The following is a 72,089-nucleotide window of genomic DNA, read 5'->3' on the forward strand; positions in this document are numbered from 1 at the left end:
GGATAAGGGAGCTATCTGCTAAACAGAACCCTAATTTGGTATCTTTAAATAGGGACATATAAGGACACATAAGGACACCAATTTAGAGAATTATCAACTAAACAGCTAAAAGATCAATTTTTTTTTTAATTTTTTTTATTCAGTTGTTTACTAGATAACGCCCTTATTTGTAATCCTTATGTGGGATTGCAATATTTAAGGACACCAAATAAGGGAGCTATGTACCAAACACATACACATTTATATACACACACAATAACACAATAGGTGTATGTCTGTGTGTGTATATCTGTGATTGTGTGTGTGTGTGTGTATGTATATATATACACGTGTGTATGTATGTGATGTTTGCGTGTGTATGTCTAATTATGTGTGTTTGTAATTGTATGTGTGTGGGTCTGTGATTGTGTATGTCTGTGTTTATGTGTGTGGTTGTGTGTGTATCTCTGTAGTTAAGTGTGTGTGTGTATATATATATATGTGTGTGGATATATATACACACACACTTAACTACAGAGATACTCACACAACCACACACATAAACACATACATACACAATCACAGACCCCCACGCATACAATTACAAACACACATAATTAGATATACACACGCAAACATCACATACATGCTCACATTTAATAATTAAGAGGTCCACCCAGCCTCCCTACCTTGCTCTGGGAGGGCTAGAGTGGATCCTCAGTCCCTGGTAGTCAGTGGTTGCTGCTGGGATCTCTGTGCTCTTCATGCACACGTCCCTTGCACATCCTGTAATATGATGCCGATGCTTGGATGATGTTATGTGCCGACTCACTACAGGGCGAAGACAGTCAGATACAGTCAGATGTACACAGTTATACACATATACTGTCAAATACAGCCACATGCACACCGTACCAAACACATAGTCACTTGCACACTGTCAAACGCACAGCTGCAGGCAGACAGTAACACACACAGTTACAGACTGACAGTCACACACACACAGCTACAGGCAGACAGTCACACACACACACAGTCACACACACACACACAATTACAGGCATACTGAAACATAGTTACAGGCAGCATACAGCCACACACACTCAGTGACATGCAGACAGTCCCAGGTAGACAATCACAGGCAGACATTCATACATACAGGCACAGGCAGACAGTCACACACACAGTCACCAAAAGTCAGTCTCACGCACAGTCACAGGAAGACAGTCGCACTCAGTCCCAGGTAAACTGTCACAGGCAGACATTCACACACACAGGCACAGGCAGACAGTCACAGACGCAGTCACAGGTAGACAGCCACAGGCAGACATTCACACACACAGTCACAGATAGCCACAGGCAGACATTCACACGCAGTCACAGATAGTCACAGGCAGACATTCACACACAGTCACAGATAGTCACAGGCAGACATTCACACACAGTCACAGATAGTCACAGGCAGACATTCACACACAGTCACAGATAGTCACAGGCAGACATTCACACACACACAGAGTCAAAGGGCAGACAGTCACAGACACAGTCACAGGCAGACATTCAGACACACACACAGTCACAGACAGTCAAAGGCAGGGATTCACACACACAGTTACAGACAGTCAAAGGAAGGGATTCACACACACAGTCACAGACAGTCACAAGCAGTTTCACACACACAAACACACACTCTCTCTCATACTTACTGGTGGATGAGTCGAGTCAGTGAGTCCCTGGTGTGTTGAAGTTGGGGGAGCAGGAACTCCTTCCTGCTTCCCCTCAGTGTGTTGCAGTGAAAGGCAGCAAATGGAGGCTGGCTGTAGCTCCGCCCCCGCATCCGTTTTGGGTCCGCCTCCACGGCCTTGTTGGCTCCGCCCCCAATTCTCCGTGCAGTACTTCAGTACTGCTGAATTCCCAGCCCCTGCGTGAGTGAGCTGTGTGGCTCCCGGTGCCCTGTGTAGCCACACAGCTCACAGAGTCACAAGCCATGCAAGCCCTGGAGGCACCCCCCTACCTGGTGGCACCCCCCTAACTGGTGGCGCCCGGGGCGGACCGCCCCCTCACCCCCCCCCCCCTTAGAACGCCACTGCATCTATGAATCTATGGAGGTTAGCCATTCTGTGGGATATATTTGAGAAATCATAGTCTGAAGATGCTCAAACTTGAAAGTTCTTACTTTAATAACGAGTTCACCTTTTTCAGATCCAAATTCATTCTCCATTTCTCTGATGGCTTTGGAAAGAAAGAAGAAAAACAGAAGAGCAAATTCCTTGGAATCTTTCTTTGGAAGGAAAATAAGAAATCACTTCCTGTCAAAGGAGCTTTTCTAGGCATTCTTGTAATTCTTTCTTTTATTGAGAGGTTAATGCATCGTACAAACTGAGGAAGGTATACTGTGAAACATGCATCTTGTCAATAATAAGAACCTAGCCATTACACATACAATAACACATGAAATATGAAAAACAGGATATGCCAACAAAAGTGTTAAACATAAGTTGTATTGCAAGAAAGTTTGCCTCTTGTAGAGAGTTGGAAGGCAAAAGACATTCGTTTTCTCGTATCGTTTCCATGTAAATTAACCCCTCTTTGGGAATTTTAGTACATGACTAGATGTAGGTAGGTCAGCTTACCCATATAATAATAAAGTATAAAATACCACAGTTGATCGAAACAGTTGATCCTTTTTATTAAGGTCTTTGCTGGAGATGCCATGCTGCTCCAGGTACTTTACTATACTTATGGCAGAACTGTATTCAAATAAAACTGTTTTGGAAAACTATTTATGCCATTATTTGAAATTCTCTGATGAATCATCTTCCCTCTTTTAACCCAGCTGCTTTCCTGCTTCATTATATGACAACTTCCATTTCCAGGTACAAGAGGCTCCTAACCATCTTCATTCTCAAAGTTGCAAGACAGTATACTGCTCCACATCTCCGCCTCTGGTATGAAAAGATGGAGGAGTTGAGACTGCTGGAGGAACTAATCTTTACAGAACAAGACACAATTTAAGTGTATAAAGAGATTTAGGCCCAATGGCTGACCACCACCTTTGCAAGTATCTTCCAAAAGGTCCCTCCCTTTAGTTTTTGTTTAGTCCTATTCTCGGTGCAACCACTGCCTTACGGTTTAGGCATGATATTATGTTAGAGTATGTTAGATACCTCGCTTTTTAGTGGTTTCATCTTTGAAGCTCAAAACTATGCAATGTGATGGCCTCTAGGGATGTGCATGGGCAAAAAAATTTGGTTTGGTTCAGTTCGGCACTTCCGAAATTCAAGACTTCGGCAACTCGGAACTTCAGCAATTCATGACTTTGACAATTCCCTTAACCCTACCCCTAACCCTAACCCTACCCCTAACCCTACCCCTAACCCTACCCCCACCCCTACCTCAAAACCCTAACCCTACCACTAACCCTACCCCCACCCCTAAATTTACCTCTACCCCTAACACTACCCCTAAACCTACCCCATAACCCTAAATCTACCCCATAACCATACCCCTAACCCTACCCCATAACCATACCACTACCTCTAAGCCTACCCCTAACACTAACCCTAATAGGGTAGGGGTAGGATTAGGGGTAGGGTAAGGATTAGAGGAAGGTTGAGGTAAGTGTTAGGGTTAGGGTTAGTGGTAGGGTTAAGGGTAGGGTTATAGGAAGGTTGGGGTAAGGGTTAGCGTTAGGGGTAGGGTTAGATTCCAATCATCATTCCTTTAATTTTACCTCCCTCTCCTGTTTGCCACTTTTCAGAAATCCGAATCACTTTGGCACTTTGGTTCGGTACTTTTGAAATTCGTGACTTCGGCATTTTGGGACTTCGGCAATTCGGAGGCATCCGAATGTCCGAATTGCCGAAATTCTGCCAAATTTAAATTCGGACCGAAACAAATTGCACATGTCTAATGGCCTCCTAGTTTTTACTCACATCACATGTGATTACACTGCACGTACAACGTTTCCTGAGAACTATGGTATCTGTGGCTTTGCTATACCCTTCACTGAAGGTTTACACTTATGACTCGAATCTTGTAAAACTGCAGGTTCATTTTGTTTAGAATTACTTATTTGATAGATCTATGAACAACTTACAGTGTCTCACAAAAGTGAGTACACCCCTCACATTTTTCTAAAAAAAAATTGTCTTTTCATGTGACAACACTGAAGAAATGACACTCTGCTACAATGTAAAGTACTAAGTGTACAGCCTGTATAGCAGTGTAAATTAGGTGTCCCCTCAAAATAACTCAACACACAGCCATTAATACAAATACAAATAAATAAGTCCTGTGCTTAGTCCCATTACTCCTGGGTGGCAGCAATGACTACAGTACACATCAGCCCCAAAACATACAGTAAAAACCAAGAAAAACTTACCTGCGCTCTCTCCTAAATCCCTACAGCCATTAATTTCTAAACAGTTGGCAACAAAAGTGAGTATACCCCTGAGTGGAAATGTCCAAATTGGGCCCAAAGAGTCAATATTTTGTGTGCCTACCATTATTTTCCAGCACTGCCCTAACCCTCGTGGGCACGGAGTTCACCAGAGCTTCACTGGTTGCCAATGGATTCCTTATTATTAAACTTTTACAGTACAGTTTCCTGATTTGCTTCACATCTGGCACTTGTTTGCGGATCGCTGCCTCTTAAAACACTGTGCCAGGCATTTACCATAATTTGTATTAGTTCTTATTTTGTTGTCAGAGTACAAATTTCAACATGAGCTATGTCACCTGTGGCACAGTGCAAGGTTGAACATCTATTCTGGCAGCAGAAATTCCACTGACAAGATTCACGGTGAGTAACTTGCAGGTGCAGGCAGTTTTTTGTACTCTTTTGAAATGTTTGTACAGTTTTGCACGCTCCTGACTTGCTGAATTGATTTGGGTCTTCTTTCCTGTTGAGTGCAATCCTCTCCACTGTGCTTCTCCAGCCCCACACCATGTGATCCATGATAATTACTACGTGCTTACATTTTCACAGGTTGTGGTTTCTCCATCTTTCAGTTATGCTTGTTCATTTTACGACTTTTGTCGTTTTGATCCTCTTGAAAAATTAGGTCAAATGTATATTTGTTTAAATAAAGTAAACACATGCATTTGTTTTTAATATACAAGTTATAGATAAACCTCTCATCAGATGTATCATGGTAAAGCCATGAAGTTTGAAGTTTGCTCAAGCAGGCTGATAAACTAGACTACATAGCAGGATTAAATATTTTTTTCTGGATAGAATTAGGTTTTCAATCATAGGATGAAGCTATATTATTATATTTATGTAATTCAAATTTGCCAGAACCACCTCTTTTGACATTCAATAATAATGATATGAAACCATGATCTTGTGAATACTTAAAATCAATAAGATACACAGGTAGATTTGACAAAAAGAATAACGAGAAGAGGTTCTTCCCATGCATAATCTTGTAGCTGAAAGAAAATATATTATAAGGTCAATAGGCATTTATTGACCAAGAATAGTCTTCAGAAAATAAATAAGATTCCCTATAATCCCTTTAGAATACTAGATTGCTAGAAAAAATGGAACAACATATCAGTGGTAGAGTAAAACTATTATAAATAAATGTCTACATCCAGAGGCTAATTTGAGAAATTCTTCTCTACAATTCAGAAATACCAGATAAGCACTTTCATTTAGCAAACAAATCTTTATAGGTTCAGAATGCTTGGTTGTATAGGGAGAGGTATTAGCAGTAGAAAGAGGGAAGTGCTCATGCCATTGTACAGAACACTGGTGAGACCTCACTTGGAGTATTGTACGCAGTACTGTAGACCGTATCTTCAGAAGGATATTGATACCTTAGAGAGAGTTCAGAGAAGAGCTACTAAACTGGTTCATGGATTGCAGAATAAAACTTACCAGGAAAGGTTAAAGGATCTTAACATGTATAGCTTGGAGGAAAGACAAGACAGGGGAGATATGATAGAAACATTTAAATACATAAAGGGAATCAACACAGTAAAGGAGGAGACTATATTTAAAAGAAGAAAAACTACCACAACAAGAGGACATAGTCTTAAATTAGAGGGACAAAGGTTTAAAAATAATACCAGGAAGTATTACTTTACTGAGAGGGTAGTGGATGCATGGAATAGCCTTCCAGCTGAAGAGGTAGAGGTTAACACAGTAAAGGAGTTTAAGCATAAGGCTATCCAAACTATAAGATAAGGCCAGAGACTAATGAAAGTATTTAGAAAATTGGGCAGACTAGATGGGCCGAATGGTTCTTATCTGCCGTCACATTCTATGTTTCTATAACTCATAAAAAAACAAAACAAAAAAAAAACACTGTTGTTATTTTTTACACTATTATACAATTCAGCTCAATATTTCCACTGTGTCCCTACTTGACCTAATAGTTAAGCCAATGGAGGTTGGATCAATGCAAATAATCTCTATGATAAATAGCAATGCATTCCTCCTGGTAAAACAATTCATAAAGAAATATATCTTGCTGCATATTAATTTAATATATTTTTAAACTCTAGTTTCCCTAGTATAATTTAATAAATAAAGATATGCTTAATACAAGCATTACAAGACTGACTAAACCCTTTCAGGATTATATAATGCAAATAATTTGTAGTTGATATTGTCCATTTGTTATTAGATTTGGACAGGTTAACATTTAGAAAAAGTAGCATTCATTGGTCTTTAAGAAAAACTCAAGTGATGCAATATTTTGACTACACTGATGTGAATTTTCTCAATTTCTTTCTAACTCAATTTTTCCCATCATTTTTCAATTTTTTAATTTTAACAAAGTGTGTATAATTAAGAATACTGCTTAAGATGTATGATACTAAAAATATTTAATGAATGTATTTAATTTCTATTAAAATACAGTTTCCAGCTTTAGTTGGAAATATATTTAATGTATAATCCATTCTCATTGCTTTGTAATATACTATTATACTTTGCTTTCATTGTTGAAATTAAACATTGCAAATTCATATATGTTCATATTGATTTTAATACTCACTTCGTACACATTCAAATTGTATTGTATTTTCTGCAACATGAGCTTACATGTATATAAACGAGTTATTCATAAATTGCGTAGACACATAAGCTCATTTGCAAACAAAGAAGCTTGTCAGTCTTGCAATTTATAAAATGCCTACAAATCTAACAATCACTTGTTGTCAGATTAAATAAATCACAGTGTATTAAATCCTGTCTGTCTGGGAAATGTAATGTTTACTTGCTAAACTCAGAGAATACAAGCAGAATTACTTATAGAAAATATTTCAGTTAAAAAGAAAGGTTCTGATCACTAAACAGAGGAATGTGGTAAGGTGAAAAATAAATCCAAATTTTAGACAAAATAGCTGACTTGGAAAAATTCTCCAAATCGTGTATCCTTGCCTATATTTGAAATTTAGTTGTCAGTTCAGTTTATAGAGAATACATAATTTAATACAAAAAAACAGGTCCTGCTTTTAAACTCTCACTACTCTTGAGCGGCAGCAATGACCACAATACAGATCAGCCCCAATACATACAGTAAAAACCAAGGAGAAAAAATAGTTACCTGCACTCTACCCAAATCCCTATGCATATTTAAACAAATGGAGGTTATTTAGTTGCTCCAATGGCCAGTAGAGGGATGCCCACCTGCCTCGTCAAGGCAAACCTCTTAGGTGAGTCCTACACTAACTATTCACCTTGCTTCTTTGAGCTTTTGGCAAAAATATCTCTAATGAAACAAAGAGTGGTATTTTTATAAACCCCTACATGCTTATCAACCCTTAAAGGATCACTATAGTGCCAGGAAAACACACTGTCATGGCCCCCCTCCCTTTATCCAGTCACGGGCTCCCTCGGCGCTGGTGACCTTTCCTCCCCCTCTGACGCTGGCTCCCGAGTGGAGCTGAATACGCATGCGCGTCCAGAGCCGCGCGCTTATTAAAAACACCCATAGGAAAGCATTATTCAATGCTTTCCTATGGACGTCAGCATCTTCTCACTGTGATTTTCACAGTGAGAATCGCGGAAGCGGCCTCTAGTGGCTGTCAGTGAGACAGCCACTAGAGGCTGGATTAACCCTGCAGTGTAAAGTGAAACTGCTATGTTTTCAGATGTTTTCAGATGTTTTCAGTTTGGTTTGTTTTAGAGGTTTGTAGAGAAAGTATATAGTGATTGTGACAAGAGCAATCTCGCCACATTGCATTGGAGAAGCCTGGTTGCCCGCCTGCTGCCTTTGGACTATGGACCAGACTTTAAAAGACTTTATTTTCCCTGCAGAAAGGCTTATTCGTGCCCGCGGTGTTCAGTGCTTACACCATGGATCTAAAAACGGACACTTATTTGCACGAACACCGCTGAGCCGTCCGCCGCCTGGTTCTTATTCGTACAGATCTAACGAATACATGGTCATCCGGTACTTTTGTTATGTGAATGTGTTAACCCAGATAGATATGCCATGGAGCCTATTCGTGTAATTAAAGACTTTGGCTCCATGGCAATTGAACTGTGTGAATAGGATCTGAGCGCTATTCTGTACTTTTTTTTTTTTTATTCTTTATTTTTGCAGTGCATGTATAATTGACAAAAACAGTTGTCTGCATCAAATATCGGTATCATACAATATTTTGTAACTACGGTTCTTGTGGTTTTAGGTAGTTTGTCCGCACCATTTTATGTGTGGTGTTATCCAAGAGTAGTCTATCAAGGTCAGTCGGGGTGTAGCTTACTTGAGTTGTATAGTCGTACGGGTGAGTAGTGATCCGAGGGACCTGGCTTGTAGTGCTGGTATGCGGGCTGTAAAGTTGCAGGATATATGGGGTAGTTCCGCACAGTAATGCACGTGTAGGGTCTGTCAGGCGTTCATAGTAAGATAGGGGTGCTCTGTCATGAGTGTGCGTCTGGCTTCTCGTATCTATTCTTCGGTATTGTGGCGTTGTGTCTCATGGCCCCTTTCCCTGCTGAGTGATGTGCCCCTTACCTTGAGGGTGTCGGGGGGGGAGGGGGGGAGCGCACAAAACTATTCGGTAGTTTTGTGCACTCAGATCCCAGCTATCTGGGGATGTGTAACATGTCTGTGTTTTATGTATATAATATGATTTTGTGTATTTTAAAGTGTTTTTATGTTTTTGTGCTCACCATGTGCATAATGGCGATTTGCCTTTGGCCTGGGAAATAATTGAATTACTTCTCAATTATCTCCAGGGCAGAGGAGAGGAAGCCCGGATGCATTGTGGGAAAGTATTGTGACTGTATGTCCTAAATTGATACCTGTCTGTCTTTTGTTACAGTCTCCCATTTGGTCCCCTAGGGGAGTGTCCACCAAGTGGGAGACCAGCATAAATACTGGGCGGGTAGCCCATAATAAACCAGACCACTGCTTGACCCTCAACACGGAGCCTTGTCTCGTCTTTGGGGGGATTCACTGTATGCTGATAGATACTGATTGCCAGGAGTGTAAGCCGCTTGGGAGCTTTTCCTGTTCGTCTGATAGCAGCTATTCGTGAGGTTCCGGTTTGGGAGTTTGGAGTGCTACCTTATTCCCTTGTATGCAGTTCGGGAGTTTGGTGCATTCACTTGTATTCAATTCGGGAGTATGGTGTTTTACTGAAGCTGCCTTTATATCTGAAAGGGGAATATCACCTAAACGGATTTTAACCCCTTGTCTGCTGAAACGGTCCGTTACAAGGGATTTTACTGTTTCTGTGGGAATGAATAACATTGTGAAAAAAGGTCCATGTGGGAGTATACCTTGCTGGAGGACCTGAATAAAAGGCTGAGCTGGGGCCACCATTAAACAGACCGTTTTTACCCCTTCATGAAGTCTGGGCTCATGTTGGGGGGATTGGGAGCTATAATTCACAGGTATAAAACATAATTTAATATGAATAATATATTAAAGAATGGTAGGAAATAAGATTTATTTTTTTATTTCTGCATGACATTTTAACTGTGAATCTCATGCTACGGTTTGCTTTTACTGCAATAAAACACATATATATATTCAGCGATGTCTCACGTGTATAACAGTACCCCCTATGTACAGATTTTATGGTGTTTTGGGAAGTTACAGAGTCAAATATAGCATGTTAAATTTTTCACACTGAAATTCGCAAGATTGGTTATGTTGTCTTTGTGACCGTATGGTAGCCCAGGAATGAAAATTATGGCATGACATTTGTAATAGTAGACAAACCAAGGTATTGCAAATGGGGTATGTACGGTCTTTTTTAGTAGCCACTTGGTCACAAACACTAGCCAAAGTTATTGTTAATATTTGATTGTGTGTGAAAAATGCAAAAAACTAATCTGAATGCCAATTTTGGCCTGTGTTTGTGACTAAGTGGCTACTAAGAAAGACTGGACATGCCCCTTTTCAAATACCTTGGGTTGTCTACTATTGCAAATGGTATGCCATCATGGGGGTAATTATCATTCCTGGGCTACCATACGGTCTCAAAGGCAAAGTAACCAATCTGGCTAATTTCAATGTGAAAAAACTGAAACGCAAGCCTTATATTTGACTCAGTAACTTTTGAAAACACCATTGTAGCAAACTCACCCCTTTAAGGGAGTTTGCCATGAGCTTTTGGAGGGGCCTGCTTGCCTGCCTCCTGCCCTGTGACTACGGCCCCTGTGATGTATTGCCCTTTAAGAACATATTTGGGCATAATAGATTTTTATTGTGCGGCTGCTGGCCCTTTAAGCACAGTGAATGGACTTTTATTGGACTGTGTATGCCCCTTTAAGAACCATCTGGAGACATATTGTGACTTTTGGGAACAATGCCCCTTTAAGACTTTGTCCCCAGACTGTTAAAATCCTTTGTTCATTGCTATTTTCCACTTGGTTCAGTAAATGGGGCTTACTGAACCAGGTACAACACAGGCGGACCACCCAGAAGTGGAAGTGTGCCATCAATTTACCTCCCAGGCTGGGAGCCTGCTGTAGGTAAATTGCCGAACGCTGGGGGGGCCGCCGTTCATGCAAACGAACATGTGGCGGCGGCCATCTTTGTTCATTCAATGCGGTCAACGGTGTGTGTAGCCAAATCCATGGAACTGAAATTGGCTATACAGTTCCGCGAACACCGCTGAGCATTACCTTCTCCCAGAATGATTTTGCAGCAGCAGAGACTAAGTCCCATTCGGTGATGGGGCTTAGTCATTTTTTCAGTGTGAAATTGACTGACCGCACAGCCCAAATCTTTGGAATTGTTTTGGGCAGGAAAATGTGCTTGCGGTCGGTCATAAAGGGACCTCCAGCTAACTTTTAAACCCCTGGATGTAATTGGCTGAATTTTGACTATGTTTATAATTAAAGTGTGCTGAATAATAATATGTTGTTTTTTTGAATATTGAATGAATAGTTTTAAAGTTATAGTACATGTGTAAAAACTTTATTTCTCTGCCAGTGATAATTACATTGACCCAGTGTGTAAGGTAATTAAATCACAGGCAGAGGGGAGGATTTTGTCTGTAATTGCTGGGAGTGTCTGAGTGTATTGTACGTATTGATTGGTTGTTTTACAAAACCCTGTGGGCAGTACTATGTGTGCAAAATGTGCATAAAAGCAGTGTCTCATTAAAAGCTTCAGCTCTTCTTCACCCTCAATTTGAGTCCTGTCTCTTATTGGCGGAATCTGCTACAAGGGATTGCTATGCTCTGCATATTACGGCTGGAGTGCTGGAAGCCCTCAGGAAACGCTAGGAGCATCCTCCAACGAAGGTACCCAGTCAGGGTGCCCGTCGATCAGTTACAACCATAAAACCTGTACATGAGGGGTGCTGTTATACTCAGGAGACTTCGCTGAACACAAAAATTTGTGTTTCAAAAGAGTAAAACGTATCACAACAATTATCTCGTCTGGGTAAGTGCCATTTGTGTGTAGAAAAATGTCACTTTCACTGACGATATTATCGTTGTAATACATTTTACTGTTTTGAAACACTAATATTTGTGTTCAGCGAAGTAAAACAGTACCCCCCCATGTACAGGTTTTATGGTTTCATAGAAAGTTACAGGGTTAAATACAGTGCTAGCAAATTAAATTCCCTGGACTTTCGGCCTGGGTTGTCAGGCAGGCCCTGCAAATTGTAATTAATAAAATGACCTAATTATGTAAAAATATTACATAAATATATACATAGAATTATTATATATATATATATATATACACGTGTTTGTGTAAATATATAATCCGACCTCCGACACTCACTATCATTAAAAAATATAACTTGTAATACCTGGGTGCTTCCAGCGCCAAACATAAAGCAAATAGTGAACGGAGCACTCATTAGGAAATTTTCAATTGTGTATTTAATAAGTAATCAAGATTACTTAAATACACAATTGAAAATTTCCTAATGAGTGCTCTGTTCACTATTTGCTTTATGTGTGTATATATATATATATATATATATTTTTTTTTTTTTTTTTTTTTAATTATTTTTATTTATATATAGATATATATATAGTGATATTTTTCGTTCAAGTGTGTGTGTATGTATATATATATATATATATATATATATATATATATATATAAATATATATACATACACACACTCTTTAATATTTTTATATATATATATATATATATATATATATATATATATATATATATAAATATATATAAAAATATTAAAGAAAAGAGGAGTCAGAAGTTGTAATCCAATATTTTTTTAATTAGAAAAGCAAGTGGGAGAAGCAACAAAGCAGAGGCAGCCCAGGTTGTTAGGAGCAGTCCTGGGAGGATATAGTGCAGAGGAGAATGAACCAATGTATATTCATGGGAAGGATAGGGAAAACCAGGAGGAAATTGAGAATGTAACAACCTATAATGAACAGCGTCAGTTGTGTTCACATTGTGGATGATAATGAGAAATAACATGCATTACATAGTTACATAGTTACATAGTTACATAGTTACATAGTTACATAGCTGAAAAGAGACTTGCGTCCATCAAGTTCAGCCTTTCTCACATATGCTTTTGCTGTTGATCCAAAAGAAGGCAAAAAACCCAGTCTGAAGCGCTTCCAATTTTGCAACAAATTAGGGAAAAATTTCTTCTTGACCCCAAAATAGCAGTCAGATGTCTCCTTGGATCAAGCAGCTATTAGCCCACTAATTAGAAATTGTATCCCTGTATGTTATGTTTTTGCAAGTATTTATCCAATTGCAATTTAAACATCTGTATAGACTCTGACAAAACCACCTCTTCCGGCAATGAATTCCATATCCTTATTGCTCTTACTGTAAAAAAACCTTTTCTTTGCCTTAGATGAAATCTCCTTTCTTCAAGGCTAAATGTGTGACCTCGTGTCCTATGTATAGCCCTGTTTTGGAATAGATTTCCAGATAATGGTTTGTACTGGCCCCGAATATATTTGTATAATGTTATCATATCCCCTCTAAGGCGCCGTTTTTCCAAACTGAAGAGATTTACATTTTTTAACCTTTCTTCATAACTAAAATGCTCCATTCCTTTTATCAATTTTGTAGCTCGTCTCTGCACTTTTTCTAGTGCCATGATATCCTTCTTTAGAACAGGTGCCCAAAATTGCACAGCATATTCAAGGTGTGGTCTTACCAGCGATTTTTAAAGAGGCAAAATTATATTTTCATCTCGAGAATTTATGCCCCTATTTATACATGACAAAACCTTACTGGCCTTAGCAACGGCAGATTGACATTGCATATTGCTACCTAATTTGTTGTCTATAACAATTCCCAAATCCTTCTTGTGTGTGGTTATCCCTAGTTCACTACCATTTAGGATGTAAATTGCTTGTGCATTGTTAACCCCGAAGTGCATAACTTTGCATTTTTCTACGTTAAATTTCATCTGCCATTTTAGTGCCCAGTCCCCCAATCTATCCAAATCCCTCTGCAGCAAGGCAATATCCTGCTCACATTTTATTACTTTACAAAGTTTTGTGTCATCTGCAAACACTGATACATGGCTTTCAATGCCCATTTCAAGATCATTTATAAATATGTTAAATAGAAGCGGTCCCAAAACAGAACCCTGAGGGACACCACTTACTACTTTTGTCCAGCTTGAAAATTTACCATTTATGACAACTCGCTGTACTCTATCCTTAAGCCAATGTTCTACCCAAGAACAAGAATATTCATCTAGACCAATTTTTTTTAGTTTGAAGACTAACCTATTGTGAGGAACCTTATCAAATGCCTTGGCAAAATCCAAGTAGATCACATCCACTGAAAAACCCTGATCTATATTTCTACTTACTTCTTCGTAGAATGCAATTTGGTTAGTTTGACATGACCTATGTTTCATAAAACCATGCTGATTATTGCTAATAACACAGTTCTTCCCAATTAATTCCTGAATATTATCCCTTAATAGCCATTCAAATAATTTCCCAGTCACAGAAGTTAAGCTCACAGGTCTATAATTTCCAGGCAAGGATTTTGAACCCTTTTTAAATATAGGAACAACATCTGCCTTCCTCCAATCCTCCGGCACAAAACCTGAAACAAAATAATCTTGAAAAATTAAATACAGAGGTTCACTTATTTCCCCACTTAGCTTCTTAAGTACTCGTGGGTGGATACCGTCAGGCCCGGAGATTTATTTACATTAATTTTCTTTAATAGCTTTAGCACCTTGTCTCGAGTTATCCAATCACAAGTTATCTGCAAGTTTGTTGCAGCAATCATATGCATATCTCTTGCCATAGGATCATTCTTCCCACACATATCTATTCATCATCATCATCCCTTCTGGGAAGACCCTGCGCACGTCGTTCACAAACTAGGCTATCTACATCAGCAATGGTTATGCCCAAATTATGGGCAGCTTGCGCGCGCATTAAAATGCACTCTTCCTCCCTCATTTCCATAAAGCGCTGCATATTTTGCTGCAAGGAAACCATTGTTGATATAAATTGCCTAACGCCCTCATTCAAAACGTTAGACATGGAGCGTACCTCGGTTATTACATTCTGCAATAGTTCTCAATGATTCTCCCTATCCTGCTGTATGGACGTCTCCAGTTCAGCTTGACAAGCCTGGATCGTCGCATACAGCACAGCCAACGGTGGAGGAAGTTGTGGCGACTGTTCTTCGGCCACTGATGTCACTGAATCAGGATCCACTGCTGTTAGGGTAATGGTACCCTCCTCTTTCAGGGGGAGAGTACCATCAGAACCTATAGGGGAGAACAGAGAAAGAAAATTGTTAGCATGTGTCATATGTTGCAATGCTTACTATCATCTGTACAACAATATTATTTAAACTTGGAAATAAGATATATGCAGTCATGCTATTAATTTATTATTATGTCTAAGTATAGTTATGCATCTTTGTCCCCCCTAGCCCTTTCTCTGTCTCTTTGTGACCTCTCAACGCATGTCTTTGGGCCCACCTCCCTTTCCTTCTAATCTCCCTACATGTATCGTGACCGAGCGTCCCCAGGAAGAGAATCTCCTGTTTCTTCTGCATGACAGGAAGCTGATTGTTGCACTCAGCTTCCTGTCAGGGCAAGTAGATGGTAGATAAGATCACACGTGGTCCACTCAGCCACAGTACATAAAGTGAACAGAAGGAGAGGAGCGATGTGAGCTCCCCCCCACCCCGCTTGTCACCCAGACATTGAGCCCCCTGGCCAGTGCGTGCTAGGCAGACGCTTAGTTTGCTTAGCGGTCGACCCGGCACTGCCTGCTATATAAACTAGTATGGCTGCAAAGAAAATGTGTACAGTTAAAGCATTTTTTACTTACGCTCAGCAGTGGATCCCTGTTCCTGGACACCAGTGGCCGGCTGTTGGAGGGAAACCACACTCATACGTGGTGAAGAAACGTCGACAAGTTGCGGATGGTCTGAAATACATGTATGTGATAAATTAACTTCATATACAGTAAAATCACATACGTGTGTGTGTGTGTGTGTGTGTGTTTAAATGCGCACGCACACACACACACACACACTTAACATTTATCTAACAATGCTATGCAAGTACTTACGAGAGGAAAGTGAAGCCAGGCGCATTTCCAGGGAGACAGGAGGTGAACCTGCTGCCCTGCTCTCCATGCAGACAGCATCTCCTGCAGTTCCTGGTGCCTCTTCTGGGGATTGAGGGGCTTGCACTGATGGCATAGAAAACACACATTGGAAGGTTAACACAAGAAAACTGATATGTACATTTCGACTAACAAATATGAATTTAAAGGACCAATATAGGCACCCATACCACTTCAGCTCAATGAAGTGGTCTGGGTGCCACGTCCCTCTAGTTTAAAGCCTGCAGCTGAAAATATAGCAGTTCTAGAGAAACTGCTGTTTCACTGAGGGTTAATCCAGCCTCTAGTGGCTGTCTCACTGACAGTCACTAGAGGCGCTTCCGTGATTCTCACTGTGAAAATCACAGTGAGAAGATGCTGGACGTCAATAGGAAAGCATTGAGTAATACTTTCCTATGGGTGGTTTGAATGCGCGCACGGCTCTTGCTGTGCATTCGGAGCTGACGTCGGCAGAGGGAGGAGTGTTCCCCAGCACCGAGGGAGCCCGGCGCTGGAGAAAGGTAAGTGGCTGAAGGGGTTGGAGAAAGGTAAGTGGCTGAAGTGGGAAGGGGGCCATGAGGGTTGGGGGGGGGGACCTAATTACCCTATAGTGCCAGGAAAACGAGTTTGTTTTCCTGGCACTATAGTGGTCCTTTAACAACGAACCTTCAGATGTTTCAGCACCAGATGTCCCCTCAATCCCAAGGAGGTTGTCTCTTCCCAGGAACTGCAGGAGCTCCTCTTCATAGGGCAGCAGGTCTGGTTCTTGTGAACCGCCTCCTGTCTTCCTGGAGGCGGCTGCTGCCTTCACCTTCCTCTTCACCATCCGCCTGATGTCGTAGTAACTGCAATGACATGTGTAATTGATTAATTACTTTAATATGTTTCTATATATATGTTTACTGACATGTTTAAAGGGATACTATAGGCACCCAGACCAATTCAGTGCATTGAAGTGGTCTGGGTTCAGTGTCCCAGGTCCCTTAACTGATTAAAGGTAACTATTGCAAGTGCAACTGCAATAATTATCTTTATGTGTTAACTCCACCTCTAGTGGCAGGCTACCAGACGGCCACTAGAGGGACTTCTGGGTTGTTAGGCAACATTTGGTCACCTCTCCATATCCCCTATCCCATGTGTATCACCCCTATTAACCCCCTGTCCCTGTGTGTCTCCCCCATTAACCGTGCATCTCCCTTATTTAACACCACATTCACCTACACTGTGTATGTTACTACACAGTGAAAGCTGTGGTACAGAAATCCGTCAGATTTGTAGATCAGATTGCAATATCTGATGGATGTGTTGCACGCATGCACAGTACACCCATCCGATTGATATATCTGAAGGATGTGCTGCATGCATGTGCTGCACACCCATCAGATTGCTATATCTGATGGATGGGCTGCGCGCATGCGCATTACACCCATCAGATTTCTATAGCTGAAGGATGTGCTGAGTGTATGCGCGGTACACCCTTCAGATTAAAGGCCCAGCTGATCGAGTGTCATCAGAGGCGGCACACATGCTCGCGGTACCTCCACCAGAATTCTATACCTCGAGGCCTGCTAGCGCGCAGCTGATCTCGCGTCACTTCTGGTGACATGGGGGCACCGGAAGTGACGTCAATATAGAAATCTGATAGATATAGATATCTGATAGAACAGCGGCGTTTTGCAACATGGCAGCCTCCCAATGCTTTCCTATGGGAAAGCATTGGATTTGCTGATCTTGTCAATTATGAAGATCGCAGCCAAGGAGGCAGAGCACAGCTATGCTATAAGGATGAGTAAAGGGACACTCCAGGCACCCATACCACTTCTGCCCATTGGAGTGGTCTGGGTGCCAACTCCCACTACCCTTAACCCTGCAACTGTAAATAAATATTGCAGTTTTCATAAACTGCAATGTTTACCTTGCAGGGTTAACTGCTCCTCTAGTGGCGTCGCTGAAACCCCGATAGGAAAGCATTGAAAGCATTTTTCAATGCTTTCCGATGGGGAGGTCTAATGCGCATGTGCAGCATTGCCGCGCATGTGTAACATTGCCGCGCATGCGCATTAGGTCTCACCCCGCCAGCGTCCGCGCATGCGCAATCGGTCTCCCCCAGGTGTGGGGGGTGGGAGGGAGAGGGGACCTGCAGTGCCAGGAAAATGATTTGTTCTCCTGGCACTGGAGTGTCCCTTTAATTACAGTTACATTGCTGAGAGGGAGGTTAGACTGTGTTTTCACAGTTATAGTGACAGGAATGCAAACATGTATTCCTGTCACTATAGTGTTCGTTTAAAGCTGAGCTGCACATGGTGTTTTTTTCCCTCTATGTGCTTAAGTGACCCAACCCTCACTTTTAAAATACTTTAAAAGCATAGCTGCCACTGGTGGGGGTGTGTAGCAAAAGCACATGGAGGAAAAAATAAGTTTTAAAAAAAATGGCATAAAGAAAATTATTTTTTAGGAATATAAGTGCACTTACCGTTTCTTCACCACCTCCTGGGTGCGGTTGTTCCCTCCAACAGCATTCACCGCTGCCACAATCTTCCTCCACCGATTGTCCTTCTTTGCTCTTGAAGTCTTTTTGGCTGCTCCCCAAAACATACATTGGTAGTACTGGCAAAGCTTGTTTACCAGTACTGTATTCTCCTCTGCACGAAAGCTATCAGCGTATTTATTCTTCCTCCCAGGAACTGCTCCTTTTAAAATCCTTGGCTGTCTCTGCTTTTTCATGCTTCTCCCACTTGCTTCTCCTTCCACCTGGCCAGAGTGGCCAATGCCCCCCTCCACTGTACCCACATCCATCTCTAAGTTAATTGAGGAGCTGGAGGAGGACATGACCACTTCTGGCAAGGTCCCTATCAAAGTGCCTAAAATGGCTGACAGGTTGGTGGGCTGGCTGAGCTCCAAAATGGCTGAATGGCTGGCCTATAGAAAATCTGGATAGATTTTGCAATGAAGGACTGCCTTGAGTTGGTACTTTTTTTTTTTTTTTACAGTTTTGTCTGGCAGTATGTAAAAGCCTATTTAATTGGCTCCTACTTTCCCACTCTCTTATAAAATGATACTGTGTTTCCAGTACCACCTGTCAGGGAAGCATGATGATTCATGAGCCCAAGAAACTAAGCAAAAGCAATGCATTGCATTTGCAATGTCATTCGACATGCGAATGACTATAGTAAGTGGTGTTCGGTAGTTTACTGATAGTGCCAATACATTTTCATGTGGTTGGCAGTGTTCGTGCATTTGACGGTTCAGGAGTTAGTTCGGGAGTTTTAGGCATAAATTAAACGACATACAGCATTCAATGCCATGCTGTTAGATCAATGTACAAAATTTGAAACGAATGGTTATACTTAGTTCGGTTGAAGCTATTCGGTATTTAGGGATTAGGGAACATTTGGTTGGTTACAGTAATTTAATTGAACCAAATGAATTGAATACATAAAACAAATACATAAAACTATGTTCCCTAATTAAAACGAGTTTTATGTTTATTAACGAATATTAACGAATATCGTACGAAAACTGCGTGATTGGTCACGTGGCCCGCCTGGCACTATGAGCATGGCTCGAGTCACGAGCTCGCTCTTAAAGGGGCAGTGGAAGCCAAAAGTTGATTCAGGCTCCCATTGGCCCACGTCATTCCAGCACCCCCACACACGAACGTTTTGGGGGCGTAGGCATGGCGTGGGCCAATCACTGGTGTAACAGTAGTGTACATTAAAAAAAAACTAGAAATTTGACTGTGAAATAATAGCAGTCAGTTTCCTTCACACGTGTGCGTTTCAGGGCCTGCCAGGGCACAGTGTCACACCAGTGCAACTCATATCTGGTGTAACAGTAGTGTACATTTTAAAAAAAAAAAAATACAGGGGGCTTGTTGTCACCTTTCGGGGACCTTTGGTGTTGTACGTGGCTGGGTGGAGGAAGAGACCTTCAATGACATCAGTGAGGACAAGGAATGAGACATGGATAGCTTGGTATCCAACCTTGTGCAAATGGGGAGTTTGCGGTTGTGCAAATGGACTGTTTACGGTTGTTTGCGGTGCGTTAAACGTTTGGTCTGTCACTGTGAAGCGGGCGTAACCCTTACACTACCTGATCAATACAACATCATACCTGATGTTTTAAAGCACGTTATTCAAAACAATTTAGGAATGTTAGGTGATTTATGCCCTTTATGGATTAAAACCAGACTCTGCATCAACGATGTAATTTTCCATGGGAGTTTTGCCATGGATCCCCCTCCGGCATGCCACAGTCCAGGTGTTAGTCCCCTTGAAACAACTTTTCCATCACTATTGTGGCCAGAAAGAGTTCCTGTGGGTTTTAAAATTCGCCTGCCTATTGAAGTCTATGGCGGTTCGCAGGGTTCGCCCGTTCGCGAACATTTGCGGAAGTTCGCGTTCACCATTCGCGATCCAAAAATGTTATGTTCGCGACATCACTAACAATTGATGTAAATCCTATTCACCCCTCGCATACTTACCTAATTAATGATTTTGCTATTTGTGCGGATTTAAACGAACGCACGTTATACTTACCTAAACAGGTCCCTAGTACGGCTAAATCTACCGATCCCATTCTAGTAATTCACGCATTTCACTCACACGAATTTCTTTTTAAGCTCATACTTTCTGTTCGGTCATTTAACTGTTTATACCTACCTGTCAGTATAAAGTTATTACATTTGTTTAAACTACCATCTTTTACTAAACTGTGTTTGCCGGTTTAATTATGTTTAAAACATTAAAGACCTCAGCCATTTTATACTAGTAATCGGTTCTTTTTCCTACACCTAAGTGGTTAGTAAACTCCGTTTAAACGATCATTTATCAATTAAAATAGATTTCTCATGACACCAAACTAAAAAGGGCAGAATTCTTTAATTCCACACCAACCCTGTACAAACACTACATACTTCTAGGGCAATTCTGGTAAAATCCCCATTTTTACTACAGCTTCTCCTTAAAGTTACGCAGTCGGGGGCGTGGCTTGGACACGGAGCGAGCTGGACGTGTTTGCCTAGAGCTCCGCTCCGCCGCACCGCTAAATAGCAAACATTAGCGTTTTAAACCCATCTAAAAGAAGCCTAATCTGCTCCCAGGGATGGACAGGAGGCCCCAGAAGAAGAATCCTAAAAAGGGCCAGGATTCCGGTACCTCCGTGGCAGAATTCTTCACCACGCGAGTTGCGACCCCGGATCGCCAAGATGGCGGCGGCGGCGGGAAGGAGGGAGGTGAGGAGCCGGCGCTCTGGACCAATGCTGCGGGTTCTCAGAGCACTCCGGATACAGCCCAAATACTCACCTCACTTGCCGAAGTAAAATTCTTGGCCGGTGAGATAGACCGAGCCGTCAAGCTGCTCCGGGATGAGATCCAGACCCTGGGAGACCGCACCACGAGGCTGGAAACGAGGCTTGAAAATACTACGAAGGCCCATAATACGGCCATCGCACAAATCAATCAATTGACAGCCAGAATGGTGGCAGCTGAATTGACTATCGAGGACATGGCAAATAGATCACGCCGTAATAATCTACGTCTGAGGGGCCTCCCAGAAAACGCGGGAGAGGGCCCTGTGGCGCCCATAGTGTCTACAATTCTGAAACCACTACTGCCTGATATCCCTGAACACCAATGGCACATTGAAAGAGCCCACAGAGCTCTGCGGGCTAGGAGGCCGGACGCCAACTACCCCAGGGACATTATTATAAGGTTCCTGCATTAGAAAAGAAGCCATCCTTAAGAAAAGCAGGGAGGCCCGGATCACCTTCCAGGGTGCTGACCTGTCTGTATTCCAGGACTTGGCGCCTACTACCCTACAGAGGAGAAGAGAATGGAGGCCCATTACGGAGTCACTACGGGACGCGGGTATCCGATACGCCTGGGGATACCCCTTCAAGCTTCTGGCGTTCAAGGAGGGGAGAACACACGTCCTTCACCCAGGGGCGGATGCACGGTCCTTCTTCCAAGCCATGGAATTGCCAGCCCCTGAGGGGATCCCCATGATGGTGACGGAGTCTGGAGCCCTACAGCCCCTACCAAGAGAATGGCATGCCGTCGGAGAGTAAGGTACAGGGGCACAGTACACGTCAAGGGACAGTGACTGTCCATATAAAGTTCAATGGGGGTTGAGGAGGGGCCCGAACCGGCTAACTTGGGGGGGGTACTGGGAGAAGGACAATACACTTCAGCAATGGGTGTGGGAGAACACTTCCAGACAACCGGGGATGGACATTGAGCACTGGACATCCCATATAATAACATTTGGGTGGGGGATGGGGAAGGGGGGACTGAGTTTGCTGGGATTGGGTGTCGGGGTACTGGTCTTTGATTATGCAACCCGGAATTCTGTATGGTATTATATACTTTATGTGTTTATCTGTAGATCCAGACCATAGCCATGCTGCCAGACCCCAGGTTCTGTCTTTTTCTTAAGCTATGCGATCACACAACAAAAAAGTAAATAAGACAAAAAAAAAAAAAAGAAAAGAAAACAAAATACGTGGTAGATTTAAGTACCATCGACCCTTTTAACCACGGAGCCCCCTTTATAGCGGGTTACATAGGAGAGGTCGCGCCCTGCGACTGCCCTCCCATGAGGGCCAGACGAGACCCAGCTCAGGTGTATGGGAGGGGGTGGCCGGAGAGAACGGGCTTTGGGATGACAATGTATGCACCGTATTTTTATTATATGTATGTATTCGCTAGTTATGATCTGCATGCATGGGAGCCGCATAGCCTACGAACCTACGCTAGGTGCCCCAGTAGTGGCCAAGTGCCCCACCCAAGCGTATAAGGAGGGTTGGCCTAATGGCCAGCGTAGACGACCCTGGGGGAAGGTTATGGGTATCTCCCACCTTTTACTGCCTAACTGGTTTATAAATGTTCAAACGCTTATACTGATTGTACAGTGCTTCCCAACTGGGTGACTGCAAACGTTAAAGATGCTTCTGGGTCAATGCTCCACTACCCGCGACAGCGTCCCCTCCCCCTGAGACCCTGATCACGTCCGGCTCCCTTTAATACCCTCGCGCCCCACGGAACGGGCATTTCCCAGCTGAGCTTGGAACTACTATAGGTGTACTAGGGTAATCAGGCCTAGGAGTTAGCCCCGTGGCCCGGAGGTGAGGGAGGGGGTGCCCGGATGGTATGGGGACAGGGGTAGTAATGTATGTACCATATCTATGTTAAGTGCATGTATTCGCTATTTCTGATTCACCTGCATGAGAGCCTAAATGTATTGCCTACTCATACACGCTGTATAGCCCCGCAACAGACAAATACCCCACCCAGATGTATTAGGAGGGATGACCCAATACGCTCCTTGACTAAATAGCTAGTTAATGTTCAAGTGCATACACTGATAGTACAGCGCTCCCCCGCTGGATAAATGTAATTGTTAACGCTAGATCACTGTTCCGCTCCCCACACATGCGGATCCCCCCCCCCGTGGCCCGGTTCATGTGCTGGGGATCCCCACCCCCCCACCAAACTGACATATAGCTTTTAAAGCGGTGCGGCTCCGCCACGGCTTTGTAACCCGAAGTCCGTATGGTACCCGGCTGGGTACTAACTGTGGACGCGAGGACGACACCCCACATAGAACTGGCGACTAGTAAGTCCAGTCTTTTTTATTTTTATTCCTTTTTTCTTCTCTTTTCTCTTTACCCTTGTCTCTCTTTCCCCCCTCTACATTACCCCATTCCTACCCCCCCCCTCCGGTGTGCGATAGTCTCAGAGGCAGAGGCACTCATCATAACACTTATGATCGGTATCTCTTATAGCAATAGGGATGATCGGATAGGGAGCCCACTAACGGGCAACGAGCGACAAACACCGCAACAGATATGGCTCTGAAACTACTTTCCATAAATGTTAAAGGCTTGAACGCCCCTAGAAAGAGGCGACTCATGATTAGGGAGATCAAACGGCACAATCCTGACGTAGCGCTCATTCAGGAGACACATATTTCTCAAAACACGACGCTTCGCATTAGAGACCGTACTTACCCTACCTCCTATGAGGCTAGATCTCATCGCAAACACAATGGGGTGGCTATCTTAATTCACAACAGGTGCCCGCTCCAAATACGATCTACAGACATAGACACGGACGGCAGGTACATCATACTGTCAGGGACGCTGTACTCCCATCCAGTACACTTAATCAATGTGTATGCCCCTAACTCACCAGACGCAACATACTGGGGGACAATGACGGATAAAATTAAGGCCCTGCCATACGGTATGTTAATCATGGGGGGTGACTTCAATGCCGCACCGTGTCCAGCAGTAGACAGGAGCACCAAGACGGGCATCCAGAGGTCGCAGGGCAGGGGGGGTCAGGACAGAAGGCTACATGGTTTTCTCCAAAACACCAACTTGATTGACGTGTGGCGGGCCCAGCATCCTGGAGAACTCGACTACACCTTTTATTCCGCACCGCACGGTACCTACTCGAGGATTGACTATTTCCTCGTTAACGATACAAGCATGGCAAAGGTAAAAGAGACCGCAATCGGTTCTATTACATGGTCAGACCATGACGAAGTCACCCTGACGCTGGATCACCTGTGCGCAGCAGCGCCTTGGAACTGGAGGATGAGCCCACACCTGTTACGCGACGAGGGCTCCAAAGCTGAAATACGCGCCGACATACAAAACTACTTCAACGAAAACGAAACGGCTGATATTGCCTCAAACACGGTATGGGCGGCCCATAAAGCTGTGATCAGGGGCACATGCATTAAACTTGCAACGAGAAAGAAAGCTCACAAGGCCAAAGAGGTGAACAGACTACTGGGAGAACTGAGGAAAGCAGAGCAGAGACATAAAACCGCTCCAACCCCCCAACTCACAGAGCAAGTGCAAGAGATCAGGCGATCCATAACCGCTGTACTGATGGATGACACCATAAGGGCCCTTAATTGGACCAAGAGAACGTATTATGAACACTCAAACAAAATGGACACCTTATTGGCCAGAACCCTGAGACCAAGGCAAAACCGGACCCCAATCACTGCGATTAAACACAGGGACGGAACGATAAAAAACACCCCAGCAGAGGTGGCACAGGTATTCACCGACTATTATAAAAAACTGTACAACCACACGCCCCGGTCTCAAACGTCTCAGGAAGAAGCTGACATGCACATGCGCAACTTTGTGCAGGATCTCGACCTGCCAAAACTATCGACGGCATCGGCACAGCTCCTTGACGAAGCTATAACAAGGGAGGAAGTAGATAGGGCTATAGCAGGCCTGAAAGGTAACAAGGCACCGGGACCGGACGGCTTCGATGGGACGTACTACAAGTCCTTTAAAGAGGAACTATCTCCACATCTAGCGCAAGTGTTTAACGACCTCATGGAGGGCGGCAACACGGAAAGCAGTATGTCACTTGCTAACATAATACTCCTCCAGAAACCTGGCAAGGATCCACTACTCCCTGACAACTATAGACCCATTTCGCTGATTAATCAAGACATTAAGATACTGGCGAAGATTCTAGCAGACCGATTAAACCCAGTGTTAAAAACTCTGATCCACCCTGACCAGGTGGGGTTCGTACCAGATAGACAGCTATTTGAAAATACCCGGAGAAATATAAATCTCATATGGCGACAGAGGGCCTCTACCACCCCCACATTACTGGTCTCGCTGGACGCGGAGAAGGCCTTTGACAGGGTCGAGTGGCCGTACCTCTTCGACCTACTGAAACACCTGAACTTCCCCGAACGTTACGTGACATCAATCAGGGCCATGTACAATCATGCTTCTGCACAAATTAGGATGACGGGAGCAGGACCCCAACCCTTTTTTCTGAAGAACGGAACCAGACAAGGCTGTCCCCTCTCCCCCCTCCTGTTTGTGCTGTCGCTTGAGCCACTCATGCAAGCCATGCGACGACACCCCCTGATTACAGGGATCAAAGTAGCGGGTCAGGAGTTTCTCGCCTCCGCTTACGCGGATGATGTTCTGTTGACCCTCACGAATCCCATAGCATCCATGGCGGCACTCAGAGGCCTACTGACACAGTTCGGGGCCTTCTCCGGCTACAAGGCGAACCTGGATAAATCAAGTGCCCTCCCACTCGGTATGACAACAGAGGACATAACGACCATACAGGAAACTCACAACATTCCGATAGTACGTGACCATCTTAAGTACCTAGGAGTACGCCTGCCTGCAGACCCAAAAAATCTACACCGTCTGAACTATACCCCTTTGATTAAGACACTCATACATGACATGGACAATTGGCAAGACAAACCTATATCATGGATAGGGCGCATCCACACAGTAAAAATGAACATCCTACCGAGAATACTGTTTCTCTTTCAGGCGCTACCTGTCAGACTACTCAAATCAGATCTGGCACACCTCCAGAAAGCAATAGGCGATTTCATTTGGCACAACCGCAGGCACAGGATATCCAGAAATGTACTATATAGACAGAAACAAAGAGGAGGGCTGGGCCTGCCACACCTTTACTCCTACTACCTGGCGGCACAATTGGCACAGATCGCTATGTGGCATTCTCCCCTGGAGGTTAGAAGGTGGGTAGACCTGGAGTCACTTATGACAGGGGCCGACCTCCCGCAATATCACATGTGGGTACGCAAAGAAGACAGGCCTATCCTTAGGACGACTTGCCCAGCAATACTGAACTCCCTAACCATATGGGACACGTATGCCCACAAATATAACTTAACATCTAGGCACTCACCCATGACCCCTATACTGAGGAACAAGGCATTCCCCCCAGGCATAGCAGCTAGGGACTTCGCTAACATAGAGACGGCAGGTATTCAGAGAATCTGCCATATGTATGAACAAAAGAAACTAGTCCCCTTTGACATACTCCGACAGAGAACACACCTCACCCCAGCAGACTTCTTCCGTTATTTACAGATAAGAGATTACGTTCAACAGACAGACGTTCGACAGGCAGCAACCACCCCCCTAACATTCTATGAAAAAATGTGTCTGAATGAGTATACACGAAAAGGCTTAATTACCACCATGTATGCACACTTATGCTCAGAATCAAAAGAGTGGGGACCGCTGACATATACGGAGGCGTGGGAAAGAGACCTGGGAGAGGTACTAGAGGGTGAGGAATGGAGGAACATATGGGAAGCAAACCATAAGGTATCTATAAGTGTCACACTACAGGAGCAATCCTACAAAACAATGTTCAGGTGGTACACCACCCCAGTTACACTACACCGCATGGGCCAGACACCCACTGACGACTGTTGGAGGGATTGCGGACACAAGGGTACATACCTTCACATGTGGTGGGATTGCCCCAAAGCTCAGGCATTCTGGGCTAAGATCCTTCACTTAGTCAATGGAATATTCCATAAGGCACCTGACCTCAACCCTTGGACGTACCTCCTGAACAGACCAGTAGATAATTGGACAAGAGTTGAACAAACATTACTCCATAAAATTACACTGGCAGCTAGGAGATCGATGGCACAAACGTGGCTCCAAACAGACTTACCCACCATCCAGAGAGTAATAGGCAACGTAAAAGAGGTACACCTAATGGATAGTCTGACGGCCAGATTGAAAGGCACCACACCAAAATTTGATAGAATATGGGAACCATGGCACGACTATGTACTCCCGGTCACCGCCTAGAACAACACACACCGATAAGAAGTACGAACATTGTCACGCTGCTCTGAGACGTCGCATACGACCCTCCCCATCTACCCCATGCCCCCTCTCCCTCCCCTTACTTCTTGCCCCCCCTTTTTTCTCTTTCCTTTTTCTTCTCTCTTCACTCCTCATTTCCTTAAGTTCTACACATACGGTATAAAACAACGGTGTACCACCACGCAACATGACCCTAATCGCACTTTACACTCAAGTTGCTCTACGAGATAGGCACAAGGCAAGGTGCGCCAGGGTAAACCCCTTATATTACGGGATGAGGCAACCCTATCAGGTTACGATGCATGAGGTTATATATAATATTTTATGTTCCACGGTTGTTTCTTTCTTCAAATGGTGTCATCACCACGATATGATGCGGATCTCTAAAAAGAAAAAATCCCCTGGTGGACAGAGACAGTGACGACATCAAGCCTCATGTGAAATTTTTTTTGAAGTTTATGTACAGTTTTCATGGATGTTATTCCTATACATATATATATATTTTGTGGCTTCTGCGTAAGCCCATGCAATGTTATCATTCCTCTTTGTCCGACAGGATGCAAAAATAAAGTATTTAAAAAAAAAAAAAAAAAAGTTACGCAGTCATTAATCTTGCCTCTGTCACATTTCTTTGGCTTCACAGATTGCCTCGGTTTCTTGCATTTCTGCTCAAAGTTAACTAATTCAAGTTCTTTTATTTACAAAACCAGGTATAGTATATACTCACTTTGGTTTCATCCATGTCTAGGCCTCAAATACAAAACGCAATCTAGACTTGTCACAGTAAGACATGTTGTTATTTATTACATACTGTCACAGCTTTCGCTAATTATTAAATATTCATGGGTTTAATCCATAGCTCCAGTATTATTCTAGGCCTCCACCGGTTTCTACGCAATAAACCAGTTACGCTCATCATAGTTCCTGTACTGCAAATCAAGGTATAGTTCTCTACTCATTACAGGACCTTTTCATACAAGACCTAACGCGGTCTCGATTCATTACGACTGACTTACGGTCTTACGCCCTCGGTGTGTTAATTCTTTAACATTTTTCTACCCAGGCCTACGGTCATACTGCCATCAGTCATCAGTCAGGTTGGTCATACCTACCCAACCCGGTACTCAGCCATACCGCCAGGTACTTACGTTCTTACTCATGTACGGCAACCACTACCCCAAGGCCTCAATCACCCTCTCTCCATAACGTAAACTCGTCCCAATCGTATACTAACCATTCAGATCCCTCAATTCAGGATCTCATGTTGCGCTCCTAACAGCCAACCCTCACTTCAAATCAGATGCCACCACGCTACGCATAAATACATCAACATCTGTCTTAATCCTTAGGCTTCTTCTATGAGGACAGCAGCAGACAAGACTCGCTACATTAAAAATACTAGAAGGTTCCAGTTCTCGTTTACAACCCTTTCAAGGTTAGTATCCACACATTACACCAGATTTCCCAGTCAACCTTACGTATACAAGTGAACTGGCTACAGGGTCTAGGCTACCGACTTAGCTCACCCTATTAAGAAATCTGGTCCCGCGAGGCCATCTCCCACCTCAACACGGAGGTACGGCCCCACGCCCAAATCATAGTTATACGCCTCGCCCTACTACAGGGCTATAGTCAGGGCCTCACCTGTCACGGCCACACGTTTTGAATTCTCTTTACAGTCACCGAGAGGTCAACACCCCGCCACCACGTCTGTGGCCACAATTTCCTAAGCCGAATCATAGGTAGAGCCTCTCACCGCCACTTGGCATTAGCAGGGCCTCACCTATCACAAATTTCCACAGCTATGTTTTTTGCTTCAGCACTAGCATTACAGTTCAGTTCTTCTAAAAAATATCCCCCATCATATCCCTCCCGCGTCCCTTACTCCCCTTCTAATATCTCATTCACTAAATCATTTTTAGAATGTCCCAAGAACCAATCCCCATCGAAGAGTTACCAGAAGAGATCCCGTTTACGCCCACCAGACCGGAGCCTCCAGGCGAATCTCTCACCCCCTCAACTCCCATGTCCTTGAGAGCATGGACTATTACTAAAATTACTGAGCTTAGGCTCAGGGGAATTCCCTTTCCAGCTATGGCTAGAAAGGCAGAACTTTACAGATTGCTCACCAACCAAGCCTAGTCCAAGCACTAGCTCTCAAGGACAGCCACCAAGCACAGGCACGGCCACCCAGGATACCCTGGCAGCAATCTTGGCCAACTTGCAGACTCTTAATAGCAGGCTATCTAAGGTAGAGAGCACCATCGCCTCCCCAGGTAATACCCCGGGCCTCCCAGTCTTCACCCCGGCTGTCCCTGCTGTACCACCATGCCCCCCCGTACTCCCCACTCCAGCACCAGCCACAGCTATAGCACCTTTCGAGTCACCAGCTCACTCCATCCCAGACTCCATCAGGAAAGAAATCCTAGACGGGAAGAACGTGTGTCTGGTGTCTCTGCTCATAGCTTCCCAGGACATACTGGAGAACAGGGCATATAATTACGGGGACATATCAGTGGTGCTTAAGACGAGAGACCCCAGGCTTAACAAAAAACTATCCATACCCCAGTTCGTGATAGCCTTTGGGATATACCGTGACGTCATCTGCACGGTGTATCCCCACAGAAGAGAGGAGCTAGACCTCTACCTGCACAAGGTGGTGGATCTAGACATCAAGTACGGGGGCTCCTCTTTCTACGACTATCATAAGTCAGTATCAGCGAAGGCGGCGACCCATCTGAAACAGTTTAATGTCAGAATTAACTGGTGTCAGATGGATACAGAACTATTCTGTCGCCACTTCGCTGGTCTCAGGCCCCCGTCTTGCGCCATATGTAACTCCACGTCACATACGGCGGACTTATGTCCTTCCGAAGCAGATCCTACCACCTCCACTCCCACCCCTCATCCCACTTTCACCCCTCACAACAAACCAGCGGGTGGTCTACGTGACAAGCTGGGTAGGCCCATCTCCTTTCTGGGCAAAGCGCAGGTGTGCAATAATTTCAATGCAGGCTCCTGCCGTTTCAGCACCTGTAGATTATTGCACATCTGCTCCATATGCTTCAGGGCACATACCAAGACCATGTGCCCGGCCAGGTTTTCCCCAAACAAATGACTAACCGACATTAATATCGACAACCTGGTCACACCCTAGCAGGCACTTGGTGGAATATCTGACCACTGGGTTCACACAGGGTTTTCTCACGGATATAGTAGCCATCCCCACAGGCACAATGGAATGTCCCAATCTTTTGTCAGCATGTCAAGATCCAGTTTCCACAGACACTCTCCTTTCCTCTGAAATTACCAACGGTTTCATGATCGACCCTTTCACCTCCTCACCGTTTTCCTCCTGGCGCACTAACCCCATTGGTTGCAGTACACAAATACTCTAAGAAAAAACGGCTAATTATTGATTTATCGGCACCGCACTCCTCTTTTGTTCCCAACATAAACGCACTCATACCTGCAGACGAATTCTCACTTCAGTACGTAACAATTGACGACGCCATACAGTCCATCATCTCTTCTGGTAGTCGCCCCTGTCTCAGCAAAATGGACATCACAAATGCGTTTAAATTACTACCCATGCACCCCTCACTCTGGCACTTGCACGGTGTTAAATGGCAAGGAAGTACTACTTCTCCACATGACTCACTTTCAGCTCTCGAAGCAGCCCCGAACTTTTCGATATTTTCGCTGAGACACTATGCTGGCTGCTTCTGAACGTCCTCAGGTGTCACTCCGTTATCCATTACTTAGACGACTTCTTACTGATAGAGCCAGGGGCACAAACACCCACCGTTATCAGCAGTACTACAGCACTTTTTTCCACACTTGGTGTACCATTATCCCCATCAAAAACAATCGGCCCCACAACTAAATTAACCTTTTTGGGGATAGAGCTAGACTCTGTTACCCTCCGAGCTATCCTTCCCCACGACAAACTGACCCGCTTGAGAGGGGAGATAGACATGTTCCTTGAAGTTTAATTTAAATTCTCAAGCTCTCAATTAGTTGCAAATAATTGGAATTGTTTAGACATTGATCTTTATAATTTGAGATTATTCTGTAGGTTGGCCATAAAATTCAAACTGTGCTTTAACTAACTTTGTAATACTCACAAGCATGTAATACTTGTAATACTCTTTTTTTTCATTATTATCATTATTATTTAATTATGCAAGCATAATTTATGTATGTGTCAAAAAGAAAAGATCTGAGTAACTTTGACAAGGGTCAAATAGTGATACTAGACAACTAGATCAGAACATCTTCAAAATGGCAAGTCTTGGGGGGTGTTCACAGTATTCAGTCTTAGTATGAATCAAAAGTGGTGCAAGGAAGGACAAGACTCATTGATGTGCATGGGGAACGAAGGCTAGCCACTCTGGCTCGATCACACAGAAGATCTACTGTAGCTCAAATTGCTGAAAATCTTATTAATACTGACCATAATGCAAATGTTGTATTCTCATTAAGTTAAGTGTATATTGTTATACTGCTTCCAAGTGTCTTTTGGTTATTTTTCAATATTTCAAAGGTATCAGAACACACAGTGCATTGCAGTTTGCTGCTTATGGGGCTGCGTAGCCGCAGACTGGTCAGAATGCCCATAATGACCCTTGTCTATCACCAAAAGCGTATTGGGGACATGAGCATCAGAACTGGACCATGGATGAATGGAAGAAGTTTGCCTGGTCTGGTGAATTACATTTGTTTAAAATCAGTTGGATGGCCGGGTGTTTGTGTGTTGTTTACCTGGAGAAGAAATCACAGCAGGATGCACTATGGGAAGAAGGGAGGCTGGCAGAGGCAACGCTGTGCTCTGGGCAATGTTCTTGCAAAAAAAAAGTTGGTGCAGACTGTTACGATACTCCTAGTGTCTTTAAGAGAAACCGCTGTTTAGTCCACCTTCCCCTCTCGCAATATCAAGCATTCGTTCGCATAAACTGTAATCCACGAACCATAACCAGGGGAAGCGGTAATCTCCCGACCGGGATCCATGAAAGGATTCTAAACTCCCGAACAGAAATCCACGAACCGCCGCTAATTGCCGAACCAAGATATCCACCAAGCGGCTTACGATTCCAATAATCAGTCTCTAGGTATGAATAATAAATCCCCCCAATAACGAGACAGAAGCTCCGCATTGAGGGTCAAACAGGATCTGGCTTTACTGTGGGCTACCCGCCTGTATTTATGCAGGTCTCCCACTTGGTGGACACTCCCCTAGGGGACCAAATGGGAGACTGGAATTACAGTAGTACAGGAGGACATTCCAGACATACAGTCACAGGCTTTTCCCACAATGCAATATGATTCCCTCCCCTCTGCCCTGGAGATAATTGAGAAGTAATTCAATTATCTCCAGGACAAAGACACATCGCCATTTTAAATACTATTATCAGGAATGGTTTGAGCAACATGACAAAGAGTGACCTTTTCTTTTTTTTTTTTTTGAAAGAGCATACCAAAGCAGTGCAAATAAAATTAACAAAAAGAGAAATAGTAAGAGAATCAGACTGAATATTTATTCACTAGACAAGCTCTGTGAGAAACCACACTGCACTGTTATTTATATTCACACTTTATATCTTTGGCGTTAGATAATCAAAACATTTCTCAAAGTATACATACCAAACCATAATTAAACAAGTTCTGTTATTTACTTCTATAAATGCTAGTAAAAAAAACTATTATAATGCAATCAAAGCAACCAGTTATTTATTGTAAATACAAACACCAGTCAAATTGTATTTGTCATGGTTTCAGTAAAAGAATGCACCATGGGAATCTGTAACGAAATAAAACGATATAGAAAGTGTTAGATTTTCCATTTCACTAAAGCTTTTAGCAGAGTGTTACACAGTAGGTAAATATAGAGGTGGCTTAAACATTTGTAAGTATAGTGAAAATTGGTCAAGTTAAACAATGAAAGATGCACACAAGAGATAAAGAACTCTAATGTTCATAACTACAGGAAATCATTCATGGCATTGCATACACTGTGTTCAAAAGGCACAATATACCGGTGCACAAAAATACTGTGTAGTTTATACACCAAACTTAGTGGATATATATCCCTACTGCTATCTGGCAGCTGTTAGGAAAATACATTTCCATGTTTTTTAAATATTCAGTGTTTTTCATAACATTAATATATATTTTTTATTGAATCTGGAATATCACTTTAATCAAATACAGATCACATAGCACATAGCAGAGGCAATACTTTAGGCAGTTTAGGTTAATGTAAAAAATAACAACGACTGATACAGGAATAAAGAAAAGAAACACTATTAGGGTTGAAATACATTGTAGTTTTGAAACACTATTTTGAAACACTATTAGGGTTGAAATACATTGCAGTTTGGAAATACTCTCAGGGTTGAAATACAACCCAGTTTTGAAATACTCTTTTGGGTAACCAATATTAAGTGATCTCAGTAGAAACAGCCTACAGTCAGAAAGCTTAAGGCTAAAGTGGCTGGGTGAGTTAACAAGGAAACATACCCACAACATGCTTGTGGCCCTTCTATTTATTCTCAAAGATGGCGAGTTTTAATGATCTTATATACACATTTAACAGTAGTGTTTTATAAGAACAAACTTCACAATCGAAGAGGAAGATTCCTTAGTAGAATTGGACCATCGACACTTACAAACACAGTACAATCCTGACAACGGAGGTGATACTTTCCAGTACAGAGCTCTATATTCTTGTTTGATGTTCCATTGGGTTAAGTAATAGAATGATAAATAAAGCTGATGGCAGCTGACATATATATTATGCTGACAATCGATATGAAAACCATATCTTTGGCTTAAGTTGTCTCTAACAAAGATGAGAGTTGAGATGGCAGGATCAGTACTGCAGCTGAGCATTATCAGAGAAGCCAAAAAAAATCACAGTTATTTCCTTCTGATTTTTTTTTTTTAGGCGGGTTTGCATGTGTGACTTTTTATGCACAACAGGATATACTTGTGCAGTGCAAACAAATGTTGATTCTTCTAAACCACTTTGGTATGCGTTTGTTGTGTTAAGAAAGCAGAATATAGTTCATGCTGTTGTTCTGCTTAGCTGCAATTTAGTACAGAAAAAAAGAATTTAGGAAGATAATTAGGGCAGCCAAAACAGCAGGACAAATAGTGTCACGACTGTGCTGACTTGCAAAAAACAGCTAATATATTGCCTGGCATACAGCCACTTGAAGAGCCGCTTACCGGTGAAACGCACATCAGGATTTAATCTTATACCTTACCCTGCTATAAACAACTCCCTATTAGGATTTTCTCTCAATATATATTTCCATTTATCATATACTTTGATCTTACATGATAAATTTACTGAGGTTTACTGAGGTTTAGGTAATGCAGTTTAATACCAACTGCTGGTATTAGTTGCTGGCTAATTACAATGATCGGGTGCACTGGTGCCCGGTCAGATACTGTTGTATGGTTTGATATTTACTGCCGTTTTACAGTCCAGACATTATACTGAAGTGATAGACAGCTAGACTAGATGTCATTAAACTATTTTTAGATGCCCTCAAAGGCACAGATTGAGTCCTTACTTTATTAGTTTGAGTCCAGTTAGCCTATATTATTTTACTACTGTCAGCTCTGTAATACTGTATTTAATGGAGTTTTAGAAGACGTTTTAAGGCATTAGACTGGTTTCCAGCATAGCTTATTGGAGATTGCTGCAAGTCCATAATCTTTATGACTTTTTTCAGCAAACATTGTGGGTGGCTTTTTAGGCAATATCCCCCTATTTTACTTGTTAAGCCTTGAATTAAGTTGAGTGAATGTTGCAACTATGTCTCCCTCACTGCTTAATTCATTGCATGCTCTCCTTCAGGGCTTGTATTGACACTAATGGCAAAATTGTCTATTTCCCTGGATATTGACCCAAAGAGTGGATGCATTTTCTTTCTGGTCAGGTATTTCACCCACTGCTGTAGACACTCAGGCTATAGACACTCAGGCTGTGCAAGTTAACTGTTTACTTTACAACACGTATTATGGATCTGATGCATTGCAGATAATGATTAGATTATAGATTAGTGATGTCCCGAACGGTTCGCTGGCGGTTCGCATATGCGATGTTCAGTCTGCCCCCTATTCATCATCATTGAGTAAACTTTGACCCTGTACCTCACAGTCAGCAGACAAATTCCAGCCAATCATCAGCAGACCCTCCCTCCCTGAGCGGCGGGTGGGGGCCCTAAATACTAAAAAGGGGGGGAACAAAGGTCCTCCCCCCTGGCCCCCACCCCTGAGCGGCGGGTGGGGGGCTCTAAATACTAATAAGGGGGGGGACCTAATGTCCTCCTCCCTGGCCCCCACCCCTGAGAGGCGGGTGGGGGCCCTAAATACCAATAGGGGGGACCTATTGTCCTCCCCCTGGCCCCCACCCCTGAGCGGCGGGTGGGTCCCTAAAAAAAATGTCCCCCCAAGGTGACTAGGGGTCCTCAAACCCCTAGTCACCCTTCCCCCCCCCAAAAAAAAATATCCCCCCTACCTACCCCCCTCACCCTAAAAATAATGAGGGGGGACCTTTAATCCACCAATCAGAGTGTTATGAGTCAAATTACACAGTGTGGGGAAATTCCAAAGAACTTTCCCACGCTGTGTAAAATGACACAGAGCACTCTGATTGGTGGATTTCAAACCAACCAATCAGAGTGCTGTGAGAGGTAAATGTAGAGACTTTAAATATACTTCAACTTGATGGGGAAACAACAGATATAATGATAAATCACCACTAAAGTTGAATGCTAAGACCAAATGTGACTACCATAACCACTGTGTCACTGTAAAGATAGCCGCCACCTACAGTTTAGAAATGTAAATACCAGATGCCTATTGAATTAACAATAGTAGTTACAGGACTCTGTGGAAATGGAGTTAGATGGAAAAATTGTGACTATAGAATGTATAAAAATGTCTCAATATATTCGAGATAAAATGTAACAGCTAATCATACCATATCCCTCCACATGAAAGGGTGGGCGAAAAATCAAATTAGCTGTAATGATAATCTAGTAAAGGTTTCTAAAATATTTATAAACCAGTACATATAAGAATAAACAAAATAAATCGATTATCCCTCTTAGGGTTAAACTTCAAAGTTGGTATCAGTTATATAGTGCAGCCGACAGAGTGCTTCTTAAAAAGGTTTATTAGCACATAAACACTGTCAGAACATTACACACAAATATATAAAAACTAATACATAAAATGTTCCTAATAAAAAAGGCAGATAGCACCAGGTTGGCAGTCTGAGGGTCACAAGTTGTTGGTTTCTCTCTTTCACCGGCCGGATAAAAGCGAGTCTGGATCTCGTGATCATAGGATCACTTCATCAGAGGATGAATGATGAAGTGATCCTAAGATCACGAAACGCGTTATGCAGCATGCTATACCGATCTCCAGGAGCAGGCTGATTGGAACGCATCCAGAGCCGCAGTGGAACGCACGCGGCTGACAGGCAGTGTTGATACAGCACGAGGAGATCCAGATACATTTTATCTCGAATATATTGAGACATTTTTATACATTCTATAGTCACAATTTTTCCATCTAACTACATTTCCACACAGTCCTGTAACTACTATTGTTAATTCAATAGGCATCTGGTATTTACATTTCTAAAATGTAGAGACTTACCTGTCAGTCTCTTCATTTACCTGTCAGAGCACTCTGATTTGATGGCTTAAACCCACCAATCAGAGTGCTCTGAGCCTAATTGCAGGACGGGGCAAGGCGTTTTATTGCGTCGGTTATTATGGTTTTTTATTTGGCCTTTTTTGGGGCTGAAAAAAGAAGATTTTAGAAGAAAGAAAACATTGAATTGTAATTTTTTTTTCTTTTTCTTTACAGGTTCTTAGTTAAAGGTCCCCCCCTCATTATTTTTAGGGTGAGGGGGGTAGGTTTTTTTTGGGGGGTGACTATGGGTTTGGGGACCCCTAGACACCTGGGGGGACATTTTTTTAGGGCCCCCACCCGCCGCTCAAGGGTGGGGGCCGGGGGGAGGACAATAGGTCCCCCCCTATTGGTATTTAGGGCGCCGACCCGCCGCTCAGGGGTGGGGGCCAGGGGGGAGGACATTAGGTCCTCCCCCTTATTAGTATTTAGGGCCCCCACCCACTGCTCAGGGGTGGGGGCCAGGGGGATGACCTTAGGTCCCCCCCTTTTTAGTATTTAGGGCCCCCACCCGCCGCTCAGGGGTGGGGGCCAGGGGGAGTACATTAGGTCCCCCCCTTATTTTACTGTAGGGCCCCGACCCACCGCTCAGGTAGTGTAAGGGTTACGCCCGCTTCACAGTGACAGACCAAACTCCCCGTTTAACGCACCACAAACAACCGCAAACAGTCCATTTGCACAACCGCAAACTCCCCATTTGCACAAGGTTGGATACCAAGCTAGCCATGTCCCGTTCCTTGTCCTCACTCAGGGCCGCCATCAGGGGTTGACAACCATAACAGTTGTCACGGGCCCGGCCGCCCTGGGGGGCCCGGCCGCCCAGGCCCCACGTGTGGGGCCCATTGGGTGGCCCACACACTTAGGGCCACCGGATGAGCCCCCTCCTTCAGGGGCCCGGTCAGCGCTGTGGCCGTTGTATAGCGCGACCGGGCCCCTTTAAAAAAAAAAAAAAGAGCAGCCGCAGCAAGTGCTGCTGGGAGGAAGTAGTCACTTCCTCCCAGCTCACTCCGCGCGGGAGGAGCGCGCGCGCGCGGCAATGAGGGAGAACCAAGCCGACTACTCCCATCAGCCCCAGCCACCCTCCTGCAAAGAAAGGTAAGAGACAGGAGGGTGGCTGGGAAATGAGCTGTGTGTGTGCATGTATGTATGTTGAATCGCCCCAATTTCTGATGAATTGTGATTCATTTAAAACAGAATGCACAGTGTAAAAAAATATTAAACATATTTTTACATTGCACTGTTCTCCTGTTTTAAACCATGTTAATTATGGCATATAAACTCACTGATTATTGTGAAAGAGATTAATTGTAATCAATACTTATACAGGATATAATTTACCGAGAAGCATAAATTCTGGATGTAAATGAAACATTGCTTGCTTTTCTTTACTGCTCAATTTTGAATCTAACTAGTGAATTCAATATTGTTTTGTGATTTTTTTGAGGGGCAAAAACTGTGCCATGTGCTTTTAAGATGTTTGCTAGATTTCTTACTGAACGGTTCTTAGCTATGTATGTGTGTGTCTGCATGTATGTCTATGTATGTATGTCTGTCTGTATGTGTATGTCTGAATGCATGTATGTCTATGTATGTATGTATGTCTGTATGTGTATGTCTGAATGCATGTATGTCTATGTATGTATGTATGTATGTCTGTCTGTATGCATGTCTGTGTCTGTCTGTATGCATGTATGTGTATGTATGTCTGTCTGTCTGTCTGTATGCATGTATGTGTGTCTGTCTGTATGTGTCTGTATGCATGTATGTCTATGTATGTCTGTCTGGATGCATGTATGTCTATGTATGTCTGTCTGGATGCATGCATGTCTGTCTATGTCTATGTCTGTCTGGATGCATGCATGTCTGTCTGTATGTCTATGTCTGTCTGTCTGTATGCGTGTATGTCTGTCTGGATGCATGTATGCCTGTGTGTCTGGATGCACGTATGTGTATGTATGTCTGTCTGCATGCATGTCTGTCTGTCTGCATGCATGTCTGTCTGTATGTCTATGCATGTCTGTCTGTCCGTATGTCTATGTATGTATGTATGTCTATGTATGTATATCTGTCTGTATGTCTGTCTGTCTGTATGTATGTCTGTATGCATGCCTGTATGTCTATGTATGTATGTCTGGATGCATGTCTGTATGTATGTCTGTGTGTATGTCTATGTCTGTCTGACTGCATGCATGCATGTATGTCTGTCTATGTATGTTTGTGTATGTCTGTATGCATGCATGTATGTATGTCTGTATGTATGTCTATGTATGTATATATGTATGTCTGTATGTATGTATGTCTGCATATCATTATGAACGTAGGTCTGTGTGTATGTGTGTATGGAAGTCTGTATGCATGTATGTCTGTCAGTATGTCTGTATATATGCATGTATGTCAGTCTGTATGTATGTATGTCTGTATGCCATTATGAATGTATGTCTGTGTATGTCTGTATGCCATTATGAATGTATGTGTGTATGGATGTCAGTGTCTGTATGTATGAATGTGTGTATGTATGTATGTCGGTGTCTGTATGTATGTGTCTTTATGTCCTCTTGCATGTGTGTCTGTATGTATGTTATTATTATTATTATTATTATTATTGCCATTTATATAGCACCAACAGATTCCGTAGCGCTTTACAATATTTTGAGAGGGGGGGATGTAACAATAAATAAGACAATTACAAGAAAACTTACAGGAATAATAGGTTGAAGAGGACCCTGCTCAAATAAGCTTACAGTCTATAGGAGGTGGGGTATTAGAAACATTAGGATAGGAAATATCAAGTAGGAGTGAAGCAGAGCTGGAGGAGAGAGCAAAGCACTATCCCATAGGAGAGCAAGAGACAGGTATGTAAGGGAGAGATTACTCTGGGAGGCCATACGCTTTCCTGAAGAGATGGGTTTTAAGGCCCTTCTTAAATGATTGAAGACTAGGGGAGAGTCTGATGGCAGTAGGCAAGTTATTCCATAGGAGAGGAGCCGCCCGTGAGAGGTCCTGCAAGCGTGAGTTGGCCGTACGGGTGCGAGCAGCAGTCAGGAGATGGTCGCAGGCAGAGCGGAGGGTACGAGGAGGGGCATACCTCTGGATCAGTGAAGAGATATAAGAGGGGCTGGAATTGTTCAGTGCTTTAAATGTATGGGTTAGCACTTTGAATTGACTCCTATAGGATACAGGGAGCCAATGTAAGGACTGGCAGAGGGGCGAGGTGTGAGAGGACCGACTGGATAGGAAAATCAGTCTAGCTGCAGCATTCATTACAGACTGTAGCGGGGCAGTACGGCTTTTGGGGAGACCAATCAGGAGAGGGTTACAGTAATCCATGCGGGAAATTACTAGAGCATGGACAAGCTCCTTGGTAGCATCTTGCGTAAGAAAGGGGCGGATGCGGGCTATGTTTTTGAGTTGGAACCTACAGGACTTGGCAACAAACTGGATGTGAGACTCAAAGGTGAGACCAGAGTCAAGTATGACGCCAAGACAGCGCGCTTGTAGGGATGGACTTATGTGGATATCACTAGTGGATAGTATGTGTCTGTCTGTCACTATGTATGCCTGTGTGTATGTCTCAGTATGTGTGTGTCAGTATGTATGCCTGTATGCGTGTATGTCTGTTTCAGTATGTGTGTCTGTTAGTATGTATCTGTGTCCTTTTGTATCAGTGTGTGCGTTTGTGTCTGTGTGTGGATTCAGTGGGCGGTATTTGGAGGCGGGCCCCAGGGGGCCCAGACCCTGAGCTGAGTTAGGGGCCCCAAAATTTCTGGTGGCCGCCCTGTCCTCACTGATGTCATTGAAGGTCTCTTCCTCCACCCAGCCACGTACAACACCAAGGGCCCCCGAAAGGTGACAACAAGCCCCCTGTATTTATTTTAACCCCTTAAGGACACATGACATGTGTGACATGTCATGATTCCCTTATATTCCAGAAGTTTGGTCCTTAAGGGGTTAAATGTACACTACTGTTACACCAGATATGAGTTGCACTGGTGTGACACTGTGCCCTGGCAGGCCCTGAAATGCACACGTGTGAAGGAAACTGACTGCTATTATTTCACAGTCAAATTTCTATTTTTCTTTTTTTAATGTACACTACTGTTACACCAGATATGAGTTGCACTGGTGTGACACTGTGCCCTGGCAGGCCCTGAAATGCACACATGTGAAGGAAACTGACTGCTATTATATTACAGTCCAAAAAGTTTTTTTTTTTTTTTTAAATGCAAGCTATTGTGACACCCAGTGGCGTACTAAGGGGGGGCAGCGGGGGCGGTCCGCCCCGTGTACCACTCACTAAGGGGGTGCCCGGGGCGCATTTTCACAGGGGCGGCATTTCGCCACCCCTGTGTCTTATGAAAAGGGACTGGTGTGCCACAAGTTCGTGTTTCAACTCGATTTCCCATGAAGCAGCAGTAGGTCCTGTTCTCGCGATCCGCGAGAGCGTTGCCGTGGGTTGCCATAGCGGCAACGCTCTTGCGGATCGCGAGAACAGAGGACGCTGCTGCTGCTGGATGGGAAACGAGGATGCAAAGTACTGGGCCCCTCTTCACTGCCGCCGGACCACCAGTCGAGGAGGACAGGACGGGCTGGTAAATGGCAGCACTTATTCCACACAACATGCACACTGCACACACTATACACACACTGCACACACTATACACTGCATACACTATACAAACATTGCACACACTATACACTGCATACACTATACACACACTGCATACACTACACACACACACTGCATACACACACTGCACACACTATACACTGCACACACTATACACTGCATACACTATACACACACTGCATACACTACACAATGCATACATTATACACTGCACACACTGTACGCACACACTGCATACACTATATACTGCACACACTTTACACACACACTGCATACACTATACACTGCATACACTATACACACACACACACTGCCTACACACACACTGCACACACTATACACACACTGCACACACTATACACACACTGCATACACTATACACTGCATACACTATACACACACACTGCATACACACACACTGCACACACTATACACACACTGCACACACTATACACTGCATACACTATACACACACACTGCATACACTACACACTGCCCACACTATACACACACACTGCATACACTATACACTGCACACACTATACACACACACACTGCATACACTATACACTGCATACACTATACACTGCATAAACTATACACACACTGCATACACTATACACTGCACACGCTATACACACACACTGCATACACTATACACTGCCCACACTATACACACACACTGCATACACTATACACTGCACACACTACACACACTGCATACACTATACACTGCATACGCTATACACTGCATACACTATAAACACACTGCATACACTATACACTGCATACACTATACACACACACACACACTGCATACACTATACACTGCACACACTATACACACACTGCATACACTATACACTGCATACACTATACACACACACTGCATTCACAATACACTGCATACATCATACACACACACTGCACACACTATACACACACACTGCATACACTATACACTGCATACACTATACACACACTGCATACACTATACACTGCATATAGCATACACACACACTGCACACACTATACACACACAATGCATACACTATACACGGCATACATTATACACACACACTGTATACACTATTCACTGCATACATCATACAAACACAATGCACACACTATACACACACAATTCATACACTATACACTGCATACACTATACACACACTGCACACACTATACACACACACTGCATACACTATACACTGCATACACTATACACACACACTGCATACACCACACACACACACACACACACACTGCATACACACAATGCACACACTATACACACACTGCACACACTATACACTGCATACACTATACACACACTGCATACACTATACACTGCGCACACTACACACACACACTGCATACACTATACACTACACACACTATACCCACACACTTCATACTCTATACACTGCATACACTATACACACACACTGCATACACACACACTGCACACACTATACACACTGCACACACTATACACATACACTGCATACACTACACACACACACACACACACTACATACACTATACACTGCATAAACTATACACACACACTGCATACACTATACACTGCGCACACTATACACACACTGCATACACTATACACTGCATACACTATACACACACACACTGCATACACTATACACTGCATACAGCATACACACACTGCACACACTATACACACACACTGCATACACACACTGCACACACTATACACATACACTGCATACACTACACACACACACTACATACACTATTCACTGCATAAACTATACACACACTGCATACACTATACACTGTGCACACTACACACACACTGCATACACTACACACACACACACACACACACACACACTGCATACACTATACACTGCATACAGCATACACACACTGCACACACTATACACACACACTGCATACACTATACACTGCATACACTATACACACACTGCATACACCATACACACACACTGCATACACACAATGCACACACTATACACACACTGCACACATTATACACACACTGCACACACTATACACACACTACACACACACACACACAGTGCATACACCATACACACAGTGCATACACACACACTGCATACACACACTGCATACACACACTGCATACACACACACACTGCATACACCATACACACAGTGCATACACACACACTACATACACACACTGCATACACTATACACACACTGCATCCACTACGCAAATACACTGCATTCACTACGCAAACACACACTTATACATGTGTATCTGTATGTCTGTGTGTCTGTATGTGTGTCTGTCTGTACGTCTGTCTGTATGTCTGTCTGTGTGTGTTTCTGTGTGTCTGTCTGTGTGTCTGCATACACACACTGCATACACACACTGCATCCACTACGCAAACACACTGCATTCACTACGCAAACACACACTTATACATGTGTATCTGTATGTCTGTGTATCTGTATGTCTGTGTGTCTGTATTGGTGTCTGTATGTGTGTCTGTCTGTATGTCTGTCTGTATGTCTGTCTGTCTGTGTGTGTTTCTGTGTGTCTGTCTTTGTGTCTGTCTGTGTGTCTGTCTGTGTGTGTCTGTGTGTGTGTCTGTTTCGGTGTTCAGTGCCAAATACATTTAAACAAATTGCAGTTGTTTTTTACATTTCAAAGTGGGGGTGTGTGCCAAATAAAGGATCCGCCCCGGGTGCCAAATACTCCAGGTACGCCCCTGGTGACGCCAGATATGAGTGGTGGCACTGGGCAAGTGGGCACAGTATACGCTGTGAGCCTGACACACACGCTGGCAGGCAGGCAACTGCAATTAGATTACACAGGGGAAAAAAAAAGCAGACTGATGTGCTTTTTGGGGTGCTTTCCTTACAGCAGAGATCATATGAGTCCTTCAGGACTGTAGTTGACACTGAATACACTAGCCTAGCTATCGATTTCCCTATTAAATCAGCAGCAGCTACACTGTCCCTCCTCTTACTAAGAATGCAGTTTCCGGGGGGCGGGGCCTAGCTGTCATGGAGGAAAGACGCACTTCATGTGAGCTCCCTCAATATCTCACTTTAAGCAGCTATCAACAAGCGAATTTCACCCCAGAAGGGGATGACCCAGCAATGTTGCTCATACCTGACCGACCCGACATGCATAATAGCGGTCAGCAACTCGACAGAGTCTTACTTACCTCCGCATGGCAAGTGTGGCCTGGTGCTCACCGGGCGGGAGAGGCGGCCGATCTCCCGATCCTGGGATGCCCAGGAGAAGCTACTTCCCGGCAGGAGCTCCGCTACCCCCCCCCTCCCTCGGACCGGTGGGGGTTATCCCGGTCCACTCCTGAGAGGCTGTCTGGAGCTAATGGACGCACAGAGCACAGCCGCCCAGGCTGACATACTCATCTGCGACTCTCCCAATATGGCGGCAGCCACGTGTCCTCCTGGTACCAGCAAAGCATGGCAGGATATTGAGTCTAAGCTGGACAGACTCTTTAATCAATTTTGGAAGCAAATAACAAGCAGGAAGCCCCAACAAGCTCCACCACAGCCCCAACAAGCTCCACCACAGCTAAGCGAAGCAGTCCCCATTAAAATCCACCAACGCAAAAGGCGTCGAAGACGGGACCGGAGGCACAAACAGAAATGCAGAGCCTGCCCCATGTCAAGCACTCGCCTCCACCTTAAGCCACCACAATCCCGCACCGGATGTGAAGCACCATCAGGACAGATCCGACCACCCGACAAAACAAGCTTCCATCACCTCAAGCCGCGAACATGGCACTCAGCCAGAGACTTGCCTTTGTTGTTCCAGGTATCAGGGACTCCCAGGGTCTGCACCTGGCGCCCAAAAGGGATCGGATGAGCACAAGCAGTAAACAGCAGCTTGCCAAGCATGTCCCACTATAGCCAATCCTCCACACCATGCCTTTGATCACATGAACTGCTCTCTGCACATTAACTAATCGTAAAGTAGCAAGCGTTTAAACATGTCATTATTTCACCTCCTAAAGAGTTTATTGTCGTAGTTCCTTACATGCCTTTACCTTAACCGTTCATGTATTATGTTATTCACTAGCCTCATCTCATGGGGCGACTCACACTTGATTTATAACTAGTGGTAGAGCTGCTGATATAAATACACAGTTGATAACGTGCAACAGAGGCAGCTCTAGACTTTATGAGGCCTTAGGCGAAACTCAAACATGAGGCCCCACTAACAAAAAAGTGTCACATATACACATTGATGCACAGTTTACCTGTGTATGTGCCTGAGAGTGTGTCTGACAGAGAGTATCCTTGTGTGTGAGAATGTATGTCTCTGTGAGCATGTTTGCGTTTTTGTCTGAGACTGAAGTGTGTTGTGTGTATGGCGGGTGATGGTGTGAGGGGGTGATGGTGAGAGGGAAAGGGGTGATGGTGAGAGGGAGAGCGGGGTGATGGTGAGAGTGAGCGGAGGTGATGTGAGAAGGAGGGGGGGTGATGTGAGAAGGAGGGGGGTTAATGTGAGAGTGAGGGAGGGTTGATGTGAAAGTGAGGGGGTTGATGTGAGAGGGAGGGGGGTGATGTGAGAGTGAGGGGGTGATGTGAGAGTGAGGGGGGTGATGTGAGAGTGTGGGGGGGTGATGTGATTTGAGAAGGAGGGGGGTGATGTGAAAAGGAGGGGGGTTGATGGTGAGGGTGGTGAGGGGGTGAGGCTGAGGGTGGTGAGGGGCTGAGGCTGAGGGGGTGAGGATGAGGGGGGTGAGGCTGAAGGAGGTGGGGGTGAGGCTGAGGGTGGTGAGGGGTGAGGCTGAAGGGGGTGGGGGATGATGCTGAGGATGGTGAGGGGGTGATGCTGCGGGGGGTTGGGGTGTGGGGGGGGTGATGCTGAGGGTGGTGAGGATGGTGAGGGGGGATATGCTGAGAGTGGTGAGGGTGGTGATGTTGAGGGTGGTGAGGGAGGGTGAGGCTGAGGGTGGTGGGGTGGTGAGGCTGAGGGTGGTGGGGGTGGTGAGGCTGAGGGTGGTGGTGAGGCTGAGGGTGCTGAGGCTTAGGGTGGTGGGTGGTGCTGAGGCTGAGGGTGGTGGGGGTGCTGAGGCTGGTGGGGTGGTGAGGTTGAGGGTGGTGAGGGGGTGACGCTGAGGGTGGTGGGGAGGGTGGGGAGGCTGAGGGTGGTGGGGTGGTGAGGCTGAGGGTGATGGGGGGTGCTTAGGTTGAGTGTGGTGGGGGTGCTGAGGCTGAGGGCTGTAGGTTGGTGAGGCTGGCTGAGGGTGGTAGGGAGGGTGATGAGGCTGAGGGTGGTGGGGAGGGTGGTAGGGAGGCTGAGTGTGGTGGGGGGTGAGAGAGCCTACCTTTAGTCCCTGGTGGTCCAGTGGGCTCCCTGGTGGTCCGGTGGCCACTGCTCCCGGTCTGCAGCTCCGCAGAGCTGCAGATCATGTAATCTCGCGAGACCATCAGAGCGTTGCCGTGGTAACCCGCGGCAACGCTCTGATTGGCTGGTTTTCGCGAGACACATGGTCTGCAGCTCTGCTCACTGTGGAGCTGCAGACCGGTGTCTGCGGTTGCTTGCCGGGCAGCCAGGAGGGGCCTCGCACCCGGTGTCATACCGGGCAAGCTGCTGGGCCCCCTCCTGGTGTCAGGTCCTCGGTCAGTGACCGAGGACCTGACACAGTCTGCCCACAGGCCTAAACAGCCTAAACAGCCTAATTAGAGAGCCGCCTCTGACGTGCAAGCTACACCTTAAACATGACAGCCATCTTTCACAACAATGTACTGCTATATACTCATACCCTCAGTGCAACTAGCCATGATATACGCACGTTCAGCCTAGCATGCTCAAGTATAACACACTTCTGTCAAAAAAAATAAAAATAAAATAATAACAAAAAGAATGCAGCTTCAGAATTATCTAATTTGTATGCTGTCTAGGAGGTGGGAGGGTCTGGGATGGAGGGTCTGCTGCTGATTGGCTGGAATGTGTCTGCTGACTGAGAGGTACAGGGTCAAAGTTTACTCAATGATGATGAATAGGGGGCGGACCGAACATCGCATATGTTCGCCATCCGTGGCGAACGCGAACAAGCTATGTTCGTCAGGAACTATTCGCCAGCGAACCGTTCGGGACATCACTAGTCCTAACATTAATAAGTACACATATGTATACCTTAGATTTTCAACTAGGTCCTGTTGGGGCCTACCTTAACTTGGCAAACATACAAGGCCATAACTTGGTCATTTCACATAGGAACATCTTATCTATGTTTAGACTAAAACGTAAGGGTGCACGTGACATATGGAATTCCCTGACTTGGGGAATTACACAAACCTAGGACAAGATGGCATCCTAAAACTGAAATTTTAATATTTGCATATGCCCATAATATCATGTACATAAACCAAATACAAAATGGGTTGAGGACTGAAGACTCAAGAAATATGAATACAATTTGCTGAGTAGCCCTTTTAAAAAGTCCTGGTATTTGTGATTTCTAAAGGAAATCATTGGTGATAATGAGGCATAAAGATGGAAAAGAAAAATGATTTAAACAAATCAATATAAATAAATGTAAATGTGCCGCATATGCAAATGATACAGTTAATTATTTTGGATTAAAGTGTTCAATTGCCCTGTGATATAAACGGTGTAGGAATTACAACAGTTTGTATGGGCCTCCCACTTTTTAAGGGACCAAAAGTAATGGGACAGATTAACAGTCATAAATCAAACTTTCACTTTTTAATACATGGTTGCAAATCCTTTGCAGTCAATTACAGCCTGAAGACTGGAATGCATAGAAATCACCAGACGCTGGGTTTCATCCCTGGTGATGCTCTGCCAGGCCTCTACTGCAACTGTCTTCAGTTCCTGCTTGTTCTTGGGGCATTTTCCCTTTAGTTTTGTCTTCATCAAGTGAAATGCATGCTCAATCGGATTCAGGTCAGGTGATTGACTTGGCAATTGCATAACATTCCACTTCTTTCCCTTACTTTTGCAGTATTCTTCGGGTCAATGTCCATCTGCACTGTGAAGCACCGTCCAATGAGTTCTGAAGCATTTGGCTGAATATGAGCAGATAATATTGCCCGAAACACTTCAGAATTCACCCTGCTGCTTTTGTCAGCAGCCACATCATCAATAAATACAAGAGAACCAGTTCCATTGGCAGCCATACATGCCCACGCCATGACACTACCACCACCATGCTTTACTGATGAGGTGGCATGCTTTGGATCATGAGCAGTTCATTTCCTTCTCCATACTCTTCTCTTCCCATCACTCTGGTTCAAGTTGATATTGGTCTCATCTGTCCATAGGATGTTGTTCCAGAACTATGAAGGCTTTTTTTAGATGTTGTTTGGCAAACTCTAATCTGGCCTTCCTGTTTTTGAGGCTTACCAATGGTTTACATCTTGTGGTGAACCCTTTGTATTCACTCTGGTGAAGTCTTCTCTTGATTGTTACTTTGACACACATACACCTACCTCCTGGAGAGTGTTCTTGATCTGGCCAACTGTTGTGAAGGGTGTTTTCTTCACCAGGGAAAGAATTATTTGGTCATCCACCACAGCTGTTTTCTGTGGTCTTCCGGGTCTTTGGTGTTGCTGAGCTCACCGGTGCGTTCTTTCTTTTTAAGGATGTTCCAAACAGTTGATTTGGTCACACCTAATGTTTTTGCAATCTCTCTGATGGGTTTGTTTTGTTTTTTCAGCCTAATGATGGCTTGCTTCACTGATAGTAACAGCTCTTTGGATCTCATATTGAGAGTTGACAGCAACAGATTCCAAATGCAAATAGCACACTTGAAATGAACTCTGGACCTTTTAACTGCTCCTTGTAAATGGGATAATGAGGGAATAACTCACACCTGGCAGTTTAACAGCTGAGCAGCCAATTGTCCCATTACTTTTGGTCCCTTGAAAAGTGGAAGGCACATATACAAACTGTTGTAATTCCTACACCATTCACCCGATTTGGATGTAAATACCCTCAAATTAAAGCTGAAAGTCTGCAGTTAAAGCACATCTTGTTCATTTCATTTCAAATCCATTGTGGTGGTGTATAGAGCCAAAAAGATTAGAATTGTGTCGATGTCCCAATATTTATGGACCTGACTGTATATGTTTCAGGAAGGATGTGAGGAAGATTACAGTTATGCTTGTCAACAATCAATGAACACTATATTTTAAGCATGGTTAAATGGGAGTGTTTATGGTTTACTTTTTACTTTGTTGGGGATGTTCTGATGTTTAATAAGGGACTTGTGCATGTGCATGTGCATGGGGAAAATTTTCGGTTCGGTTCGGCATTCCGAAATTCAGGATCTTTGCTATTCGGGACTTCGGCAATTCGGCACTTCAAGATTTCGGAACTTCGGAACTTCGGCACTTCAGCACTTCGGAACTTCTTCACTTAGGAAATTCAGCAACTTCGGTACTTCAGCACTTCGGAACTTCAGCACTTCGGCACTTCGAAAGTTCGGAAATTCGGCACTTCGGCACTTCAACACTTCGGAATTTTGGAACTTCAGCATTTCGGAATTTCGGGACTTCGGCACCTTGGGACTTCTCTTGCAGCCGCTTGGTAGATAACTCCCAAATTCCTATGGTATTAGGGAGTTTTCTACCAAAAGGCTGAAAGACCTAAATTGGTCTTTCAGACAAATTTACTAATACTAAGTAAAAATTAGCCTGTGACTGCTCACTGTTTTTAAAAAAAAAAAAAATAGCACCCCCCCGGCTCCCACCCCTGAGCGGCAGGTAGGGGCCCTAACGTAAAATGATGGGGGGGACGTATTGTCCTTCCCCCTGCCCCCCACCCCTGAGCGGCGGGTGGGGGCCCTAAATCAGAATAAGAGGGGGGCCTAATGTCCTCCCCCCTGGCCCCCACCCCTGAGCTGTGGGTGGGGGCCCTAAATTATAATAAGGGGGGGCCTAATGTCCTCCCCCTGGCCCCCACCCCTGGGCGGTGGGTGGGGGCCCTACAGTAAAATAAGGGGGGGACCTAATGTCCTCCCCCTGGCCCCCATCCCTGGGCGGTGGGTGGGGGCCCTACAGTAAAATAAGGGGGGACCTAATGTCCTCCCCCCTGGCCCCCACCACTGAGCGGTGGGTGGGGGCCCTAAATACTAATAAGGGGGGACACCTAATGTCCTCCCCCCGGCCCCCACCCCTGAGCGGTGGTTGGGGGCCCTACAGTAAAATAAGGGGGGACCTAAGGTCCTCCCCCTGGCCCCCACCCCTGAGCAGTGGGTGGGGGCCCTAAATATTAATAAGCGGGGACCTAATGTCCTCCCCCTGGCCCCCACCCCTGAGCGGCAGGTGGGGGCCCTAAATTGTAATAAGGGGGGGACCTAATGTCCTCCCCCCTGGCCCCCACTCCTGAGCGGCGGGTGGGGGCCCTAAATAGTAATAAGGGGGACTTAGTGTCCTCCCCCCTGGCCCCCACTCCTCAGCAGCGGGTGGGGGCCCTAAATACTAATGAGGGGGGGGACCTAATGTCCTCCCCCCTGGCCCCCACCCCTGAGCAGTGGGTGGGGGCCCTAAATACTAATAAGGGGGGACCTAAGGTCCTCCCCCCTCGCCCCCACCCGTGAGTGGTGGGTGGGGGCCCTTAAATAAATGTCCCCCCAGGTGACTAGGGGTCCCCAAACCCCTAGTCACGCCCTCCCACCCCAATAAAAATTATCCCCCTACCTACCCCCCTCATCTTAAAAACTAATGAGGGGGGGCCTTTAACTAAGTACCTGTAAAAAAAACAAAAAACTTACCATTCAATGTTTTCTTTCTTCTATAATCTTCTTTTTTTCAGCCCCAAAAAGGCCAAATAAAAAAGCATAATAACCGACGCAATTATAAAAAAAAAAAAGAAACGAGCGCCCCCCAAAAAATCCATCTTCCCCCATGGATGGCTCCACGCAGACTGAGCTCTGCAGGACGGGGGTAGGCTTATAAAGCCTTGCCCCGCCCTGCAATTAGGCTCAGAGCACTCTGATTGGTGGGTTTAAGCCATCCAATCAGAGTGCTCTGAAATGTAAATGAAGAGACTGACAGGTAAGTCTCTACATTTACCTGTCACATCACTCTGATTGGTTGGTTTGAAATCCACCAATCAGAGTGCTCTGTGTCATTTTACACAGCGTGGGAAAGTTCTTTGGAATTTTCCCACGCTGGGTAATTTGACATATAACTCTCTGATTGGTTAGGCCCCCACCCACTGCTCAGGGGTGGGGGCCAGGGAGGAGGACATTATGTCCCCCCCTTATTCTGATTTAGGGCCCCCACCCACCGCTCAGGGTTGGGGGCCCGGGAGGAGGACAATAGGTCCCCCCCCCCATTATTTTACATTAGGGCCCACACCCACCATTCAGGGGTGGGGACCAGGGGCTCGGGAGGGGGGAACTTATTATTTTATTTTTTTTTACAATGAGCAGCCACAGGCTGCTCACTGTTTAATAGACATGCCCCTACTCACGATATAGTGAGTAGGGGCATTAGGGAGTTATCTACTTATTCATTCCTGTCATTACATTGACTGGCCAAGTAACTTACATTTTATATGAATGTGTGTTACTTGATTGTTGTAAGTGTTGCAAATGCTTACAGCTGAATCCTGGCTACGTTTGTATACTTTTTATTTACAATTATTTACAATGTAACATTCTTCTTCTTTCACTGGGTAAGTATATTAGTACTTAGGCAACACTGTGCTTCGGAACTTCGGCACTTTGACACTTCGGAACTTCGGCAACTTCGGAACTTCGGCACTTCAGTACTTCGGAACTTCGGCACTTCGGAACTTTGACACTTCGGAACTTCGGTAATTTCGGAACTTCGGGACCTCAGAACTTCGGCAATTCGGCATTTCGGCAATTCGAACATCCGGAAGTACCCGCATGTCTGAATTGTCCGAAATTTGTCCAAATTCATATTCGGACCTAAACAAATTGCACATGTCTACTGAACTATGTGGTCTAAAAAGTATGGTTACTTTTGAGGATTTGCATGTCCCTTTTTAATGCATTTCATTTCTATTTTGGAAACCGATAACATTTCCATTTACATAAAGAAAAGGAGGAAGGAAAGAAACAACCTTAAAGGGACACTTTAAAAAATCTTTACCAGAACAACTACAGCTTAATTTGTCTTCTGCCTGTCCCTGTAGAACTTTTACTATTGCACAATGTGAGTAGAAGGAGAATACATTAGAAGGAGAGGATATTCAGACACATTGTAAGTATATCACTGCCTGTCTGTTGCTTCTCTGACTCTCTGAAGAGAATAAATAAGGCAGTTTCATCATATATTACATGCAGGGCCGGTGCAAGGATTTTTGCCGCCGCGGGCATAAAAAAAAATGTGCTGCCTCATTTGCTCCATCTGACTGACACATACGTTGACTCAAGTAGACACAAACTGATTCATAGATAAATAAAAGTACACCCTACTCTCAGGACATGTACTATACTATACTGGATCAGTAACATTGGTATGTGAGACTCCTCCCACTTCCTCTTTATTTATTGCAGCCACACCAATGTAGTCAACCATATCAACAGGAACAGTCCAAACGAGATGCGATGTAGAGAACCATGTAAACAGGAAACTTTATGCAGAACAAGAGAAGCGCCTTGAGAGTGGAGACGGTTCTTCACACTAAAAAGGAAGAGAAAATACTGTGAGTATGGTATGGTTCTTGATAAGGGTGAGAAACATGCAAAGACATGCAATAACCTTTATGTATTTCACAAATATGGCAAAATATGTCAAAATGAATATTACTCATGATATAATAGCATGAGACTAATATGGAATACGCAATCATGTATTCCATGTAATCATGAATGATAACATACAAATTTAGCCAGACAAGAAAATCAGTTAGTGACCTAAATTCAGGGAGGGGAAAAAAAGAAAGGGTTGGAAAATATTTGTCTCCTTTCTTTAATAAAATTCAGATTATTCGGTCACTAAAGCTAGAATAATCTCAATTTTTAATGCAAGACAAGATGCTTCATATTTGCTATTTTAACTTGTGGAAATCAAAAGGAAAGATGCATGAGAAGAGGGTCAGTGTAGCGGAGCTGCAATCCTAAGATACATGATCTCCACTGGAATCCTCTGGAGCTGGAAGAAAATGATGGTCAGTGATCATAGCCCATTCCCCCAGTAACTGGACGACACACAGTTCTGGGAGTCAACTGATTTTTATAAACCCACACATGGCTTTTTTGCACTGCCTCTGTGGTCTGAGAGATAATTGAGCGGGGAATTTTCATAACTCAATTCTCTCAGTTACAGGAAATACATAAAATATTATAAAACACCCCAAGAATATAATAAAACATTACAGGAACCCCACAATTTGTATATCCCCAAATAGCCTGTATCTAAGTACAAAACATATCCGAAAAGCGCTCAGATTGGTTCGGTGGAACAGGATCGCTATTCGGGAAAAGTTTTGACCGGCCGGCCACGAAGTGATGCCCCAAAAGAGTTCCATAGAATCCAGGGCTTCATTCGGGAGTTCCTGTACAAACACAGATGAATGCTCCCCATGGCTCTTGGCTAACAAATGCTCCCCCGGTCAGTCGATCCTATCTCCTTAACGTAGTTGGTCATGAACGTATACAGGCAGCAGTACCATCCTGACTGTGGTTCACGAAAACGTGAATCCAAAATTAGTACCATGCTCTCGACAACCAAGTACTGCTGTCTGTGAGACAAAATGGCCACCATGCACTGGACCACATGCGTTTGGTTATACGAACAGCGGACATCCAAGGAAAGCACTTGTGTTAATCCTTTAATTGTGGTCAACAGCCAGGGTTGTTCTAAGTCAATAACGAGGGGGGCCGTACAAGTTCTGTTTGGTTCCCAAACAGGGGTATATGGTATTGTTCAAGAAAATTAAATATGGGTCCTGGCAACCTCAGGAATTGATACCAGGTCTGCCACAGTCAGTGTCTGGAAAGTACAGATATAACACAGAAGATGAAAGAGGTTTTTGTGCGAAGGGTGATAGAAAAATAAACACTTTCTGGTGGAAAAACTACAGCATGGAAATCAAAAAGGTCTAATATCAATGACATAGAAATATAGAATGTGACGGCAGAGAAGAACCATTCGGCCCATCTAGTCTGCCCAGTTTTCTAAATATTTTCCTTAGTTCCTGGCCTTATCTTATAGCTAGGATAGTCTTATGCCTATCCCACGCATGCTTAAACTCCTTCACTGTGTTAACCTCTACCACATCCGCTGGAAGGCTATTCCATGCATCTACTACCCTCTCAGTAAAGTAATACTTCCTGATATTATTTTTAAACCTTTGTCCCTCCAATTTAAGACTATGTCCTCTTGTTGTGGTAGTTTTTCTTCTTTTAAATATAGTCTCCTCCTTTACTGTGTTGATTACCTTTATGTATTTAAATGTTTCTATCATTTCCTCCCTGTCTCGTCTTTCCTCCAAGCTATACATGTTAATATCCTTTAACCTTTCCTTGTAAAAACTCACCAAAAGGAAATCAGACAAATGAGTAAGGCTAGTTTAGCTGAAAGTTGTCATACAGAGATATCTGAATAAGAAGGTTTACATTTTAAAAATGTAAAAACTTGTGCCACATTTCAGAACTTTGAAGAGAGAAGAGTAGGAGCCTGCTATCTCTTAAAAGTTGGTAGACAAAGGAATACCTGCCTATTAATAAGTTGCCAATAGAGACAGGAGGCATGGAAGTAGTGGAACAAAATAGTATAATAAATTGATAGGATCTACCTTGGTTAAAGAAGGAAACAAGAAAGCCATGATGCCAACTAAAGATGCTGCAAAGGGATCAATATCTCTTTCCACATACCACTAATCAACATCTGCCAAATGGAGAGGCAGGAACTGCATGTTCTGTGACCCCGTGAATCCCCTTGTAGTCCTAGAGCAGTGCTCAAAAGTCCTGAGACATTCCAGGATCTCCTGAAACTGTCTAAGCCATGTGCTGAAGGTTACTCTAGAAAATGAGAGGGTGAAATTTGCCTACTGGAGAATATCATACCTTGCTCTAAAGAGGAGTGATAAGGTGGATGGTAACACCAAGAGCTCTGAGTTTGTGTAGAGTTAGGAGAATCATAAGTGGAAAAGCGTAAGCTCCTGACATCGGCCATGATTGAAGGTACACGTGCATGAGCCGGTGGGTCTGGTATCCAGCTAAAGAAAGCTTCTGGTGCTTCAAGCGGGAACAGAAGAGGTCTAGGTAAAGAAGACCATGAATGAAATGTGTGGATCTAATTGCCAATCCCTTGAGTCTTGCCTGTGATGAGAGAACCAATTTGCCACAAGGTTGTTCGGACTCAGAAGATATTTCACTCAAAGGAACAGGTTCTTGTATAAGCAAAACTGGTAAAGTTTCTTCAGGAAGAGTTTGGAACGTGAACCCCCTAAATTATTCACAAAATGGACAGCTGAACCATTGTCCATCCAAAGAACCAACAAGCAATTGTAGGTGTCCTTGGCAAAGCTGTGCACTGCAAAAGAACTGACAATTAATTCTAGGCAATTGTGTATTTGTGTAAAGCCTATTCCGACGGAAACCTAAAGGTTGTTCCCCAGCCATAAAGACTGGCATCTGATTGTAGGTTGACATCCTGCTGGGAACCCATCATTGCTTTTCTTTTCCATAGTTCTATATTGTGGAGCCACCAATCCAACTCTAAAACAGACTTCCTGGGTCAGATAAATTTGTTGATCATAGGACATAGATTTGTGCAGATAGTACGTTTTGAGGCATTGCGTTGGTTTTGTTTTTTGAGGATAAGAGCTGGAGAATAGAGTGAGTATATCTGAAAAATCAGAAATTGTGAAGGAACATGTGAAGATTTCTCGACGTTGATCACAAAACCGAGATTTTGAAGGAGTGCGGTCATCATCTCCATGTGTCGTCCATGAGTTTCCATGTCCTGAGAAATCAAAAAGATGTTGTTGAAGTATATAATGGAGCTGACACCTTGAGAATGCTGAAGAGCCATAACTGGTTTCATCAGTTTGGTGAAGCACCAAGGGGCGGATGAGAGACTGAAAAGGAGGCAGGTGAATTGCCAGAGGTTGAGATGCCAAAGGAGTTGTAGGCAACACTGATAGGAGTGGGCCATTGGAACAGTGAGGTTGAAGCAAGAGAATGGAGGCAGGTGAATTACCAGAGGTTGAGATGCCAAAGGAGTTGTAGGCAACACTGATAGGAGTGGGCCATTTAACAGTAAGGTTGAAGCAAGAGAACGAATCTCCCTCGCAGAGAAGGTCACATTAATTATGAATGGCCTCCATCTTATGTCCATACACAACGGAAAAATGTAGGTCTCCTAATTTGATGACAGGACAAAATTTCCCAGATTTTTTCTGACTAGGAATATATTGCTGATGAATTCTGGAGAAGAGCTTGATGGTTTCATAGCTCCTTTGTCCCTGAGGCTCCAGAGCTCAGACTGCAATGCTACGTCGTCTAGTTGAGACATTTATAGAGGTCAAGTGGACTCCCCTATAGTGAATCAGACACAAAGTCTATCTGAACCCCTGTTATTATCTGAAGAATCCCAGGGTCTAGTGTTAGTTGAGACCACTAAAAATGTTAGACAGTCTACAATAGGTACATGTAAATAAGAAAGGTTGATTACCAGAAGCAGTGCAACAACAGAGTAAAGCAGAACCACGTCCTCTGATTTAGCCTCTCATAGGAATAGTTGTCTGTGGTAAAATTGGGTGTGACCCTAGTTCAATGGCTCAGAGTGGTGAGGCCTGTAGCCAGTGAAGGCCTGTCTGCCAGTTGCTCAGTCTCTATGGCGACCGGCTCTCCCATAAATATGTTGAAAGAAACACTTTCTGTAGGGATGATTGCGTCTTATTAAGGATATTAAAAAGTCTAAGTTTTTTTAGGGGGCGTGAAGACATAATCACATAGAGGAGATGGAGCTTCAGGGTCCGGGATGTGTGAGGCTGAGCTGCAATAGGAGCTGCGCAGGAATGGAGAAGTGAATGCAGGTGCACGAGTGGCATGTGCAGATTTTGAGATAAGTCACAGAAAGGACAGACAAACGAGCCGGTTGGCGTACAGGTAGCAGATCCCTAAGCAAAATCTATCAAGCTGTTTGCTGAAGGAGGTGAGCAAGTGGATTAGCATTAATATATATATCCAGAAGTAGCAGTATTGGAAGCTTGCCCACAGATAACGCTTGATCCAGGGATGCCTCAAAATCTATTACTCTGCAATGTAGAATAACAGCACTATGAATGGAGAAAATTAGCATTTTTCATTCATAGTGCTGTTAGATTATCATACAAAATCTAGCTTGATATGCCCTGGAATGCTTCCTACTAATTACCACTTCTGACTTATCAGACAATCTGCAACAGGGAAAGTTATTATGCACTAATTATTACACCTGTGCAATTTGAGGAAGTCTGGAAAACAGATTCCTATGCTCTCCTGCTTGACAGAGGATCCGATACATTAAGGAGTTTAAGTGCTGTTTTTTTGTTGTTTGTTTTTTACTATTCCTGAGATAGGGAAGGGATAAAGAAAAGAAAGATGAAATCCACCCTACAAGAGTGTCTAGCTTCTTTTCCCCCCATGTCCAACAAATAGATTTGATAACACAGCTGATACATCTGCTATATCAACACAGGGATACACCCAAGGCCAGAGATACCAGAGAGATCTGAAAACCAAATTAATTATGTTACACAAGACTTTCTAGTAGTTAAACTAGATGCTCAATTGGCCTCAATTACTAAGCAAAAACAAATAGCTTTACTGCAATCAAAACCGAGTTAGCAGACCTAAGTTTAAAGGTAACCTCTGTTGAAGAGAAAATTAACAAGATGGATGAACAACTCCCTGTAAGGAGCAAACAATGACATACATAACAAAGCCTGTCAATATAAGAGAGATCGCTCAACTTATAGCTCCAGGAAACATCACAAACAAAAAGAAAAAAAATTATTGGAAAGTATAACTAGGTAAAGGAACAACGCAACAACAAAAGTTATACATAAACACTCTGCTTTGAGTCCTCGGTAACATTTTAAGTTAATGTACAAAGTTAAGCATTACCTAAATACAGGACATATGTATCTCTCAATAATAAGTGTATCATTAAGAGGGCCTGCGTGCCCACCACTGTATTTCATTCTGTTTTTTCCCATGCTTTGAAACAATAAAAACGAGATTTTAAAAAAAAGAAAAAAGAAAAAAATTGAAGCTTAGCGACCTTAAAGACCGGTCAAGACGCTGTAACTTGAGGTTTAGGAACATTCCAGAAGACATCACTCATGACCAACTGAAAGAATTCTTACTTTCAGGAAATTAATCTTTCTATAGAAGAGCAGCATCCAATATTAGAAAGAACACATTGACTTGCAAAACCTAATATGCTTATAAAAAACAAGTTGTGAAGATGCATAGAGATAAAGGAATCATGACTGACCATTACGGAATTTGCTGGCACTATATAAATAATAATAATGATATTCGAATCTTTCAAGATATCTCACCTCAAACGAGGCAATGGAGAAAGAGTTTTCAGCAATCTCTGGAACCCTTTAAACAACATGGAACCAGATACAGATGGGGCTACCCATCAAAACTATTGGATTGGTAGGGAGGCAAATGGCTCAGTCTTGACTCTCCCATAAACCTTGAATCCTGGACTAAATCAGCCAAATTCCCATAAGGGCACAATTAAATATTGACAAGATTCCAGAATTGAAGGAATAAGTTGACTAAAGAGGAAAAGGATAACGGGATACGGAGGGACACTTGAGGTCACAAATGGTGGGACACGTGTTATTATAACCAAACGTATATTAAAGTCATACAATAGATGCTATAACTGCAGTTCACTAAGTATGGTTCTCTTACAAATACAGATAAATGATTATTTATGATACAAAGTAGAAATTTCGAAGAGGTATAACAAAGATATGGTGTTGACATATTAAAAACATATTTTGTGTGTGTGTGTGTGTGTGTGTTTCTCACTTATTAGCCAGCACTGTCTCTGCTAGACATTAATTGCGGTACACTTATTACTATACATAATTAAGCATTCGATAAATGACCACATTATAAAATAGATATTTTTTTGTAGATAAAAAGAGAAAAAATATATATTTTTTTCTTTTCCTCACATGTATGATAGCACTGTCTCGGCTATGATTGCAGGTCACTCATTGCAGTTCACTTATTAATATGGATAAATGAATAATTACGATAGAAAATAGAAATTATGACGAGAGGTATAAAAGAATTGTTGTTATACGCAAAAATCGGTATTTTTTAAACTTTTTTTTCTCTTCTTTTCTCCCTGTTTACTCTATAACCTCAGGGTATTAATTTCGGTACACTTATTAATTTAATTAATTAATTAATATAGATAATTGAGCATTCGATAAATGAGCACGATATAGAATAGATATTATGAAGACGTCTACAAGATAGGGGTATTTTTATAGATAACTTTTTTTTGCAGTGCTTTTGTGCGTTTTTTTTTCTTCACCTCACATATAAGATAGCACTGTTTGTGCTATAACTGCAAGTCACTAATTGCAGTTCACTTATTAATATCAGTAAATGAGTATTTAAGATAGAAAATAGAAATTATGAAGAAGGTTATAAAATGACGGTTGTTATATGCAAATTGTATTCTATTTTTTTTGTGAGTTTTTTCCACTCACTTCTAACTCAATACTGTCCCTGCTACAATTGCAGGTAACTACTTGTGTTATACCTATTAATAAGAATAAATGAGTATTTATGATATAAAATAGAAAGTATAAAGTAGTTAATAAAATAGAGGTGCCGATATACACAAGGATTTTATATTTTTTCTTTCACCTATAAGCTAGCAGTTTCTTAAATAATTGCAGGTCACACATTATGGTACACCTATTAATAAGGATAAATGAGTATTAACAATATGAAATAGAAACTACGAAGAGGTTCAGAAGATAGGGGTATTGATATACATAAATATTCTACATTATAATTGTATTGTATTTCTTTATTTTCTTCTATTTAGTAGTGCCCTTTCTAGATGCATGTGAAAGATATACCTTATGATCCTTTTTTGGATTATTATGACAAATAAGATTAAAAGATGCTAAAAATGAACAAAAGCACAATGAATGAAGGAGAGACAGAGAGGCAAGGGAGTATAAACACCTCTCAAATCTACCCTCTTCAAGAAGGAGAGCAACCCTATTGTGAAATAATAATATTAAAACATCACTTTTAATGAACTAACTTTAAAACCCAAATTAGGGATGTGAATAATTATGGTGATCAGAATATCCAAATAAATGTTGGTTACCAGAAACATACAGGCTTAAAATTAAAATAGGTGCTGAGGGTTAAAAGGGAGAAAAAGGCAAAAGGAAAAAAAATCAATCTGTCTAATTGTCAATGTCGGAGTGAGCAGGGATAGAGCCAAGAATGGGTTAATAGGTCCTACGTAGCTGATATCCTAGTGTGCCTTCGAGGGGACCCCTTAAAAAGTCTAAAGCGCCAAAGTACCTCCCATCTACCCACAAAGGGACTTCCAAACAAAAGGAGGAAGCCCTTCTCGCACCACGCTCAGCCACACCAATCTCGAATAGTGAAAGAAAAAAACAAATACAAAATAAACTAAACCGGTGGGGGTTATCCCGGTCCACACTGGAGGGCCTATAACAGCAGGGAAGGAAATTATACAATTTACCCCACATCCAGTCTACCGCACATTGAAACTAAAATGGCCGTCACCTAAGCCTCCATGAAAACGCCAGCGCTGAGCAGCCTGTAAGCAGAATCCTTAAGGAGGCTGTGGAATGATCTCTGCCTCCAATCACAAGCTCCACAGAAAAGAAAGTCCGACAGCTGACAAAAGACTTCTGGCAGCATCCACTCACATCCCAGCTCAAACGCTCCAGCAACTACTCACTTAAGCCGGGAGTCTTGAGGAGAAGAAACCTCACACCGCTGCCTGACACCTGGGTGAACACACCCGCAGACTCTGATGTCGACTCCAGATAACGCTAGACCGGAGGATGCGAGATGAGCGGATGAGACTGTGCTGCGACCTGAGACAGGCAGAGCAGAAATAGCTCTGTTTCCTGCTGGACATGGCTGCCATTCCTATCATGCTTAGCCAAGCCGGTGGAGGGAGGGGGCAGGGGGGTGATCCAGACCAGCTGATCTGTATATGTGCCCTTAGCATTAACCCTTGTCTCCCTATATCCCATGACAGGTCCCCAGTGGCATGTTTATTACTTCTTTACTGTTTGCTGTTTGCTACTCCTATATTACTTTTTCATTTAGAACAGGCTTAGGCTCCTACACGTGTTTTTATTTTTATATGCTAGTCTAAACTTGCAATGCATGACTTACAGACCTAGTATTACGTATGTAGCAAGCCTGCTATTCGACGTTTACTTGCTATTTGAATTTCCTGTATTTATTTTCAAACGTATAATGCTCCTGACATGTTGTTATTACCCTCTCAAACAATGCTAGTGCAAACTCACTGACATGTTACTACTCAACTATAAGCTAACTATATGCAACTTAATGCAAGCTAACTTAATGCTTACTTACCTTAAGCCAACATGTATCTGAATGTTGTGTTTAAAAAAAAAAAAGTGTGCTGTACCCTGAACTGCCACATTAATATGTTTATCTTTATGACATTGCTGGGCTTGCTAAAGCTGTTGTGGCAAGGCAAGCGTGTACTGTTAATCTGCGCACAACAAAATAAAGAATAGAAAAAAAAAATAATAATAATAAAAAAGATATATATAGTTATAAATCTTAGTGAGGTGGCTATCTGATTATAATGAAGGTCTCTCTCAAGACAATATCCCTAACCTGAGTGCCAAAGCCTCCACTAACTAATTGCCCGACGCACATTTTGCCAAGTGCTGGCTCTTCCAGGGGTTGCTCTCCTCCTTGTAGAGGGTAGATTTGAGAGGTGTTTATACTTCCTTACCTCTCTGTCTCCCCTTCATTCATTGTGTTTTTGTTCTTATGCATAGGGGTTACCCCCCATATTTGTGAGCAACTTGACACGTTCTCCCTGCTTTAATTAATTTTTATTTTATGCTAAAAATGAAAAAACAAATGGAAAGAACACTTAGTTACAACGTAGATCTTTCATTTCCCGCCTACTTTCTTTGTTCCCAGACCTTACCTCAGATGAATCACGCATCACTTTAGACACTCACGCAATGGCTGACTTACTTATGTGGCGCATTTTCTTCACATCTTGGAATGGGCAAGCCATGTTCATCCCCCCTCTTTCCGACAATTCACCTACACTCTGGACAGATGCTGCGGCCAATATGGGTTTTGCAGCCATCTGTGGCAATAAATGGCTCTGGGGTCCATGGCTTCTAGCTTCTCCCCACTACATCGGCCGTGTTTGAATTATACCCAATCGTGTCCGCTGCTATTGCCTGGGGGCCAGACTGGGCTGGTCACTTGGTCAGATGTTTTTCTGACATCCTAGCCACTTGCCACATTGTCAATAAAGGTCAGTCATCATCTCTGGTAATTATGAGATTTTTAAGCAAACTCACATGGGTAGCGGCCACTTAACAATTTTTCATCACCTGCATTCAAGTTCCGGGTGTCACTAATATATCACCTCCTCACTTGTCTCGGTTTCAATTTCAGAACTTCCTCCAGACTCTGCACACCGCTTCCTGGCTGGCTACCCATGCCCCTTCATTCCAAGACATGCTCCTGGATTAAATGTCTTATTGATTCATGCACGTAATCTTTCCCACCTTGCACTTTCAGTTCCCCTTGGATTCCCTTTAAAAGGGCTGCCAATCCTCTCCCGCTTTACTTTTCTTGGTCTGGCAAGTCACCTCTTCCACCATACCCTCTATTCACATCACCCTCTAAGGTGGGCCCTCTTTATTACAGGCCTACTGCATTGTCGGTTCCAGCACACCACAACCGACCGGTGTTATTTAACTATGTTTATTGTTTATGAATTATATGTTATGTTACCATTGCGGGATTATTGACCCGATTTTTTTTCCTTTCTGTGTTTTAATTGATGATTATACTCTTTATTTTCTTTTACCAGTATGATTATATGAGCATTGATGACACATAACAGAAACATTGATGGACTCTATGAGATAGTAGCATAAGATAGGTAACCTATCATCACCTCTAAGTTACTAAGATTAAGGGTATGTTTTTGCTCCATGGCAGAATAGTAGTAATAGAATCCCAAGGAGAAGTATTGATATGAATATATATATACTTACTATACTACTATATATATATAGTAGTGTTTATCTACACAGTTAGATATCTACATTTGGGTCTAGATATAATGTAAGTTTACAGTTTAGACACCATGATTTAGTTTGAACAGTGGATACAAAATATAAGCATTAACTAGCTTTTATTTTGAGTCTACCTTTTCTGGGATAGATGCAATTTATATTGCTGCGCTAGGGATAAGTCAAGGGGTGTGGTTACCTGCATCTCTCTTACATTAGGTTTATTATTATAAGACAATTCAATCCATTTAAAAAAAAATGTTTGATTAAATCTAAGATTTCTTCTTTTTCTCTCTTGGTCTTCACCTATGCTGGACCCCCTTAGCTCTACTTGATGTCTTTAATAAGACATATGACTCGTATAGGTAGGGTACCAACGAGAACAGGGGACCTTAATAAGGGTGTTCAGAGCCCTTTGCAGGGTAGGGTTTTTATTATTGGACTCAGGTTGTTCCTTTGGACCAAAATGTTTTGTGTTTATGTTTTTTGTTGTCTGCGATGTCGAGAGGGGGAGTTCGGGTACTATCCCTTTGCATTATGGTTAGGTTTTTATCAATAAACACTCAGGGAATAAACACTCTGAATAAAAGATCGCAGGTATATAATTATCTTGTGAAAGAGAACATAGATGTATGCATGCTACAGGAAACACACTGGCGCCAAGGGGAGAAGTTTAGCTGGGGAGGCAAGAGATACCCAACTATTATCCACGCTTTGATGACTTAAAAAAGAGAGAGATAGAGAGAGGTGTGGCCATAATAACTTCAAAAAAATGTTAAAAGGGAGACTCTATACCACGAACTAGACTCATAAGGAAGATTTATGATTTTGAATTGCAAGATTAATGAGGTAAAATATACCTTAGTTAATATTTACCTCCCTAATGTACCCAGTACCACTTCTAAACAAAATATTGGAAAAAGTTGAAGGGATTAAAACAGGATTATATATTGTGGCTGGTGACTTTACCTGCATCCTCGATCCGGGGATAGACAAGAAACTATTAAAAGGAATTGTTATAAATAAAGTAATAAAATACGCTAGATCATTAACTAATGCCTTAAACAATTACAATCTCTTTGATACATGGCTAGTTTCCAATCCAGAACCTAGGATTATACACAACTTTCTAGGGTTCACTTTACATATACAAGGATCAATATGGTTTGGGGTAACCTGAATTTGGTAGAAAATCTTAAGAATATAAAAATTATAGAAAATGCATGGTCAGACCACAGTATTAGTCTCTTCAATATAAAAGATAGTCTCTCGATAAAGAGTAAAACCACATGGAAATTAAAGATTTTTTTGCTGCATAATAAAGATAATAGAGATAAATTAGAAAGGCTAATTGATTTCTATTTTGAGGAGAATGATCCATTAGATACATGTTTTTGAACGACGGGGTGTGCATTTAAGGCTGTCTTGAGAGGTTTTCTATAAAAATAAAGATAAAGATGTGTCCGATCTACAGATCTCTCTGTATAAGCTATCCGCAGAAAACAAGGCAGATCCTTCACCTGACATAGCCAGGACAATTATAGATAAACAGGATAAAATCTCCCAATTTTTAAATAATAGAGTTCTAAAAAATATTAATAAATTAAAGCTCAAATTCTACTGTAGAAGCAATAAAACGCTAACCAACAAGCCAACTCACGCATAACAAAGATAGTTTATAACAATGAAACATTTATAAATCCTAAGGACATTGGAAACAGTTTTAAGGATTATTATAGGATATTATATAATCTCCCTCAAGATATTTCATTGGAGTCTATAAATCAATATCTACTCAATACTAAGCTTCCAAAGATTGATCAGTTGCAACCAATCAGCCCTAATAGACTTATTAATGTAGAAGAAGTAGAAAGTGCGATTTCCAAACTGCAAAAGTCTAAGACATCTGGACCAGACGGATTTACCAATTTATTTTTTCACACCTTCAAAGCCCAGCTGAGCAAAAACCTGGCCCTAATGTTTAATAATGCGGTTCAGACAGGCAGCTTCCCTGATTAAATCACTAGAGCTAATGTACTCCCTATTTTGAAACAAGTTAAAAATCCTATGGAGAGCTTTAGTTACCATCCCATTTCTTTAATAAATACTGACGTCAAAATATTTTCATCCATCTTAGCAAAACGCCTCAAAGACGTGATCAAGAAATTAATTCATAATGACCAAGCTGGTTTTAGTACAAGAAGAATCATAAATATCCTTGATAGCTGCAAGAAGAAAAACATACCGCTCCTTTCCATAAGAGAAAAATGGGAAATAGAGCTTAACAGTGTTTTAGTTAATCGAGAATGGTGCAAAGCTTTTAACATTACTCGTACACAAGTGCAATATATTTTTTTAGTGGAGACCCACTATAAAGTCATTAACAGGTGGTACTTGGCCCCAAATAGATTAGTATGGATGTATCAGAAAGCTTCCCCTTTGTGTTGGCGCTGTGGTTTTAAAGAAGGCACCTACCTCCATATATGGTGGAGTTGCCCACATATTCAGAAAGCTTTAGACTTACTCTTCAACTATATTTTCAATAAGACTAATATATTACTAGAAAAGAAGCCTAAAGTTGCATTATTGTATATGCATTGGTCAAATATTGTCAGGGCTCCGCGGGCAGCGGTGAGGGAGGCTGCAATCCTCTTGCAGCACTCACCCTCGGTCTGTCGCCGCCGCTGCTCTTTGTCGTGTGGCTGCTGCTCAAAAGAGATTTGCTGATCGTCATAGGTGTGCGGCTCCTTCTTATGCTCCGGGTGATAGGGTTTGGTTGTCCTCTAGGAATCTCCGCCTTAGGGTTCCCTCGATGAAGTTCGCGCCCAGGTTCCTTGGTCCCTATAAGGTATTGCGTAGGGTAAATCCTGTGTCCTACTCCCTGACCTTGCCTCCTTCCATGCGTATACCTAACACCTTTCACACCTCCCTATTGAAGCCCTTGCTCTGTAATTGGTTCTCTAGGCCTCTCAGGCGTTCCGATGCCCTCCGCGCGGTCTCTAGGTGTACGAGGTGGCTGCTCTCCTTGATTCTCGTTTCTCTCGAGGTCGGTTGCAGTATCTAGTTGATTGGAAGGGTTACGGCCCTGAGGAGCGGTCATGGGTTTCTGTCTCTGATTTGGATGCGCCCTCTTTGATCCGCTCCTTTCATAAGCAGTTTCCTTTGAAGCCTTGGCTTCCTGCCCTCCGGGCGGTCCTCGAGGGGGGGGGGGGTTATGTCAGGGCTCCGCGGTCCCCTCTCCCCTTACCGGTCAGCGAGCGGCGTCCTCTCCTCTTGACACACCGCTCGCGTTCTCCTCTCCTCCCCCCAGCAGCAGCATGTCTAACGCTGCACGAGGGGAGCCGTCACTGTTATCAGAACGCCGGGGTCACTCACGTGACCCGGCGTTAAAGCTACAGCCCAACAATCACAGTGGGGGGTATAGATATCCCCCACGTGTGATTGTTAATTCTGATTGAAAGTTATCCAATCAGATTTAAGTTAAGGTTATAAATACTTACCTTTTCTGTCTCTCAGTGCCCTGTTGTGGTCTTTGCTTTATAGTATTGATTCTGAACTTGTGTTTCTGGTTACGTACTCTCTGGCTTGTTAAACTGACTTTGTGACTTTCTCCTACCCTTTGACCTCGGCTTGTTTCTCGTTATTCTGTCTTCTGGTTCCCCTTACTCGGCTTGTCTCCTGACTATTCTATGTGTGCTTAACCCGGCCACTCTAAGGTCCGGTACGGCACCTTTTCTGTGTGTGTGTGTGTGTGTGTTAGCGTGTGGGGTTCCCCGAATCGTGACAAACAAGAGCTTTATTATACATTGTTTTATTGCCTATAAGATCATACTTGCATGCAACTGGAAACAACCGAGAGAACTACCATGGGAATCAATGAATGCACAATTGCTCTTACAGCTAAGGATGAAAAGAGATTTAAGTATCCCTTTCCTAAATTCCCCAAAGAGACATGATATGTGGCAGACGTAGCTAATAACAATACAACAAGCCTGAGTTCTAATTAGTAAGCATCATCTGCAGCATTCACCTGGGTTTATTTTTTTTTATTTTTTTTCCCCGCACCCCTCTCGACTTTGCAGAAAAGATATTTATGTTTTTTTTGTGTGTGATATGCATATGTATGTACAATGTAATAATTTGTAATAGTTTCTGCAGAACATGACACGTTGAATTCTTGAGCCATATTGTGATATCTTGTTGATACATGTTTTGTTTCGTGTATGTGTATAAAAGAAAATAAATTAATAAAAAATGTATATAATTTTTTATTTTTTTTTTATCCAGAAGTTTAAAGTTCTCTAGAACTTTAGTCTGCTAGCTTAGCATTCATTTTGTAAATAACTGCTTTATGTTGCTCCGTAGATCTTGCAATATTTGCATGGTCCAAGAGGCAAAGGGCTTGCTATGCCCGTTCGCGCCCTATGCATTGGTCAATAGAGTTGTCTGCCAAGGCGTCATCAGCCCAAATAATCATTTGGATAAGACTACCAGCGATATTGAATAATTTGTCTTGTACTGCTTTTAGGTCTTGTTCAAGGCCCTTATGTTGATTTTTACCAGTTTTGCTTAAAAAGGGATCAAATTCTAGTGTGATAGCTACCTTGTTGGTAGTGGGTTGAGGACACTCGGCCCTTAGTTTATTTCTGTAGTCTTTTTTAGCAGCTTGCATAGACATAATCTACAAAATTGTGCAATTTGTTTGGGTGGTGTCTGTAGCGGAGCTCCAATACTCAGCGTAGGTATCTACACTATTCCTTCCTGAAAGAAGAAGTATAATAATCCACAACACTTTCCCCCCAGTAGCTAGACGACACATGGTTCTGAGAATCAACTGATTTTAATTTTGGCCACACATGGCTTTTATGCACACACCCCTACATGGGGGTCTCCCATACAATAATACAGGGCTTTTTTTTCCCCATAACCTCTGTGCCTGAGAGATAATTGCATGAGAAAAAGCTATAACTTAATTATCTCTCAGGTACAGAAACATCTAAAATACGTTAAAACACCCAAAAATACATTTTAATAATTTCAAAACCCCATGAAAGTCAGATTACTGAATAGCTTGGATCTGAGCACACACTTTGCTGAAATATCACTCAGATACCTAAGGTGATTTGGGAACGCCATTCAAATGAATTATTGACCAGTCGACCACATCCGGCGATGCCCCAAAATAGTTCAAAAGAAAACATATTTTGGGGGTTCTCGCACGAACACTGATGAATCTATCCCCTTGCTGTTAGGATACGAATGCTCCCCTTGTTCGTTAGTTTATTCCTCCTGAACGGCGTTCTAACTCTTCGGGAAGTTGGATGGGCAGCGGTATCAGTTTACCTTGTGTTCGCAGGGTCGTATATCCGAAAATAGTTCCACGCTGTTGACGACCATGTACCTCTGCCCGTGTTTGGGAGACAAAATGGCCGCCAATTGTTTAAACATGGTTTGCATTTGCAGCCAAAACAATAATTTATCATAATTTGGACTAAATTAAAGAAACATTCCAAGCACAATAACAAACAGTGCAATGGTGCATGAGTGCCAGTCTTTAGGATACATTTTAATCAGCTATATAACGAAAACCATTTGCTTTGTTTAACCTTTAGAGTGATTTTTAGGACATGGTAACTTTTCCTAGAAATTGAGATTACAATCAGTTGTGATGCAAAACACCTTGATATAATATGTAAACATGTCATTGCTGATTTAAAACTTGTGCCTGGGACTACATTTAAATATATAGAAACACTTGAATATGTAAAACATTACACATTTGTCATGTATAAAAATGCCTCATGGCTAGTTGAACATGATGACGAATGAAATCCACAACTGATATCAGTGAAGGTTGACTGTTTACACATTAGCTGAGTAAATTGCAGGGGAATGAAAAATGTGCTCAATCAGCAATGGGAAAACAAAAAAAAAAAATTGAATACATTCATTGACCTCTTTAGACCACCATAAACCAAGAAGGAGCTGGTGGTATGGTTGTTTTTAATTTTATTAGGTGTCAATTTCAAAGGGCATCAATTTAAATTATTCCCATACAGCAAATGGTGTATATAAAATGGTCAGCCACAACATGAAAAAAAACACTGACATGTGAATTTAATTTAGGGTCTCAGAAGACTGATCATGTTGGGAAAGGGTAGTAGAAACCTGGGGATGTTTGATAAAGGATTCCTTGACATATTGTGAAGGAAATTTAACTTGATCATTAAAGAAAAGGTCATTATCCGAATATCCTGCCTGAAACTCATACACGATCTGTAGATTATTATTATTAGGAGTGGAGCTCTCCACAGGATTTAAATTCTGAAGATGGGGCGAGGAGAAATGTATTAATTTGGGGGTTTTAGCAGATGCTTTACTTTTATTTGCAAATGCACTTCCAGGGTGCTTGTCTGATTTGTCTGAGTTCAAAAAATGTGGGAGTGTAGCCTTGTGGACAGGAGTAGGCTGCTCTTAGAAGCCACCTAGTGCCTTAGGGATGGATTCTGCAATAGCTTTAAGCTTGGCAGTGACAGAGGGGTCTGGTTGCTCAGACATATTAAGGTGGGTGGTAAAACCAAAGTAAAACAAGTGTATGAAAAATAACAATAGGCACCCTATTTAGAAATTTTATATATATATATATATATATATATATATATATATATATATATATAAATTATTGATAAAAAGACTGTGGAGTGCTATCTACTTTCCTTTTTTATATTTTGCCGACCAGCACCAGGCAACTATTGGATCACACAGTGAGTGCAGCATTGTTTGTATTATATATATATATATATATATATATACACACAAAAGTTAGGGGTTATCCAGTATAACTGGGGGTCATCCAGTAGCAGTTGGGGGTCACCCAAACTAAATATATATGGGAATCATCCAATATTAATAATTAAGTGGGGGGTCACCCACAATGCATACAGTTATATAATAAAGTGGAGTCAACCACAAAAATTAAATAATGCAGAAAAAAGTGGGGGTTACCCACAATGCAGCAGGTATAACTTTAAGTGGGGTCAGCCACAAAACTGGGGGCTCAACCACAATGAAGAGGTGAGAACAGTGAAGTAGGGGTCACCCGCAATAAGGTGATGCAGACAAATGATTTTTTAAATCACCACAAGTAATTATAGGGAAAAAACACCCTTGGGGAATCTGTGCAAAAAGCCTATCTGAAACAGTTTGTGCAACTAGGTCAGAAAGATGAAGATTTATTAGAGGAAAACTCCCCTCAGAATAAAAGCCCCACTGTGTGAGGTGATAAAAACAACAGGGTAAATGGAAAGGCTGAAAGGACCCATTTGTAATACACAAGAAAATAAAGTTTTTTAGAACACAATTGAAGTTAAATCAATATGTACAGTTTACTTTCACTTTAAATGATAAAGTGAAACCACCTATCTTTTAAGAAGTATTGGAGGTGGCACAGCAGATTTCTTGGCAGCTGTATTATTTGCAGCAGTAATGCATGTCATATAGATTTTCCTGATAATATTTTTTGTGATGTGGTAATTGCTATTAAATTATTTGTGCTAGGCAAACATTATTTTCAGATGTATGTAGGCATGAGCAAGTGTTTAATAGTACTGTAACGGACCCTCCATCAATCGATGCTCCTAGTGCTTACCAAGGACCATCAGCACTGCACCAGACACCATAAGCACCGGAGACCCCACGAACCGCCGTAGCTGGGTTGGGGTCTCGCCGTATCCTAGCCACCCTGGACCTACAACAAGGCTCTTTCCACAGAGAG

The 72,089-nt window shown here is 43.0% G+C and overlaps 1 protein-coding gene across 1 annotated transcript; it reads right to left on the reverse strand.

Moving 5' to 3' along the window:
* Positions 1 to 14,959: 14,959 nt before the first annotated feature.
* On the reverse strand, positions 14,960 to 18,727 carry LOC134566104 (uncharacterized). Its single transcript, XM_063425811.1, has 5 exons — positions 18,477 to 18,727; positions 16,670 to 16,848; positions 15,968 to 16,090; positions 15,725 to 15,823; positions 14,960 to 15,153 (listed from the first exon to the last, which is right to left on the reverse strand). The coding sequence occupies exons 1-5, from the start codon at positions 18,725 to 18,727 to the stop codon at positions 14,960 to 14,962; spliced, it is 846 nt and encodes a 281-aa protein (XP_063281881.1).
* Positions 18,728 to 72,089: the final 53,362 nt, after the last annotated feature.

The sequence above is a fragment of the Pelobates fuscus genome, chromosome 6 (genome assembly GCF_036172605.1).
Source record: "Pelobates fuscus isolate aPelFus1 chromosome 6, aPelFus1.pri, whole genome shotgun sequence".
In the NCBI taxonomy this organism is placed as follows: domain Eukaryota; kingdom Metazoa; phylum Chordata; class Amphibia; order Anura; family Pelobatidae; genus Pelobates; species Pelobates fuscus.

Coding starts and splice junctions, on each gene's coding strand:
- LOC134566104 (XM_063425811.1), bottom strand. CDS start 18,727: ATGAAAAAGCAGAGACAGCCAAGGATTTTAAAAGGAGCAGTTCCTGGG. Junction 16,091..16,669: donor TGGTGCTGAAACATCTGAAG/GTTCGTTGTTAA, acceptor CTATGCCATCAG/TGCAAGCCCCTCAATCCCCA. Junction 15,154..15,724: donor ACAGGGATCCACTGCTGAGC/GTAAGTAAAAAA, acceptor TCTCCCCTATAG/GTTCTGATGGTACTCTCCCC.